This window comes from Neofelis nebulosa, chromosome X (assembly GCF_028018385.1).
Source record: "Neofelis nebulosa isolate mNeoNeb1 chromosome X, mNeoNeb1.pri, whole genome shotgun sequence".
NCBI lineage: Eukaryota > Metazoa > Chordata > Mammalia > Carnivora > Felidae > Neofelis > Neofelis nebulosa.
Window position 1 is genome coordinate 108,721,520 of NC_080800.1, and position 72,089 is coordinate 108,793,608.

Genomic DNA, 72,089 nt, shown 5'->3' on the forward strand with positions numbered 1-72,089 from the left:
CCTCCAGCTTTGTTCTTTCAAAATAGCTTTGGCTTTTCAGGGTTTTTGAGGCTCCATACAAATATTAGGATTATTTGTTCTAGTTCTGTGCTAAATACCATTGGTATTTTAATAGAGATCACATTGTATATGTAGATTACTGAGTACTCTGGACATTTTAACATTAATTCTTCTATCCATGAACATGGTATATCTTTCCATTTATTTGTGTCATTTTCAATTTCTTTCATCAATGTCTTATATTTTTCAGACTACAGGTCTTTTACTTCTTTGTTTAAATTCATTTTAAGGTATTTTACTCTTTTTGATGCAATTGTAAATGGATTTTCTTAATTTCTCTTTTTGTTACCTTGCTATTCATGTATAGAAACCCAACAATTTCCATATATTAATTTTTATCCTGAAAATTTACTGAATTCATTTATTAGTTGAAATATTTTTTTGGCAGAGTCTTTAGGGTTTTCTATGTATAGCATCATGTCATCTACAAATCGTAACAGTTTTATTTTACTTCTTCCTTATCAATCTGGGTGCCTTTTATTTCTTTTTCTTGTCTCATTGCTGCAGCTTGAACTTCCAGTACTATGCTGAATAAAAGTGGTAAGAGTGGACATTCTTGTCTTGTTCCTGATCTTAGAGGAAATTCATCTTTTCACCATTGAGTATGATGTTAGCTGTGAGGTTGCTGTATATCTCCTTTATTATGTTGAAGTACGTTCCTTCTAAATCCACTTTGTTTTTTATCATGAATAGATGTTTAATTTTGTTAAATGCTTTTTCTGCATTTGAAATGATCATATAACTTATATCCTTCGTTTTGTTAATGTGGTATATCACATTTTTTGATTTGCAGATATTGAACCATCACTGCATTCCTGGAATGAATCCCACTTGATCATGGTGAATGATCCTTTTAATTATTGTTGAATTCAGGTGGCAAATATTTTGTTAAAATTGTTTACATCTGGGTCACTTGGGTGGCTAAAGTCAGTTAAGCATTGGACTTCAGTTCAGGTCATGATCTCGTGGTTCATGAGTTCGAGCCCTGCATTGGGCTCTGTGCTGACAACTCAGAGCCTGGAGCCTGCTTCAGATTCTGTCTCTTTCTCTGCCCCTCCTCTGCTTGTACTGTCTCTCTCTAAAAATAAATAAAACACTAAAAAAAAATTTACATCTATGTTCATCAGGGATTTTGGCCTGTAATGTTCTTTCTTTGTAATGTCTCTGGTTTCCTTATCAGGGTAATGCTGCCTCATAGAATGAATTTGGGGGGCACCTGGGTGGCTCAATCAGTTAAGCATCTGACTCTTGATTTCGGCGGTCATGATCTTGCAGTTTGTGAGTTAAAGACCCTGCATTAGGCTCTGTGCTGACAGTGCATTCAAGCCTAAAAAGTTTCTGCTGAAAAATCATCTGATAGTCTTACGGCAGGGTGGGGGTGGGGGTCCCTTGTATATAACTAGTTGCTTTTCTCTTGCTGTTTTTCAGATTGTCTATATTTAATTTTTGACATTTTACTTATTTGTCTTGGTGTAGACCTCCTTGGTTCATCTTTTTGGGGCTCTTTGAGCTTTCCAGACCTGGATGTCTGTTTCTTTCCCCTAGTTATGCAAATTTTCAGCTATTATTTATTCAAATAAGTCTTCCACCTCTTCCTCGCTTTTCTCCTTCTGGGACCTCTTATAATGCTAATGTTAGTACACCTGATGTTGTCCCAGAGGTCCCTTAACATAGCCTATCCTCATTTCTTGTACTCTTTTTCTTTTTCTTTTTTCTTTTTTACTGTTCTGTTTGGGTGTTTTCCACACTGTTGCTCTTGTGCATCCTCTAATCCGTTGTTGATTTCTTCTAATGTATTTTGTATTTCAGTTATTTTATTCTTCAACTCTGATTCTTTTTTGTATCTCTTTATATCTTTGTATAATTTCTCACTGAGTTCATCCATTCTTGTCATTTCTAGTGAGCATCTTTATGACCATTACTTTGAACTCTTTGTCAGGTAGATTGCTTATCTCTGTTTCATTTAGCTTTTTTTCTCAAGTTTTGTCTTGTTCTTTTGTTTGGAGCATATTCCTGTCTTCTCATTTTGTTTGACCTGTGTTTCTATTAATTAAACGAACCAACTACTTCTCCAGTCTTGAAGGAGTTGCCTTGTAGTAATGACCATGTATACTGCATGTGCCTGGCAATTAAGCGGTCTGGCTGGAGCTGTGGCACGTGTGGGGTTGGGGGTCCTGGGGCACTTGGCACAGGCTAGGAACCCCCAGGATGCTATGTGCCAGGGCCACCCTGGCAGGACAGCTGGAGCTAAAGCAGGTCCAGGCCAGGGTGCTCCATGTGAGGAGTGCCCTGGCAGGACGGCTTGAGCTGGGTGCATTTCAATTTCAAACAGAAACCAAAAGCAAAATTGCAGCACTGTGAGCAGTTTCCCCAAATTGGATTTGATACAAGGCAGCCATGTTTGCGGTGCCTTTGTCTGTAGGCGGCATTTTTTTCAGACTTGATGGGCGGGAGAAGAGAACCTGGGGGCAGGGCTGGTTGGCTCTTCTGGAGCCATACTGCCATCACGAGGAAGTAGTTTTACGAAAGCCAAAGCTGTTAATGTGAATTTCTGTTGAGATCTAGCAGTTGAGAAAGGCCTGGCTAATTCAAAGGCTGGATCAATTGTGACCAACCTGGACATCCTTTACTTGAACTCTTAGGCTTTCCAGAAGCTCTAGACAAAGGAAGAATGTTGGGGGGAAAGCTGCTGAGGGGCAAGGACTGTGGCAGGGCCTTAATTTCCTCCCACTATGGGCAGAACTAAAGGAAACCACTAAGAGCATTTGTCTCTGGGCATTTGTCTCCGTCCCTGCCACTTAGAAAATGAGGCAGCTGGCCTGGCACAAGGTGCCCCTGTACTCTGGAGCCTGGGCCCTCTGTAGAGGATCAGAGTTGGGATTGGGGATAAGAATCTCATTCCATGTGACATCTAATAGCAGCCAGTCTGCAACCTGGAATTCTCAGGGACACACAGTGCCCTGCTCCCACTGCCTGAAGCAAGGACGGCCATTCCAAGCCAATAAACTCCAGAATATCAGTAGGAGTGAACTGATTACCTCCAGTTCATATTAGTGTCAGTACACAACCAGATGCAAACCAAGAATGGAGAAGAAGGTCTAGAGGCATTTTCTGAACCCAGGAAGTAATGGCTTTGCAGCTTTTTTCTAGGACTCAGCATAATGGTCTACCCACTTAGAGAGACCTCATCTCAGTTCTCACAGAGGGCAGAAATGGTTCCTTTCACAGTTGTTTTTCCCCTAAGGAACATGAGACCCTTGAAGATTGGGACCTAACCATTTATTCTGGTCAACAAATATTATTCTGTGTCTGCTTCTTAGCCTTTTACTGATGAAGATTCCTTACAAACTTGACTAGATATCCTCCTCTGGGAGTGGCCACATCAGGACCCCTGAACCCTTGCTTCTTTTAGTGCCACTCATTCTTCTGTATCTGAGATGATCTCAGCATTCAGCCCTTAGAGAAAGCTTGAGCAATCCAAAGAAACAAGCAAAGGTATCTTGATTTTCTTTCTTCTGCTGTTTTCCAAATCTATTTCATTTGAATGTTTACATGTCTCCTATGGATATGTGTCACTTTTGAAAGGAGGAGTCTTTGGACAAAGGGCACATTCATGTAAAAGGTTAACTGGGGCACATCAATTACCCTCCAACAAATTAAACTGAGTGACAATGCTTTTCACACATAGGAGTTCGCCTGTTTCTACAAATGATCACATAAACTGGGCAATATTGATGGCTTCATTTTCAGCAGTTTGATCAGGATATACTGGTGGGAAGGGGGCTGAGGGAGGAGATAGTTGAGAACTTCCTAAATTGTAATGTACTTGGGTATTGGTGAATTCAAGAACCTACACCAACAGACTTCTGTTCCATGGCATATTTTTTTCCCCTGGGAAGTTCATGCCCCATTCTTTTCCCCTTTCCTGCTAGATTATTTTCCTTTGGCTTTTAATTTTAAAACAATTGATCTGTGAGATTATTTCCCCCCTGAAGTCTGATACTGCTACTGCTGCCAAATGGGGCCAAGGCCCCAGACTGTGCTTTGTCCCAGACTGTCTACCTCACACCCAAAGGGCAGGGAAAGGAGGCAAAGGATCTTAAGTCCTACATCTAGTTGTGAATCGCTTCCTCTAATCTCAGAGACACTGGATGGAAACCAAAGCTCCGCCCCATAACTTCCGGTGCTTGTACTTCCTGGTAGCTGCCTGTTCAGTCTTGGTGCCTTACTAGCCACTTCTTGTCACACCTTTGTCCACATATCCTGGAAGGCCTCGGAAATGAAGGTAAGGATACAATGCTTGGAGGCAGGGGATGCTCAAATTCCCCACAGGTACAATATCCTTCAACTTGTGGGTCTTCCTGGAAGCAAATATCCATGACTTCAGAATTCACCAAACGATTTCCTCATGATGGCAGTAGTGCTCCAGAAATGTCAACCAGCCTTGCACGCCAGGCCCTCTTCTCCCTCCCACCCCATCTGAAAAAGTGCTGATAAAAGACAAAGGTACCAGGAAGCAGACCTGGCTTCTATACTGCCCAGTTTGAGGACACTTGCTCATACTACTGTGATTAGCTTTCCATTTCCATCTAAAATCAAATTTAAGCCTAAACTGCTCATCTTCATCAGATATATTCTTTTTTGTCAGGCGTTATCTTTCCACCAGATCTTGACTTCAGAGTTCAGCTCTTCTTCACTCATTAGTTCTCTAGCATTTTCCAAATTATCAAGTTGTCTTCTAGGGACAAGTCTCAGGGTATTAGGACTAAATGGAAGAAAATGCTGAAAGTTCCAGGCCTAGAGGAGGACTTCTCTAGTCACCACATCTTAAGGTCCCTAGCTTTCCAGGGAATCTCTGTATTTTTAGGACACACTAGTCCTTCTATGTTTAGTGGAAAACTATTGTTTGACTCAGCTCCTGAGATTTTTTAAGGCCTATGTAACTATTCATTGATTTGTGACACATCCTACATGTGGTAACAAATGTACCTTTACATTTATTTTTTAATAAAAAAATGTATGTATTGATGAGTTTTCCCAGGTTTCTATCACTTCTATAGCAGGAGCTAATTTCTGCTCCTCCATCTTAGAATAAATAAAAGATTGTCTGTTCCTAGTGAATCTTGGGAACACAATACTAGACTTTTTAAGATTTCAACTGCATTCATGTCTACATTTTGAATTTTCATATTGTTTCCAATGTCTGCTTTTCAAACAGAACTACAATTTATTTTATATACATATTTAATGTGTTGCATAATATTTGTTTAGTAATGCAATTTCATACACATTGGCATATTTATTTAATAATTAATTCTGTCAACAGAAATGTATTTTTAATTGATGGATATATTTGTCTATGTATGGATTTTTTTAATGCATTGGATCATACTGAATCTAATTTTGCCCTATATCTTTAACACATTCATTATTTTACATGAATCTATACCCTTATAAAATTTCCAATTTATTAATTTTTTTACTGAGAATAGCTTTATTTCCCCACATTTATAAAGGTAATACCAGCCACTCCAAAATATTTAAAACTAAAGACATCATTCAATTAATCATCATAATTAATCAATTGTCATAATTCTACTTTTCACACATAATTAGAATTTTATTTATTTATTTTTAAATACGAAATTTATTGTCAAATTGGTTTCCATACAACACCCAGTGCTCATCCCAAAAGGTGCCCTCCTCAATACCCATCACCCACCCTCCCCTCCCTCCCACCCCCCATCAGCCCTCAGTTTGTTCTCAGTTTTTAAGAGTCTCTTATGTTTTGGCTCCCTCCCTCTCTAACCTTTTTTTTTTCTTCCCCTCCCCCATGGACTTCTGTTAACTTTCTCAGAATCCACATAAAAGTGAAAACATATGGTATCTGTCTTTCTCTGTATGACTTATTTCACTTAGCATAACACTCTCCAGTTCCATCCACGTTGCTACAAAAGGCCAGATTTCATTCTTTCTCATTGCCAAGTAGTATTCCATTGTGTATATAAACCACAATTTCTTTATCCATTCGTCAGTTGATGGACATTTAGGCTCTTTCCATAATTTGGCTATTGTTGAGAGTGCTGCTATAAACATTGGGGTACAAGTGCCCCTATGCATCAGCACTCCTGGATCCCTTGGGTAAATTCCTAGCAGTGCTATTGCTGGGTCATAGGGTAGGTCTATTTTTAATTTTCTGAGGAACCTCCACACTGTTTTCCAGAGTGGCTGCACCAGTTTGCATTCCCACCAGCAGTGCAAGAGGGTTCCCATTTCTCCACATCCTCTCCAGCATCTATAGTCTCCTGATTTGTTCATTTTAGCCACTGTAACTGGCATGAGGTGATACCTGAGTGTGGTTTTCATTTGTATTTCTCTGATAAGGAGCGATGTTGAGCATCTTTTCATGTGCCTGTTGGCCATCTGGATGTCTTCTTTAAAGAAGTGTCTATTCATGTTTTCTGCCCCTTTCTTCACTGGATTATTTGTTTTTTGGGTGTGGAGTTTGGTGAGCTCTTTATAGATTTTGGATACTAGCCCTTTGTCCGATATGTCATTTGCAAATATCTTTTCCCATTCTGTTGGTTGCCTTTTAGTTTTGATGATTGTTTCCTTTGCTGTGCAGAAGCTTTTTATCTTCATGAGGTCCCAATAGTTCATTTTTGCTTTTAATTCCCTTGCCTTTGGGGATGTGTCAAGTAAGAAATTGCTGCGGCTGAGGTCACAGAGGTTTTTTCCTGCTTTCTCCTCTAGGGTTTTGATGGTTTCCTGTCTCACATTCAGGTCCTTTATCCATTTTGAGTTTGTTTTTGTGAATGGTGTAAGAAAGTGGTCTAGTTTTATCCTTCTGCATGTTGCTGTCCAGTTTTCCCAGCACCATTTGTTAAAGCAACTGTCTTTTTTCCATTGGCTATTCTTTCCTGCTTTGTCAAAGATTAGTTGGCCATACTTTTGTGGGTTTAATTCTGGGGTTTCTGTTCTATTCCATGGGTCTATGTGTCTGTTTTTGTGCCAATACCATACTGTCTTGATTACAGCTTTGTAGTAGAGGCTAAAGTCTGGGATTGTGATGCCTCCTGCTTTGGTCTTCTTCAAAATTACTTTGGTTACTCGGGGCCTTTTATAGTTCCATACAAATTTTAGGATTGCTTGTTCTAGCTTCGAGAAGAATGCTGGTGCAATTTTGATTGGGATTGCGTTGAATGTGTAGATAGCTTTGGGTAGTATTGACATTTTAACAATGTTTGTTCTTCCAATCCAATAAGTAGAATTTAAAAAATTTTCATGGCTACTTTCTTTTCCTTGCACATATAGTTTGAAGCTTTCATTTATAAAATAGGTTTCTATTTTCATATGTATTTTCATATTATTTTTTGTTCACATAATGTATAATAAACATCTTGCCAAAATCTTTTCCTATTCTTGGGGTTTGTTTTCCAGACATTAAACAAATGACTCCATTTGTTTCATTAATTCATCATGGTTATTTGAGAAATAACCATGGGGCACCTGGCTGTCTCCATCAGTTAAGTGTGCAAGTGTTGATCTCAGGCTCATGAGTTCAAGCCCCATATTAGGTGTGGAGCCTACTTAAAAAATAAAAAAGAAATAGCAAAAAAAAAAAAAAAGAAATATCTATCTACTTCCTATATACAATGATGAAAACAGATATTACTTAAAATCCTATTTCACCACATGCATAATGACTATAACAAATTTGTGACATATTCTACAGAAGTATACAAGCTATCTAAAACATCTCTCAAGTGTTTCACTCATAATAAGTATTTATGTCAATCTGATCTGCTGGGCAAAATTTACCTCCTAATTTTCTAACCACTTGCAACGTGTTCTGGTTTCCCTTGTGTTTGGCGTTTAACCACCATTCTGATACTCCTTTCATCAACTTTCTGAGGATTCCCTTCTCATATCTTCTCTATGGGCTCTTTGGTTTAATAAAATCTGTATCTTCCTCTAATTGCTTCTAAATCTTTTTTTTTTTTTTTTTAGGAACAAGCTACAGCAGCATTAAAAAAACAAACTGTGTGAATTAAATTTAAAAAAATTTTTTTAACGTTTATTTATTTTTGAGAGACAGAGAGACACAGAGCATGAGCAAGGGAAGGGCAGAGAGAGAGAGGGAGACACAGAATCTGAAGCAGGTTTCAGGCTCTGAGCTGTCAGCACATAGCCCAATGTGGGGCTCGAACTCACAGACCACAAGTTCATGACCTGAGCCAAAGTCGGACGCTTAACCGACTGAGCCACCCAGGCGCCCCGTGAGGAAATTTTTAAGACCTTGCATATTTGAGGATATTTTTACCCTTACATTTCATTGAAAGTTTTGCTGTGTATAAAATTCTAAGCTGGAAATACTATTTTTTCCAGAATGTTAAAGGCATCGTTCCAATACATTCTAGATTCCAGGGTTGATGTTCAGAATTTGAAAGTCATTCTGTTTCTTCATATTAGTATGTTAGTTATATGATCTTCCCTCTGTTACCAGGGTTCTGAAGTTTCCCAATATGTCCTCCTCTTTTCACCCACTGCACCGGCAACTGGATGGCTCCTTTCAATGTGGCATATCCTATTCCACATTCCTGTGAAATTTCTGGGAACTCCTATTATGCAGATAATCAATGGCATTTACGGATATACTATAATTTTCTTTTTAGTTCTTTTTCTTTCCCATTTTTGATATTACAAGTAAAGTCTTTTTCCAACCTCTTTGTTGAGTTTTGTATTTCTGCTACTTTATTTTTATTTGTACTGTTCCTTTCCCTTGTAACTTTGGTCTTTCTCATTGTAGCCTTTTCTTCTGTCATAGCTGCAACATTATCTCTTGCCTGTGTGATGACACTGATAATAATTAACTTTTAAAGTTATCTTCTCCCTTTCAGTTGGTTTTCTCCAAGATAGTTCTTCTATGTTTTGGTTTGTATCTTTCTTGTTAGGGCTCCCTTTAGATACTTGAGAATCCTTAGTTTTCCACTCAATCCTAGACTGATGTAAATGTGGTTTCGAAACTCTGAGTGATTATATAGTGCTTCTGGACTTCACTGTAGAGTGATCTGGCTTGGAAGTTTAATTCTCCAGAGAAGGCTTTTACAGCTCTTCCCTCTAGAAGGCAAAAGCTTTGCTGCTAGTGTTCTAGAAACCAAATGAAGAAGAGGACCATGTTTATTAGCATCCAGTAGGCACATTTTCACTTACCCTGTTTTCAGTAGGGTGACCCAGCCTGCCACTTTATGTGCTGGTCCTCAGTCCAGAGAATACTTATTTTGGCTTTTTTAGAGAATAATCACCTGTATTTTGTTTAGGTAGAGAGGCACAGTAGCCCAGCTGCACAGAACGGGGGAGGAAATTAGGGAATCTAATTTCTTCCTCTTCTTCCTCCTTCTCTCCTCTTTTTTCTTACTCCTCCTCTTCTTCATCTTCTTCCATTTCCTCCTCCTCTTTACTTGGGAGAGGTACTGTCAGGTTTGTTGAGGTGTAATTTGAACACAGTGAAAGTCTAGTTTGGTTTAAATCAGGTTGGTTCTCTACTTTCCCCTCTGCTGTATCAGGATTAATTTTTCTTTTGTCTACTATTAATTTGATCATTTTCCATCTGCCAGCTTCTAAACACTTTTGATGCTGTCTCTGCTCTTACTTTTTCTGTATTGTGAGTTTATACCTTTTAGAAAAATCTCTTTGCTTCCACTTTGGAGGGAAATCAGGATAAAAAATTAGATGCCATGTTCAACTTGCCATGTTACCTAGAAATCTTACCTTGGTTGCATCTTATATTGTATCATGAGTATTTTCCCATATAATGTAATACCCTTTGTAAGCTTTCTTGTATCCCTTTATTCTGGAAATTGCTTTACATTTGGCCTAAATTGCAAATGTAATATAGGCACCATGAAATAAGTTATTATCAGGGAGCAGTTAAAGAACACCTGTGATCATATCATCTCAATATAGGTACTGCTAAGTTTTGTTTTGCTGTATTCTTTTCATTTATATTATCTGTATGGGTGGGTTAGATGTGATTATATGTGGGACAAACTTGAGTTTCAGTTTCATACCCTCTTGGCATCATTAACTTTTCATGTCATGAGTCTTCAGAAGACAATTTTTTTAAAAGGCAAAACTTAATTTTTAAAACTTAAAATTTATCTCTAAGAGAAATAGACAAGAATAAAATAGATATGCATTTTAAAAAATGCCTTATTATTGATGATATTAAATAACCTGGGATCCTATTTTTAAGTATATTGAAGTAAATGTTCAATTTTAAAAAAAAACACACACACTTTCTTGTAAAAAAAATGTTAAAAAAAAAAAAAAAAAAGCATCATCACCCATTCCTAAGCAGTATATGGTAGTGTGGTAAATAGTATTCACACTTTGATGTTTTTCATTCCAGATCTCTCAATATGTGTAGGCAATCCTATATTCATTCAGAAGATACTTATCTAGTTCCTGCCATGTTCCACACTTTGCTCTAGGCCTTGGAGAAAAAAAGACTTAACAGAATTATTTAATAGTGTGTGTGTATACATCTATATACATACATATATTTACACATACATGTATATATACACACCTATATATAGTAAAAATTATATATAACTTAATATGCATACATATATATCCATAACATAGATATGTATGCATAGATAAATATATATAAATACGTGTCCATATATTTATAAATTAATGATATACACATAAACACAATGTTTGTTGACCATTGCAGCTTCCTGAACACTAGTAAATTTCAGTGTCTTTTCATTTATAAACAGTTGGATTTCTTCTTTTGTAAATTGCCTCTTTAATTTCTTTACCCATCTGCCACCAGTTTAAATGCAGCAGGAATAGAAATGATTATTTTCAGTCACAGGAAGCTCCCACCCAAGCACAAGACAAAATCACCTTCAACTACTCTAAAAGATCCAATGGAGCCAGAGTAATAAGGAAAGAAGGGCACCACAGTGTTCCTCAATCAGGGAGTGAATCCCAAGAAGTTCTAGGCATCCACCGCTATCTTGGGGAGGAAGAAATACAGGTCTGAGAATGTTCAACACTCAGTGGGCTCTCCTGTCAAGCTTACCAGGCATCCTCAAGTAGGGAACTTACGAAGCAATGACAGAGAACAAATGTAAGTATGAGAATAGCTAGGCTTCGAGGACCTCCACATCCTCTGGGACAACTAAAAGCTGTTAAGTCTCCCTCTCCCCCAAGCCCAGCAAGAGAACTGAGATGAGAGCAGAGCCCTGTTGACAGGCCTTTGCCTGAGATTTGAGAAACCAGAAGCAAGCAACTGCCTTTGCTGCCTTTGAGCTCAGAGAATTCTTTGTAACCTTCCTTGCTATTTTGGGGTCCGTATGTGTATGCCTCTGATCCCGTAGCACAAGGTTTGGGTCGTCTTGGCTTGGCAGGATGGCTTCCGATGCTTCTCAACTTGTCCTCCTTGCTCAAGCAGTAGGTTCCCGGCTTTTGTTGTATCTGAGACCCCCCCAGTACACACGTCTGCCTCAAATTGCCCGGCTTGCGATAGCACACTGCGATGCTGCTAACACAAGGAGCCCAGACTCTAAGGCTCCAGAACACTGTGAACAAGCTTGCCTCACCCTCTGAAGAGCTGGGACAGGAGACAGAAGACAATAAGGCCTGCACTGAGCTCCAAAAAGCTTCTTCTAACGTCACCCATGCTAGGAAGAAACCAAAGCCCCACCCACAACTTCCGGTGCCGGGACTTCCTGGTTCTGTCCTGCCTCCTCACTGACCCGCTCCTAAGCCAAGACCTCAGTTCTGTCGTACCGTTAGGAGTCCTTTGCCAGAGTTCCCGCAACAACTCAGATAAGCCAGAGAGGTCCAATTTGCGGCCAGGGCGTGCTTAGCCTCTCCACTGAACGGACCTTTCTGAACCGAAAGTCCTCACGGAAACAACGCAAAAACGGCGTAGGTTGTTTTTAAATGATTTCCTCAGGATGGCAGTAGTGCACTAGTTTTGCCAACAAATATTCGGTACCCTTCCCCCAGGCCCTCTTCTCCCGCCCATCCCGTCTGAAAAAAAAAGAGGCGAAGGCGCCAGAAAATATGGTTACCTTGTATCTTGCCCAGTTTAAGAAAACCTGCTCACACTGAGGCACTTAGCTTTGGCTTTCATCAGAAATCAAACTGAGGTCCAGAAGTAACCACCTTTATCAGGCACCTTCTCCTTTAAGAATTCAATTTCCACTAGGCCCAGTCTTCATAGTTTTGTTCTGGTTCACTCAGCATTACATCTACAGCATTTTCCCCGAGGTCAATTCTGTCTAGTTCTGGGGGCAGTTCTCACGGATCCTGGCCTAAACAGAAAAAGGAAATGCTGGAAATTCAACTAGGAGGGTCTCTCTAGGTATCAATCCATGCTTCCTTGCCTGGCTCATCTCTAATGATCTCAGGAATGTCTCCATTTTCTGGGTAAAGATGTAGGCATGTGTTGAATGGTTGGCAGCCATTTGACTGGGGCCTTAAGAGGAGGGCCCACACTACTCTCATTGCTGTATGCCATCCAGTGCCCCGCATGGCAGAATATATATATATTCCAATCAGAGGTTACTCAGGATTTTGTCTCATGCTTTCATTTACCATTTGGAACACAAGCACTTTCCCATGTCACTAAATGGCCTTCAATTGCTCTCCTAGGACTCTACTGATGAGGGTCTAAGTGTATACGTATTACCATTTATCTCTCAAGAGATCAGTCTTAAAACCATTTTCCTCAGTAACTATGTTTGCCAAGGATTCAAAAATAACCATGTGCTGATCGAGGATAAAGTACTGCCATAAAACTTGTTATGACCACTGATAACCTTTTGGATTATGTCTTTCCACTCCTCCCAATACACAGACTTCTATATTTACATTCATACACAATAAATTTATATTAAAATTGGATGTTACATTATGGTTTACATAAGAAATTTTTCCTCCTGATTCCTGGGCATTTTGAGAATATTATATAAATTTTCAACTCTTCAGTTTAGTAAATACATTATAAAAAATGCTTATTGCCTCATTATTTTATACACACACACACACACACACATTTCTCCTTAATTATAATTTGACTTCTATTGGGTGCAATTTTGCACAAATCTTCTGCATAACCTAATATAAACTGCATGGTCCCACATCAACATATATTTTCCCCAGCTTGAAATTTCTTTACATTTTATTCTAGAAAGAGGTCTCCCAAGGAATTAAGAGTGACACCTGCTGATGGCAACCTGTTAACATTTTGAGAAATTATGAAGCCAAAAATAAATGGTACCAATCAAAACTAGAATAACTTATAATGCTATACATTCTCCCATCTTGCTCATGTATTTTTTAACCTAAAATCCTAGTTCCCTCGTACCTCAAATGTTCAAACATCACTTCCTTCACCGATTATAGTTTGGAGTTCTTTGCAAACATCATTAAATATTCCTTGGAATACTTCCAATTTCTAATGTTGCCTCTCAACTTTTATGCATTTCTTAGAATTAAGCATTCCCGCTTACAAAATTACCAGATACATTAGCCATACATAAAGTGCACTGAAGTCACAAGTAATGCCCACTCAAGCACACAAGGATTTTCAAAACAGGGTATCCTTAATCCTCTTTTCTGTGATCAGTTAGAGATATAAACACATTAGGTCTCAAACGGCCAACAAATCCAGTTTACATCAATAACTTCTTCTGCACGTATTGTCCCGATTGGCTCTCAAATGACAAATATATTAGAGGATTCTCGAAAAATCTCTTAGAATACACAATCTGTCAAGAACAAATGGAAACGCTTTAGCCCATATCCCTCTTTCCCAAGGGAACCACTATTAATAAGAAGCCTGATGAGTACGCTGGTTTAAATATTACAAGTGATATATAATTATTCCCAAGAGCTAAATAGATTTAGTCTACATCTCATCATTATATCCCCATATTCCTCAGCACAATGTGACACACACATACTCACACACACACTCTAAACAGCCATCCTCATCAAACTGTACATGGAGTTTGGTGTCATGAGTTTTTGATTCAACATTGGACAGTGGGTACTTGCCAACAGCATTTACTATTAATGAGCAACCTGGTAATTTTTTTTTGGTTAAATCACATAATATTCCTTCATTGTTGATAAGAATAACTTGCATCTGGAAAAGAATCAGTCAATTGAGCAAAAAAATGATACTCTTAATTCACAGGGACTCAATAAATATGCCACTGATGTTGGACCTATTGCATTCTGCTCCTTTATGTTACATTTATTACATACTTGTGTATGTGTGGGCACATGTGTGCAGGCTGTTGGGATCTGTTGGTATGGCTTTGGACTTCATGATACACATAGAATATCCTTGCCATTCAAGTTGCTTCCTTCTATTACTGTTTTCTCAGGTCTTACATCACATAAGCCTCTTCATATGACATCAAATATGCTTTAGAAAACTGGATTTTCTGACAAGCAGAATTTGGAAATATTACATTTTCATAAAAATTAAGTCCGAGGCTTTTAAGTCTTGCATGTACATAGACTTGTGCACATTTTTAGAAGAAAAATACATCTTTTGATATACCCTTTTCTTAACTACAGATTGGTATGTGTTGGTTTCTTGATTTTTAAGAAAAATAATCTTGAATGTAAGCTTTTCTCACTTTCAACATTTAGAAATTTCAGACAAGTATAAAATTAAAAGTTGAAGGCAAGCCATTGGAAACATCACTCTAGAAAGTTAGACACTGTTAGCTGTTTGTATGCTTTCCAGATTCTTCCCTTGTGCCTATTCACTTTTTCGAATCCTTACATATTTGTGTATTCAAATTGAATTAATCATGTATGTAATAAGTACAAAAAGACATACTTTATTTTACCATTTCATTTACCTTGTATTAGACACCTAGGACGGTTTGATCCCAAAGTTCCAACACTTTACTTTTTCTTCCTGGAATCAAAGGTATGGACATCTCTCTGTTAAGGACTCAGAGAATGGATTTCAATCTTTCCAAGGGCTTACAAAGACCACCTGTTGTAGCTGAACCCAGAAAATGGTCCCTTTGCCTCTGCTGCTATCCACTCTTGCAAAAGAAACCTCAATGATCTTCCTTGGCTCCACCTCTCTGCCTTCCTGTGGGAATGCGGCTATGAGATCACTTCTGAGAGACACAGTCTCTGGACAAAGGATATTCTCATGTGAAAGATTAACTGATGTTGACCAACTAACCTCCAAAGAGTTGAGCCAACTGACGATGCTTCTCACTTGGTAGGAAAGAGCCTGTCCAATCCTACACATCATTACAAATAGGTGATAATGGCTTCATTTTCAGTGGCTTGCTCAGGGTTATGATGAAGAACAAAGGGTATTATGGGAGAGCATGCTGAACTGCAATTTACTGCTATACTGGTGAGTTTGAAAATCTCTGCTTAAAAGACTTCTGTGTTGCATGCCTTTTATTGTCTGGCAAATGCCTGCTATTTTCTTTGCCACCTTTCCTATTAGGTGGGTTTTTCTGTTTTTGTTTTTTTTAACTTTTCATTTTTTTAAAGAATTTTTAATGTTTATTTATTTTGGAGAGAGAGAGAGAGAGAGAGAGAGAGAGAATGAATGGGGGAGGGGCAGAGAGAGAGGAAGACAGAATCTGAAGCAGGCTCCAGTCTCTGAGCTGTCAGCACAGAGCCAGATGCGGGACTCGCACCCTCGAACTGAGAGATCATGACCTGAGCCAAAATCAGATGCTCAACCAACTGAGCCACTCAGGCACCCCTTTAACTTTTCATTTTGAAACAGCTTTGATCTGAAATGAGTGTCAGTGGCTGAGCGGTAATTAGGGTTGGCAATAGTTACAATCCCATTACTGGTCATGGTTTCATGCTTGAATTCATGGGACTCAGAAAGGTGCTGTTGCTTTAGGCTTCCATCCACTCCCTGGCCAAATGTTGTCTCTCCATGCAAACCAAAATATGAAAAGACAAATTTCTTGAGTTTGAAGAATCCCAGGGCTACGGCTACTCCTTCTGTCACTGACAATTCAGATATGGAGTACTGTCTTCACACATCTAGCTTTCCCAGTCTAACATATGGTCAACTCCATATTACTCCAAACAGGCAGCTTAGTCATCCGATGCAGGATTTATCTCCTATCTGCTGAGTTCAAGTCAGAGGTCACCTTACATCTTCATAGGGTTCCTGACCATTGAGGCATGTTTTCGCAAATGTCTCCAAATCCCCCCTGGCTGCCTTTCATCAAGAACAGCCTCAAGGACAATTAGACCCAGCTGCTTCAGATTTGAAGAGGAGGCCCAGTTCAAGGCCAGAGTCCACTCAACCTCTTAAAAGGCCAAACCCTTCTCAACTGCTAGGCCTCACACCAGTCCTAACAACACTTTTTTTTAACATAACCTCTTGGTGGCAGTATTGCTATAGAAAAGCCAATTAACCCAGCTCCCTGGGCCCTCCACTCCCAACCATTCAATATTTAAAAAGCCATCAGGAGACAAAGGAGTCAGGAAATTTAGTTGCCTAGCCATTTGCCCAGTTTGGGGGAAATCTGCTCAAACAGATGAACTTTAGTTCCTAGTTTCCCTCAAACATCAGAGTCATAAAGCACCTACCCTCATCAGCCATGTTTTCAAGAATTATTCCACCAAGGCTTTGTAGGTCTGCTCTTCACTCAGCTTTGATCCCCAACATCTTGCCATGTTTTTTGCTTCAGTGAGCAATTCTTAGGGATCCAGGGCTAAGAGAGTAAGAAAATCACGGGAATAAGGACTGGAGAAGAGCAAATCTAGGCACCAGGCCTCTTGACTTCTTTCACTTCCAGGTTCCCTGGGAGTCCTCCTCCATTTTCTGAGAGGGCACCAGGCTTTGTGTGTGGAGTAGGAGGCAGCCATTTGGCTGGAACCCTAAGAGTAGGATCCAGAGCACTCTCAAGTCTGAATTTCATACAATGTCCCACTTGGAGTGATACATATAGCCGAACATACATAAATTCCAATCAAAAGGAACATAATTTTGTCTCATGGTTTCATCATTTAACAGTGGAACACAACCATGTTCCAATGCATGTGATTATTTGACCTTCAATGGCCTCCTATGATTTTATTATTATTATTATTATTATTATTATTATTACTATTATTATGTACATGCCACTAATTGTTAGGGATCAATCTTGTAGTGTTCTCTCATACATAACTAACACATGCCATGAGTAAAAGTGCAATCATAAAATCTTGTACTGAGCACTGATAACCTTTCACATGTTTACTTCCATTCTTTCAACACACACACATAATTCTGTAATTATGTAATAAACTACAACGAATTTACATTTAAATTGGATTGATGTAGGCATCATGTTTTTAGATTCAAAATTTTCACTTCTGATTCCTGGGTGGTTTGAAATTATCATGAAACATGTGCAAGACCTTGATTTTAGACAATAAACATTTGCACAGAACTACCTGATTGACTCATTAAAGAATATTAATTAGGTTCTCACTTAACCTGTTTTTACTCATAGGACATAAAATGCCTATATTGCCACCACTCAGGAATCTTATTTTGAGACTTGCCTTACCAAATCATTAATATGATGACCTACATATGCTCTAAAACTAATATTGGAACAGACACTAAATACTCATTTCCCAGAACACTAGGGTTTCTTTTTTCATACTTCTCAAAATTCACACCAAATTTTTCATCTTAAAATTTTCTTTAAAAACTGTAAAGAAAAAGCCAATGCAGTAAATGAAGGTTGAAATTGGTTATCTCTCAAATTCAGTCACCCAGATATGTATCCTAAGAAAACCCTAATGGATACATTCACACCCTTCCATGCAGCAATAATTTTTCACTAATGTCTTCTTTTATACAAATGTAAATATGGATATAAATGTTGCCTGAGAATTTCATGCTGAAAAGCATGCTCACTGTAACACTGATCATTGTTGTGAATACACTGGTTTAAAAAATTTTTACATATATACACATTTATTATATATAAATACATGCATATATATGTATATATAAATAAACGTTACACAGGTATGCTTCTCTTTAAACATGATTGAACGGATGCTGGGTGCAGTTTTGCAGTCTTAAGCACTACATTATACCGTTTGCATACCTGCCTATCAATATGTATTTTTGAGTGCTTGAAAATGTTTTTACGTTTACCCTAGAAGACCTTTCTGCTCCAAGAAATTACAAAAGTTATACTTGCTGCTGGCAAAGCATTCAAATTTTGAGAAATTACATAGTAGAAAACAAATGGTACTTCAATCAGAAGAAAGAAAACACTTAAAAAAAATCCTTGTCATGCATTCTTATCTCTTCACTTTGCACATATATGTACTTTTTAAAAATAATGTTCAAATCCCTCTTAACTTTAAGCATTAAAACAAGTTTTCCTACCTTGTAGCTTGAAGGCTTTTAAAAACATCATCAAATATTCTTTGGAATGTCCACGTTTTACAATTTTGCCACCTGTTTTTGCATTTCTAGAAACAATCATGCTTCTTTACAATGTACCTGCTACAACAGCCATATACGGAGAAGTGAGGCGAGGTCACAGGTAATGCCACCTCCAGCAGACAAGGACTTTTGAAATGTGGGTTCATCTTGAATCCTCTTCATTTGTTTTTGGTTCCCATCAGTTTGTGCAAAGTCTGATCTTGTAACAGAAGTGTAACCATTCTTGGCTTGGCTGGATAGTCCCATTTGTCTTCAGGCTCTCCCAGCTCCCATTTGGGTGCACCTGAGACCTCCAGCAAGCCCATCTGCTCCTGCTATAAGCCACCAGGAATTGTCGTGTCCTCAGCGCTCAGACTCTCCTACCACATAAGGCCCAGGTCCGAGAGCATGGGAACACCACGTGCTCAGAGGGGCTGGGAGAGAGACCCGCAGGCCAGGCCGAGTACTTTGTCTGTTAGTGGTTTCCTCTGGTCCCGCCCACAGTGGGCGAATACCCAGACCCCACCCCACGACTTCCTGTGCCCTGACTTCCTGGCGGCTACTGGCAGTCTTGCCTCCCCACCGACCACCACCTACACCTGGACCCCACCTTTATCCAGAGCTCCAGGTAGGCCTCTGGAGGAGGCACTGAGCTCAGGCTAGGGGCCCGGCCCATCAGCCTCCCCACCGAATGGACCTTTCCAAAGTAAAAGTCTTTTCAGAAAAGAAACCTTGGGGCTTTTTCCAGCAATTTCCTCACGATGGCAGTGTTGCTCCAGAAATCCTATCCAAACACTGCCCACATGCCCTCTTCTCCCGCCCGTCCGGCGTGAAAAAAAAATGTGACCTCAGACAAAGGCGGCAGGAAATATGGCTTCCTTGCTTCTTGCCCAGTTTGAAGAACCTTGCTCACACTCTCGTGATTTTGCTTTTGATTTCCATCTGTAATCACACTGGGACCTAAACCTACACTCTCATCAGGCATCTTTTCCGTTCAAGAACTCAATTTCCACTTACCTAGTGTTGCCTTTCTACTTTTTCTTCACTAAGCACTAGATCTCCAGTGTTTTCTTTTGGTACCAAATTGTCTTCAGATACCAGGGAGCAAACCTCAGGGATCCAGGCCTAAGGGGGAGAAAATGGTTGCACCTAAGGGCTTTGAGAAGAGCAAATCTAGGCACCAATACACGTGGTTCTTGACCTGGCTCACTTCCCAAATTCCCTAGGAGTCCTCCTACATTTTCCAGCAAGGGCATTAGTCCTTGGTGTATTTAGAGAGAAGCAATTCTTCGTCTGGAACCCTAAGATAAGTATCTAGATGGTTCTCAAGACTGCATACTACACCTGGAATGATACACATACTCAACTAGGTATAAATGCAAGTCAGAGGGGACATGATTTAGCCTCGGGCTTTCATCATTTCACATTGCAACTCAGGCACATTCTTATGTTATTACATGACATTGAGTGGATTCCTATGACCTCACTATATATGTGCATGTCAGTGATTATGTGTTAGGGATCAGTTATATAGCATTTTCTCATAAGTGACTAAGGCATGGTGCTTGCAAAGGATTCAGAAAATAGCTGCATCCTGATCCAGAGTAAAGTACTGTCATAAACAGTACCTGTTCCTACCACTGATAAACATTTCGATTTTGTTCCAGCACACACATAAAAACTCAGTTTACAGGGATGCCTGGGTGGCTCAGTCAGTTAAGCCTCAGACTCTTGATTTCGGCTCAGGTAATGAGCTCATGATCTCACCCCCATGTCAGGCTGGGTGCAGAGCTTGCAGCCTGCTTGGAATTCTCTCTCTCTCTCAGTCTCTCTCTCTGCCACTTCCCCACTTATGCTCTTTCTCTCTCTCAAAATAAATGAATAAAACTTAAAAAAAAAAAAAGGACCACTCAGTTTCCATATCCTCGTGCACTCCTTTCAATGTACACATAGAAACAGGATTTTTAGCTTCATACACAACAATAAGTTTACATTAAAATGAGATTTATTTGTTGTAGTTTGGATCATATTTTCATGGAAAATTTTAGTTTTTTTCTGAGCAATACATGAGTTTTAGTAAATAAAACATTGGCAAAGAGTTTGTGGACTGCCACATTCACTAAAAATATTAGGATCTCAATGAAGAAATGTTCACTTCATAAGACACTTAACACCTGGAAAATTAATGCCTATATTCAAACAAATACTGAATCACAACTACATAAGTGTGCCTCAGAAAATATAGGATTTTTCCCCTTCTCAAAAATGTAACCTACATTTTTATTTAAAATTTAATCTTAGCATTTTATTATGAAAAATATCACAGGCTGTTACTGAATACATAAAGTTTGTGTGTACATCACTCTAACATTATGATCCAGGTGTATTCTATCAAATACAAGTCTCTGTATTCTATCAAAGCTTCAAGGGGAAAGCATTTGAATTTGTTATAGTTATCAATAATCTTTCATCAATGTTTACCTTTATATTTATTTACTAAAACTTAGGTCTTGCAAATTTTTCATGATGACAAACTGTCTAGAAAACAGAAATGAAAACATGATCTGGAACATGACACATGAATAAGTCCATTTTAATGTAAATTTGTTGTGTTTGAAGCTAAATATCAGTTTGTGTTATGTATACATACACAGGCACACCTCGGAGTTACTGTGGATTCATTTCCAGACCACCACCACAAAGCAAATATCACAATAAAGTGAGTCAAATATTTTTTTTAGTTTCCCTGTGCATATAAAGGTTATGTTTACACTATACTGTAGTCTATTATGTGTGCAATAGCATTATGTCTAAAAGAAGTACATACCTTAATTTTAAAGTATTGCTAAAAAATGTAACCATCCCTGAGAGAACTGAAATCACTAACGACAGATCACCATAACTGAGATAATAATAATGAAAAAGTTTGAACTATTTCAAGATTACCAAGCTGTGACACAGAGACACAAAGTGAGCAAATGCTGTTGGGAAAATGGCGCCAACAGACTTGCTCGATGCAGGGTTACCACAAACCTCCAATTTGCACAAAATGCAGTATCTGTGAAGCTCAATAGAGTGTAGCACAATAAAACAAGATATGCCTGTATATATCACACACACATACACACACACACACACACACACACACACACATATACATGCACACAAACTCACACCTATGCATACATGGACATAGAGTGAAGTTTGGGTGAAGTTTAATTGCATTCTTATTGTAATAATCGCCATGATTAAAAGTATATAATTTTTACACAAGTGTACACATATAGATGGATATGTACAAATGTACTAAGATATGTTTGTTTCTCTTTAAACATAATTGAATGCATGTTCAAGGTATTTTTGAACAAAATCTTCATCATTATTTGAAACAATTTTCATATGCTCATATACATATATATTTGGAGAACTTGGAATTTCTTTATTCTCTTGTTGGAAGGGTCTTATTATCCAAGAGAGTTACAGAAGGAATACCTGCTGCTGGCAAATTATTCAGATTTTGAGAAATCATAAGGCCAAAATTAATGGTAGTTCAGTCCCAACAAGAATAAAGATTTCGAAAATGTCATTCTCACCTCTAACTTATAAAATATACTAATAACTTTTAAAAAATAAAATTAAAATCCCTCGTTATGCTGGCATTTAAATATATTTCCTGCACTTCTTGTAACTGGAGTATTTTCCAAACCTCATTAATAGTCTTTGAAATATTGGTATTTTTAAGGCAGTAGCCTCTTGTGTTTAGAATTTCTCAAAATTAGACACGCTTCTTAACAATAAGTCGAAGTACAGCATCCATTTATAAGGAAGTGCAAGGAATCCACAGGTAATGCCATCTCAAACAGACAAAGACTTGTAAAATATGGCTGTATCCTCAATCCTCTTGTGTATGTTCAGACATATAGATTCCTTAGGTCATGTGGTCAATGCAGCAAGTTGTTACCAATAATTTTTTCTGTACATATTTGTTCTGGATTTGCTATTGAATTATAATATAATGTAAACATTGTGAAGATTCTTGCAGAATACACAAAGCTCTGAAACACATATGGAAATACTCGTTCCCAAATGGAGCTATCCCAAGGGAAACACTATGGACAGCTTAACTGGTGCACGTGTTCAAATGTTGTAAACAAGATGCACAATCATTCATGAAAGCTGATATTATTGAAGTAAATAAATGTAGCCTACTGTCCATCAGTAAACTCTCCTTATTTGCTCACAAGGTACTTGAAACACACATTCACCCACAGATGAACATATCATTATTTATTTTCTTCAATTATATTGTGGTTGTGCTGTAGTTGGAGTTTTGTGGCATTGTTTCTTCCCTCAGCATTGGATAATGGATATTCATAAATTTCCTTTGTTGTTGATCAAATTCTAATGATAATATATGCATCTGGCAAAGACATGATAAACTGAGCAATTATAAAACAGGAAAAAAAGGATACTCTCAATGACATAAACTCAATTGATATTTCAATCTATTCTATTCTGCCCTTTCTTCTATATGCATTGTACACGTGTGTCTTCTATATACACTGTATATATGTGTGTGTGTTACCATGCGCATACACTCGAGTTTTTTTGCTAAAAATTCCAACTGACATGATCTACATGTGGGATTTTCTTGTGGTTTGAAATTTTTCCATTTTTCATGCATTTCTCAAGTCTTATTGTAAAGCCACTTCAAATGTTATTAAAAATACCTAAGAAGACTGGATTTTATGTTAAATAATAATTTGCCAAAAGCTTTTGTATACATGATCATTAAAAGTAAGACATTTAATCATTCCAGCTTAAATAGAACTGTGTCTACTTTTATAAAAAAAAATAGCATCTTGCAATAAATGATCCTTTATAACTTGCAGTTTCATCACATTTATATTGAGATCATTTTTTCTTGTTTTCTGTAAATTTCAAAAGCAACACTTACCTGTTTTCAAAATTTCAAACATTTTTTACAAAGTATTTTTTAAATATTTATTTTAGAGAGAGAGCCTGAGCGAGCAGTGGAGAGGGACAGAGGGAGACAGAGAGAATCTCAAGCAGGTTCCCTGCTCAGCGAGGAGCCCACGATCCTGGAAAGAGTCCAACCCTCAACAGACTGAGACACCCAGGCGCCCTTGCAATTTCAATCTTTGCCACAGGCCTAATTAAAACACATAGGTTCTACTTTATATTCTTTTTTCCTCCAAGCTCTGCTGAGATATAATTAACATATAATCTACTTTGTATTCTTGAGAGGTAGATCCTAGCAGTAGTTTGCTTAGAAGCCTTCCAGATACTCTCTTTTGTGCATGTTCACTCTTTAGAATCCAAATGTCTTTATGGTTGTAGTCAGTCGTAGAGAAAAAATTTTTTTATTTTCTGTTTCTTAGCAAAATTAGAGGTTTGATCTCAAAAGTCCAGTAATTTGATTTACTCCTCTAAATCAATGGTATGAGATATGGATATTGGAATTTAGTTATTACAAAGTCTGAAAAAGATTCGCCTATGTGTTTATGGGAATATGTGTGTGTGTGCAATCCAAAACTTTCGATGCACATAGAAGCATGAAAATGTGACCCATATCCAAGAGAAAAATTAGTCAATAGAACCTGGCCCAGAAAAAAGCCGAATACATTGAATGAACAAATAAGGATTATAAGAGTTTTATAAATACATTCAAGGATTTCAGGGAAAATCTGACAACAATAAGAGAACAAAACAGAAAATTAAATAAACAAACAGAAACTAAAAATTAGTAATACTAAATGGAAATCCTAAAATTAAAAGATTACATGAAATGAAAAATCCACTGGATGCTGAATAGCATACTCAACACTACAGAAGAAATGTCAGTGAATATGAAACATAACAATAATCATCCAATCTTAAATACAAAGATAAACAAGGCTAAAAAGATATAAAAAGTCTTTGTGACCTTTGGGATAATATCAAACTAACATTCATGTACTTGGAGTTCATGAAGCAAAGAGAAATGGCAGAAAAAAATTTGCAGAAATAAAGTAATTTATCAGATTCAATAAAAAGTATAAATGTTCTGATTGAGGAAGGTCAAATAACCCAAATAACACAGAGAAAACTAAAATAAGGAAAAACAGAGACATTTCTGAATACCACTGATAAAGAGAAAATCTTAACAGTAGACTGAATAAAAAGACAATAAAAAGAATGATTATAGGAGGACAGCTATAAGAGTGAAAGATGATTTCTCATTAAATTTGATGCAAAGTAATCGAAGGAATACCATCTATAAATTGCTATTAGAAAAATCTGTCAGTCTATAATTTTCTATCCAGAAAGAAATAGCCTTCAAAAGTTAAGGCAAAATAAAAACATTTTCAAATAGAAGCTGATAGAATTAATCACCAGCAGACCTGCTCTAGAATAAACGTTAAAGGAAGTTCTTCAAGGTGAAGTTTAATGATAACATATCTGGACTACAAGAAAAGATGAAGAGTTCTGGAAACAGTAAATATATGGGTAAATATAAAACAGGCTTTATGCATTCTTAATTTCTTTAAAGGAAATTGACCACATAAAATAAAAATAACAGCAATACATTGTAACATTTAAAACATGTAGCAGTACAGGGGCGCCTGGGTGGCGCAGTCGGTTGAGCGTCCGACTTCAGCCAGGTCACGATCTCGCGGTCCGTGAGTTCGAGCCCCGCGTCGGGCTCTGGGCTGATGGCTCGGAGCCTGGAGCCTGTTTCCGATTCTGTGTCTCCCTCTCTCTCTGCCCCTCCCCCGTTCATGCTCTGTCTCTCTCTGTCCCAAAAATAAATAAAAAACGTTAAAACATGTAGCAGTACAATGTGTGTAAATAAAACCAGAATATTTGAGTAGGGAAGTATCCTAAGTTTATTGCATTATTTTCTACCTTAAACTAGTAAAATATTTGATGGTAGAACATAATAAAAGTTTTGTACTTTAATCTCCAGCATTTAGTACAAATAGTGGTATATCTAATAAGAGAGGGAATAAGATGAGATATTAAAAAGGATACAAAATATTCAAAAGATGGAAGCAACACCAGATGAAATTAATAGACGAGATTGCAAAATGGTAGATTCAAACCCAGCCATATGAATATTAAATATAAGTGGGCTAAACTCCAGTTAAATTTAAAATCAGAAGGGACGCCTGGGTGGCTCAGTCGGTTAAGCGTCCAACTGTAGCTCAGGTCATGATCTCTCATGTTCATGACTTCAAGCCCTGCATCGGGCTCTGTGCTGACAGCTCAGAGCCTGGAACCTGCTTTGGATTCTGTGTGTCCCTCTCTCTTTGTGCTCTGTCTCTGTCTCTCAAAAATAAATAAACTTTAAAAAAGTTATTTATAAAAGTCAGAAATTGCCAATATGGATGGATAAGGAAAACCCATCAATATAATGTTTAATATATGTTAAATCTGCAGAAAACAGATAGACTAAAATTAAACAAATGGAACAGTTCGATCATAGAAACACTAATCATAAGAAAGCCAAAGTAGCTATATCAATGTCATAAAAGTAGACTTCGGGACAAAACATTATCAGAGGGGAAGAGGGATATTTCATAATAATAAAAGCTTAATTCATCAAGGAAATAGAACATTGTCAAACATATTTGACTAAAACAGTTTCCAAAATTATTAAGCAAATACTTACAGAACTAAAGGAAGAAATGTACAAACCCACAACTATAGTTGGCAATTTCATACTCCTCGTTCAGTAATGATAAAGCAAACAGACAGAAAATCAGTAAGGATTGAGGAGGCTGAGTAATAGTATCAACCAAATCAATACAATTGACTTATAGAAACACTCCACACAACAATGGAAAAAATACATGTTCTCTTTAAATTCACATGGAATAATCACCAATAAACACCATTTTCTTGGGAACAGAAACAAGTGTCCACAAATTTTGAAAGGACTGAAATTATTCAGAATATGTTTTCTGACCACAACAAAAATAAATTAGAAATAAAAAACCAAAAATATATGAAAAATATCCAAATATTTTGAAATTAGACAACCCATTTCCAAGTAACTCATGGGTTAAAAAAAAGAAATACAATGGGATTTTTAAATCTTTTGAAATGAAAATATATCCAAATTTGTAGGATGTAGTTAAAGCAAAAGATAGGTATAAATGTATAGCTCTAAAATGGTTATATTAGAAAAATAGAATGCTTTAAAACCAGTGATTGAAGCTTCCACCTTAAGGAGCTCAAAAAGCAAGAGCAGATTAACGCCAATGTAAGCAAAAGAAAGTAAATAATAAATATGAGTGAAAATTAATGAATTAGAAAATGGCTAAACAATAGAAAAAATTAATGAAATTATAATATGTATCCTTGAATTTTCATAATGTACCTATAGTCCAAATTTTACCACTTCATGTAGGATATAGAATCCTTACAACAATAATGGTCCATTTACCATTCCCCAGTGTCCTTTATGCTACAGTTGTCATAGGTAATTCATCTACATGCATTATAAACCCTGTGAAATAATGTTAGAATTTTTGCTTTAATCATTCATGTGTATCTTAAAGGAGCTACGTACAAATGCAGCTTCTTGTATTTACCCAGTTATTCAAAATTTCTGATATTCTTTATTGGCTCCTGAAAGTCTGTGTAACCTCCTGGTGTCATTTTTTCTCAGCCTGAAGAATGTCTTAGAGCATTTAATTTAGTGTATGTCTACTGATGACAAATAATTCCAGTTTCATTTTGTCTGAAAACATTTATTTCACCTTTCTTTACCTGTGAAGGATATTTTCAACAGATAACAGAATTCTGAGTTGATTTTTTTCCCCATCAACACTTTCCAGAGAATATTCCATTGTCTTCTAGCCTCTGTACTTACTGATGAGAAATCCATAGCTATCTGACTGAGACATGTAATATATGACAGTGGGAGTATTTTAAGTCTGTGAGGAAATGACTGCCTTTTCAATAAGTGGTCTTGGAATTATTGAGGATCCATGTATACAAATGAAATTTTATTCCTCTCTTACACCATGCACAAACCCAACTCCACAATCCCTCTTCAGGTACTCAGGGAAGGTAAAGTCATCATAAACCTATTTTGGTACTATGGATAGCCTACAAAATGGTAGAGGGCCTTGATGGATTTATGAGATAAGACAGACTCTCTAAACAGGGGTTGGAAAAGTATGGCCCGCCAAGTTAATCTGACCAGTGACCTGTATCTATAAGGTCTGAAAGCAAAGAATAGTGTTCACATTTGTAAAGGTTGTTTAAAAAAATAAAGAATATGGGACAGAGACCATATGTGGTCTGCAAAGCTTACATTATTTACTATCTGGCCCGTGCAGAAAGAGTTTGCTGTCCCCTGCATCTAGGACTGAATATATCTTCACCCACATCGTTTCCTTTCAGAGAAAGAGCATTTTGTGGTCAAATGTGCACCTCTGCTTCAAATTGATGGTCCAGACTAGTATTTTTGTTCGGCCAAGCCCCAGAAGTATATGAGAATGAACTCTGGACATAGGTTATAACCTTATCTCTGATATATGAAACCAACAGAATTCATTCCTGAATGACAGGCCAAGGCCTAGTGAATTGAGAGTAGGTGGTTACACTTTCTGAAGAGCCTCTCAGATCACTGTCACACAGAATCAAGGGGGCACCTCCTGGAGTTCTAACTACTTTCTATCTTCAGGTATTCACTCTCAAAAGACAGCAAGCCTATTGGATGGAAAAACAAAGAAGAATGCAAGAGACCACTGGGATTTTGGTTCAGGGGCTATCATGGAGTCAAAGTGCATCCAGGAACTACAGAACCAGGGTGTGGATTTTGAGAACTCTGTCAGGTTCTTTTAAATCTCTTGTTTCTGCAAGTGACAGCCCTGCTATGCCCTGAATGTCTCCCAGCATGGTCAACAGTTGTATCTTTTATAAGAGTTGTCTGGGAGCTGCTCATCCGGGGTACTAGGGAAGGGAGGAGTGGGGAGTGGTTATTATACTATCCTCCTTCTGCATCCAGGTTTTGGAAGATGAAGGTGAAGAACCATAAAAGACAGTTAGAAATGGTAGTTACAGGGAAGATAACAGCAGAGAAGAGAGGAGGAGAATGGAGGAAGAAAGGAAGAGGTATACACTTGAAACCAATGTCAACTACATTTCAATTAAACAAAAAACAAAAAAACTCTACAAAACAATAAAAAAGAAAGAGTTGAACGCCCCCCCCCCCCACACACATCCTGCCCCACTCACACACATGCACAGACCCACATTCATTAACACCTCTAACCTCATTCTCCCAGAATGATCTGCTTGCTTTTTTTCTGATGCACATTTATGGAGCTAAATTATATCCACCAATGATCACCAATGCTAAGAGAACTCTACAAAAAGTGCCACCTTTGACACCAGTGGCTGCAATTGACCATTTCATAAGTGAAGTTGTCTATTCATGTCCATTCATTTAACAGGTCCAGTGCTACAATCACCCTTTTATTCTCTGAACTATGACACATATCGCTTGGTAATGATACCAGGATTTTTCACAGAATGAGAGATTTTTTTCTCACATTTATTTTTACTTTAAAAAACAAATAATATTCCAAGTTAAGAGGATCAGGGTTAGAGTGAAGGTCTGGGATTAGTTGTATATCAACACTGACTTCTCAAACTGCTTGGTAATTAAGAATAGTAATTGTTAAATAGGATACGGTGTAGTATAGAGGATTTCAATAAGTAAGGATGAGGTTGAGGGTTTTTATCAGTGGAGTGATTTGATAAGGAATAGTTACAAAGAGTGTCAGAAAAGAGGAATGGGTCAGCAATGGAATAAGGGCTGAAGAACACTATTTTGCATTTTCCTTGCTAATTTTAAAAAGTGATTTTTTCAGAGAATAGAAGATCATTTTGTTTTAGAGATGTGGTAAGGGTCAGGCATGCTTGTTTTAAACAATACTTAATTTTTAAAACTATGGTGATATTATTTATAGTAACAGATGATGTGGGGAGTAGGGTGAAGTCAGCAGCAGATATACAAGAATCAGTTGTTTGTTGTGTTACTTGCTAATTTTGGAAAATTGGGAATTTATATAAGACATGGAATAGCATGGTTATCAGGGATGATATGAAGATTAGGAAGACTGAGTGGCAGGTGTGATGTAAGGGTTAGTGATGGATGTGATCCAAGTAGTGGTTTGACTTAAATGGAAGAATTACACAGCAGCTGTCAATGGTGTGAATAAGGATCAGAGATTTCTGTATATAACATTACTAGTAGTAAAATGAGTGATGTAACACAGGATAATGGTTAGGGATGGACTCAAAATTAAGGATATTTCTTTCCCATATAACTTGCTTATCACACAATCACAGGTATTCCAGGGAACAATGGAGCAGGTGTGTGTCAAATACTTGGTGAGAGTTAAAAATGGTATCAGGGTCAGTGATGGATGAAATCAGGGATGGCTGTTTTCAACACCACATGGACATTGAAAAAGAGTATAACTGAAAGGGGGCTTGGTAGCAGTAAGGGATCAAGTGATTGCAGTGATGGGTTGAGCATCATATGTGTCCACTTTTCAGATTAGCTACTCATAAAACAGCATCTTTGTTATGATTATTATATGAGTGCTATGATAAGAGTTAAGTAGGAATGGGATGGATCTGGAATTTTGTGAAGTTTGGGGGATGTCTGTTTTCTATATAATTGATAGTTAAAAATACTGATTTTACATAGGGAAAGGCATTGGATTGGGGTCAGGGATAGAAGTCAAGTCAGCAGTGGATGAGACAGATGAAAAAGTGTTAGGATGAGGAATGTGCTAAGGATGAATACATATTACTTCACCAGAAAAATAGTACACAGAATAGATAGGATGGCGTCATGGAAAAAGTGATGGGGATAGATGTCTAGTTGGATATGAAATAGAGCGATTTTTACATATAATCAGAGAGTATTCTCTTAGTGATGGAATAACTTTCAGAAATGTTTGTTTCCTATATTATTTGGTAGTATAAAGCACTGACTTTACATAAGGGATAGGTTGGGGTCTATGCTGGAATGAGATTACAGAATAGATGGAGGGTTAGGGATGGTTTGAGGTCAGGTTCAGAGATACCTGCATTGCGCATTATTTGTTAAAAAATATCAACTGAGCAGTCCAGTACCAATGAACACACCCAGGACCTCGATCTTGTTTTTTAATACAGTTCTCCAATAAAAGGAGTCAGGAATCGTTGGAGAAATAGCTGAATTTAGGACTAGGGCGGGAAATATACAAGATGAACCTGGAGCATCTTCCAGTGCCAAAAAAGTAAGAAAGTGCTCTTCCCAAATTACATTGAATGGAGTTGTCAATGGGAGGTAGGGGCCAGCAGATAGAGCTCCCAATGACCAATGTTGGAACAATTTTAGCAACAAAATTGTTGTAGTATTTGATTATAACTCAATGCACAAAATAAATATACCCATGAGTCTACAATGATATAAATAAATGATTGAATAAATAAATGAAGGAAAAGAGACAAATTTCCCATGCAAAGAATCTCAAATAATTTATGTAGATACTCAGATTTCAAGAAGGGAGAGCATAACTCTCTGCTAACATAAATGCAGGTTTATCATAGTGACTTCCTTTTGAAGAGTACAGTACAAGAGAAAGGAAAAAAAGTAATTTTATAGTGGAGAAACCTGACAAACACTACTTCAGCCAGGTGATCAAGATTAACTTCAACCCTAAGTTCTGTTGACAGTATAATTCTTGACATGATGTGATGAAAATAGCACTTGACCTCTGTGATCTTCTTCCTCAAAATCTATAACCCCAGTTTAATTGCGAAAATAACAACAGACAAACCCTAATATAAGGGCATTACACAAAATATCTAACCAATAATTTTCAAAACTATCAAAGTCGTCACAAACAAGAGAGGTCTGAGAAACTCACAGCTCAGAGGAGCCGAAGAAGACATGATGACTAAATGTAATGGTATCCTGGATGGATCCTGGAACAAAAAAGGACATTAGGTAAAAACTAAGGAGATCTGAAGAAAGTGTGGACTTTAGTCAATATGATGTATCAGTATTTGTTGCTTAATTGTGACAAATGCACCGCACTGATAAAAGATGCTAATAGTAGAGGAAACTGGGTGCAGGGGATACATGAACTCTGTACTACCTTTGCAACTTTTCTGTAAATAGAAACCTATTCTAAAAGTTTATTAAAAAAATAAATGATATCACAAAAGCTGAGGGGCTCGGTGGGGTAGGGGTGAGAGAGATGCTGAAGATTGTAAGTGGCTTGAATGTCAGGTTCTGGGATATCTAACTTACACCTTACTTGGTACTATGTCTTTAAAAAGTGATATGATATAGGATGAGGAATGGGGTGGGTTTCAGAGACCAAGTGAGGGGCACAGATTTGGCAAAGTGAGAGGGAGGCATGGGGAGGCTCATGTATGGCTTGAGGATTTGTGAATAGGTGTTAGTGAAATTGTTTTGCACATCAATTGGTAGTAAAATAGTGTGTGTGTTTGTTTACAAAGGAAGAGGGATGATGTAGGCACCTCAGTCTACGTTTGGGATGGAATGAAGTAGAAGCTGCAGTAAGAAGGTACAGAGAAATGACTGAACGTTAGGCACTGGAAACAGGTGTAATGGGGAAGATATAAATGATTGATTCTCACATTACTTGGTAATAAGATGAGAAATAATACAGTGATTTAATCCTATTCTTTGGTAGTCTATGTACAGCCATTTAATTGTTCCCAGTGTCCTGCCAGCATTTAAGACATTCTGTGTTTTCGTCACATGAGAGGTATTCTTGTGCGTAATTGGACAGGGTGTGGGCCAACAGGATGGCCTTGGAGGCTGCCACGTACCAAGGAGGCTTCTCATCCCCAATTATCACACTTATCATTGACCCTCTCAAAGTTCTACATTAGGGTGTCCAGGGGACAAGTATTATAAAAGGGCTTCAGAGAACTGTTCAGCAGAGCTGAACCATGTCCAGCCATTTTACCATCATGATATTCAGGATCTAGGTCAATGTCTTCAGGACACCCTTACCCTCACCAACTTCCTAACCAGACCTCCTCTTGCTCCTTAAATCGACTTCATCTGATGACCTAGTGCCATGTTTTCACCTGTGGAAGCCCCTTCAAGTAACACAGGGAGCTTTTGGAAAAAAAAAAAAAAAAAGGACCAAAGCCTATATTCCATACCTCAAAATTTTATGTTTGGGGTGAAACCCTGAATCAATATTAAAGAGAATTTTTCTCTAGGTGACAACCATCAACCTAATGCCTGCTTTCTGCCTCTTGCCTCCAATTACTTTCTCAATTTCATCAACACTTTTGAGTCTCAGGCACCTATTCTTGTGAGCTGCTGGGGTCTTCTTCCATCTAAACTGGAGACAACTACTGTACAATGGACACACGGGGCACCCAGTTAGTTTCTTGTCTGGATATCCTGGCCGGGCCACAATTACGCTTCAAAGCAGCAAACTAAAGCAGGGAAGGTATGGTGAGCCAACCCTCAGAGAAGACAGCAGAGGGCAGGAGCCCAAGTGGGCTTCCAGGTGTCAACAGTGACCCAGAGGGAGAAGGAATCTGTAGACCAGCAATGGTAACTTTGAAACCTCTGGAAGGTTCTTTGCTGTTTGTGGCTCCTGTGTGTGTTGGCCCTGCTGTGTGGGTCCTGAGTGTTTCCCCGCCTGGTGCAGAGTGAGGCCCTTGAAGCAGCTTCTGTCTGCCGGCCATCTGGGGCCCAAGGAGACGGGAGCTGTGGTGGGGGGACAGTGGACCACTCTGCAGCCATGCTTGGGAGTGTGGAGGGGAACCCAAAGGGAAGAGTGGGAGGTGGGCAGCTACGGAGAAGGACGGAGGCAGGGTCCAGGTCTTGCACCAAAGGTAGGGAAGGAGAGCATGGTGGGACCAGCCGGGCCTTAGAGGAGACCAGGCTGCTGAGCAGAAGAAAGGCTCCAAGCATTTCCAGGCCAGGCCAGGATGGCCTAGAAAAGGTGAGGGGCCCCAAATGGCCTCTTCAGGGAGAGCCCGTCCCGTCCTCTGAGGGTCTAATTGCTACCAAGAAGTTCCCGTTGGTGTGCGCGGTTCCACCCAGCACCATGCTTTGTGAGCAGAGAACACAGAGCTGAGGCCCCGGCTGTGCCTTCTCTGCCCACCAGGGTGAGGACACAGTAGGAGGGCCCTCAGCCCAGAGCCAGCTTCTCTCTGGGACACCACTTCCTGACACTCCAGCTGTGGTTTATTAAATTGTGCGTGTCACAAAACCCATGGTGGACCTGATGACAGCTACGGGAAAATGAACCAGCACTGATTTCGCATATGACTCCGGGGGGAGGGGGCGGTTAGTTTTCACAGAGACTCCCGCCCTTCCCTTGCAGCCCGAAGTGAAGAACCCCTGCTCTGTTCTGTTCTCCCCACTTGCCAGCTTCACACTCGCCCAGCCTGCGTTAGGTGTCCTATGCCCCAATGACCGCTAGATGCCGACAGAGACCTGACAGGACGCCTCGCCTTCTCTTCCAGGGCCCAGGGCAACCTTTTCAATGGGTCCAGTTTGTCCTTGCCCAAGGGATGAAATTAGGGCTCAGGACAAACCAATGGCCCCAGATCCGCCCCCTCACCGCTCACAGGCATTTTTAAGGGCACAAAGGAGAAACCCACTCCCTGCTCGCCCCTGGGAGCTTCTCCCTTCTCCAGGTGATAGGGTTCTCTCTTGACCTCAGCATAACCCAACTACTAGGAGTACTGTGGGCGGGGCTAAGGACAGGGGCCACATTTTAACAGCTGTGTGACTTTGAGCTCATTATTTAGCCTCTCTGTGCCTACATTTCCTCATGTATACAATGAGAATTGTAATGGTACCTACCTCATGGGGCTACTGTGGGACTGAAAGGACTCGATATTTCTAAAACACTTATGACAATACCTGGCATGTATTAAATACTCAGTGTATGTCAGCTATTCTAATTTGCCCTCTTGGGTCCTTGTAGGAAGGCCTCAGTAATCTTCTTTTTCTTTTCTTTCCTTCTCTTTTCTTCTCTCCTCTCCTTTCCTTTCCTTTTTGGCTTTTCCCACTTAGGGACCCTGGTTTCAGACCATGGACTTTGCCCCTGACTTTGTCAACTGTGTCTGGTGGTTGCTAAGTTCCTTTGGTCCTAGTTTTCTACAAAGCCCTTGTGTTGGCATTGCTGCTGTTATGCTCTGGGTTGAGACAGGCCTCGCAGTGCATTATTCGAGTCCCAGTGTTCTCTGAGAACACCAGAGAAAGAACATTAGAGAAAGTAGAAACTCCCTCCATCTATAGACAGAAATCTTTCCCCTCTGGTATAAACATTTGACCCTGGGAACACAGCTTCAGGGCCCATGCATAACATGCTGCTCTTGGGATGCTAGTTACATTTCTAGCCGGCAAGTACTGTACTTTACCCACTCAAGTACACAGCTTTGTTTGACCAAGAACTTACACAGCTCCCAGGTTCTCATATTCAAGTACTTTTCTAACCAGAAATTGAGGAATATCTTAAATGTTTCGTATGTTAACCCTGTTCAGTTGTTCGCCGTGTTAGTTGCACCACAGCTAAGAGAACTGGAAATCCAGACAGTCCCACCTGGGCAGAGCCTCAGTGCAGAATCAGGCGCCCTCCTCCAAAAACCAGCCTACAGGCTCCATCAGAGAGCACACCAAACTAGAAGTTGTCAACTGTGTAGCATAACCAACCAGATGTGTCTACACAATGACTCTTGTGCTAATAAATTAGGCATAAATTCAAGAGATAGAACCAGACGTGCCTAATGACCGTATCTCAAGAATAATTTCAGCGAGTAGAAAAACAAGGCCAGTATGAAGAAGGTGCTTGCAAAGATGAGAGTGACCAGATCGTGTATAATCAGGTTGGGCAGTTTCATTAGCAACTCCATCCCTTCCAGTGTGTCTGAGGCCACCCTCCCAAACTCCATGGCAAACTTCCAGAGTTTTGTTAAGATAGGGTAGGTTATCCATACCAACCCTCCCTTGAAAAAAAACTTCTAAAAACCTGGATGCAATGGCAATAATACCTTCTTTAAACAACTGAAATGCTGAAAAGGGAGTGAGGTGTTACCTGGACAAAATAAAGAGAAAATTTTCCAAATCAGAATATTGTTTACATAACCTCTTAGGATAAGAAGAGCATAAACCAAAGGTCAAGATGTATACAGAGTAGGGAGCCTACATGATTGCCTTCCTTCAATTAGCTGGTACCCAAAAAGGCACCACCCCCAGGGTATAGGGTGTGGTCCAGCCCCTACATAGAAGTCCATCTTAGATTCCACTTCCTTGATATATGGGAATTCCAAGCCTGAAAATTTAAGGATGTCTTCCACTAGGAGTACCCCCAATTTCCCCCATATACTCCATCTGGCAGAGGCAAATGGAAATCCTCTCTGGTCGAATGTGACTTCATCCTAGCCTAAAGTTCTTGCTACAGATAATTGTTAAAGTATCATGACCAGGATAACCAGGTACATAAACAAACGAGGCACATGGCAAGAACAAGCAGAACAACAGACCAAAGAGAGACACACAAAATTTCAGTTAATAGAATTGTTAGACACAGATCATAAAACACGTAAGTTTACAATGTTTAAAATTATAAAAAAGGAAACCCCACTTCTGGTCAGCGTAGAGTAACAGAGACCAATTTACTCCCATGCCCGAACAACCAAAAACTACACATAAATGAAACAATGATTATCAAGACACTGGACATCAGGTTACAAGGGACAGTGACCCATAAAGATAGTTAACAGAAAATGTATTCCCCACAACTGTCCCAGCTTAAAGCCTTGAAAGTTTCCAGGTCTCATCAGCAGAGCCTGGTGGACCTCTGAATTGAGGAGTTAAGAAGGGGTGTTGGGAAGAATGAAGTGGCTAAATTTGCTAGACATATTACCAGGGAGGAGGCTGTATAGAGAGAAAACTTAGGCGATCTACAGGGATATATATGTGTGATGTGTGAAACTACCCAAGACCGGGGAAAGAGCTATCCAAAAGGCCTAGAGGGAACAGTACCTAAAACTCATACGGGACTGAGAATAGAACTTATTCCTACCTATCAGACTTGAAAGTATCACAATTCATGGCATTGGGTAAAGTACCCATAAAGCTCTTGCCTCAGTAGTGGGGAATAATTACTCCTCCATTAAACATAGTTCCGGTGCTAACAAATCCAAAGAATTTGACTCTTTCCAAGTAGCTGAACTGCATCCTAGTTAAAAGGTCAAAAATATTTCCACAAATACAAAAATATCTAGTATCCAACAAAGTAAAATGTCACAATGTCACAATATCACAATGTGCGGTATCCAACAAAACATTACAGGCATGCAAAGAATCAGAGAAATACACCACATAATGAGGGAGAAACCAATGTAATTGATCTGAATCTGACAGAGTTGTTAATATTGGCAGAAAAGGGAATTAAGACAACTATTATAACTGCATGTCTGTGTGCAAAAGATCAAAAAGGAGACATGAAAGATACAAAAGGAGCCCAAATCAAAATTCTTTAGAGGAAAACCACAATATTTATTTATTTATTTATTTATTTATTTATTTATTTATTTATTTATTTTTTAATGTTTATTTATTTTTGAGACAGAGAGAGAGAAACAGAGCATACGTGGAGGAGGCACAGAGAGAGAGGGAAACACAGAATCCGAAGCAGGCTCCAGAGTCTTAGCTGTCAGCACAGAACCTGACGCCGGCTCGAACCCACAAACTGCGAGATCATGACCTGAGCCAAAGTCAGATGCTTAACGGACTGAGCCACTCAGGCACCCCCCTACAATATTTAAAATGAAGACTATACTGGATGAGATTAACATCACCTTAGCCATGGCAAAAGGTTAGTGAACTTGAAAACATAGCGATCAAAACTATCTGTCAACCTGTCTGTCTATCTATCTATCTATCTATCTATCTATCTATCTATCTATCTATCATCTATCTATCTGTCATCAAACATTGAGCTCATACTACTACCAATATAACAAAACATGGTTCTATTTAGGGTTCCCCTTTTCATATTTGTAACCACCTTCTCTGACAATGAGAAACTTGGCTTCTATTATCCAACTATATTTACTTTTTTGTTTCATACTAGAAATCACTAAAAGTAGTTCAGAATTGATAACGTGTGACTATAAAAAATAAACTAATTGGGAAACCTACACAAAATTCCTTTTTGAAGTAACTAAAGATAGATAGAATGACAGACACACTGATACAGAAAAAGATAAAGATGCACGTCTCTCTCTATATAGATTCATATATACATATACATACATTTACATATACATGTATTGAAGTACATACATGTATATACATACACATATTTCCTATCTCTGTTTATGGAGAAAACCTAGAAATGTGACACCACACTGGCAATAAGCATACTTAGTGTTGAGATCTTATTTCAGAAATACCATTCTCAAAGAAAGAAAGAAAGAAAGAAAGAAAGACCATGCTCTACCACAAGGAAATAAAGTTCGCTGGAGAACTGGCTCATCCCAGGGCTGGGGCTGGGAAAGTACGTGACAACCTTTGCATACCATGCTGTTGAGAAAAGAAGAAAGTGGTCAAAGAATGGCAGGTACATGTCAAAAGGACAGAAGAGCCAACTTAAAGTGTGTACCAATGGCCAAATCAGGGACAATCTGAGCATCAATGGCTAAAATAGGTTATATATAATCCACTGAAAAACTAAGAATTATTTCTCCTGAAATAAATTAATAAGTAAATAATGCGGAAGAAGGAAAAACTCTTTCTCATAATGGAATATGAACTAATTAGTGCAGAAGAAATGATGGAATTACAAAATCACCATTTGTCAGCCATCATAATAATAACTGATTCAGGCAAGAATCAACAATGGATACTAACACTAGGGGTAAACGTTTGATGTGTAAGCAATTAATTCCATAGTCTCAAGGTACCTCCCAGAAGATATTCATTATTTACAAAGGAGAAACCTGGCAGACACCACTTTAACGAAATGATCAAAATGATCACAAAGTTAACAGCATCAGTAATGGGACAAATTGACATTTCTTTGCATCTTGATATCATGCACTGAGAAGGCACATCACTTCTGTGATATTTCTGCCAAAAAATGCATAATGAGAATCTAATCATGAGAAAACATCAGACAAACCCAAACTGAGGTACATTCTACAAAATGACTTCCATGTAATCCTCAAAATCTTCAAGGTTATGACAAAGAAAAATGGATGAATTGCTCCAGATTAAAGAGACTAAGTAAAAAGACACGAGAATTGAATGCAACTCATGATCCACAAGTTTCTTCTCCTATAAAGGACATTATTGAGATAATTGGTAACATTTGAATAAGGTCTGTTGATAAGTTAACAGTGCTGTGTTTATATTAATTTCTTGGTTTTTGTAATTGTAACTGTGGTTTTAAAAGGAAATGACCTTGCTGTTAAGGAATATAAACTGAAGTACTGTGTCTGCAACTTATTTTAATGATTTAGAAAAAAAATCACAGACACATATACATACATAAACACACAAACACAGAGAAAGAGAGAGAGAGAATGATAAAGCAATTGTAATAACCACTTGGTAATCTTGGTGATAAGTACTATGCTTTCAGCTTCTCTGTAGGTCTGAAATCAGGTCTAGAAGGTTTTTAAAAATCCATGATGCTTAATACATGAGAATGTTTTGTTAAAACTATTAGGTAGAAATTGTATAAGAAACAAGATATTTACACGGTCCCAAAGTGGAAAACAGTAACGTCACAGTGGAGAAACCTAACATACATCACCATGAGCAAGTACTCAATGTTAACATCATTAATGTCAATACCATGTGTCTCCTGATATTATGTAATGAGAAGGAAACAAAGTTCATAGGATAACCTGAATATAATCCTGAGGCAACATAACATGAATCCAAATCGAGAGAACTTTCTGAAATATAACTGAACTGTATTCGTCAAAAATTAGAGTCATAAAAGACAGACTGGGGAACTGTTTCAGATTAAAGAAAGATAAAGAGACACAACAAATAAATAAATGCAAGACATATTCCCGCAAAATAAATTGGAAAGTCTAAGTGAAGGGTATAGGATAATTTTTTGTATGCTTTTTTTTTTTTTAAGTTTATTTATTTATTTTGAGAAAGAGCGTATGTGAGCAGGGGAGGAGGAGAGGGGGAGGGTGGGAGAGAATCCCAAGCAGGCTCCACACTGTCAGAGCAGAGCCCGACATGGGGCTTGATGCCATAAACCGTTAAATCATGACCTGAGCCAAAATCAATACTAGAACACTCACCTGAGTGAACCACCCAGGCCCCTTGTGTACGTTTCTTGCAAAACTTCTGGGTGAAATAATTTTAAAATAAAAAGTTTACAAAATGAATCTGAAAAGCGTTGATTCTTTTTCTATGCTTTGAAGTTGTATAAGTAGTACTGAAATAACATTATTTTTGAAGTTTTTGTAGAATTTTCCCACGAAGCCTTCTTAATCTGATGCCATTTATTGGAGGGAGGGAGATCCTTATCTAAATTTGTATAACTTTCTTTCGCAATGAGCCTAATAGACTTTCCTTCTCTATTGGAGTCAATTTGGCAAGTTGAATTACAGTAAAAACTATCTGAATTTTCCAACTTATTTACACAGAGTTGTGCAAAATAGTTCGTTGTCTGGCTGAAAACAACAGATATTTATTTCTCATGATTTTGTGCGTTGGTTGGGTGATTCTTCTCATTTGGGATACCTCACATGATTTGTGAGGTCAGTTGGCAGTGCAGTTGAACCTCGGAAGGCTTCACTCACATATATGGTGATTGGCAGGCTGTTGACTGAAGCATCTCAACTCTCCACATGGGCTCTTCAGTCAGTTATCTCAGGCTCATTCGGGTGAAGATGATCTCAGAGTTCCAAACTCAGCAAGGGAGAGAAAGCACCAATTTATAAGCATTTTGAATGGATCACATTTGGTAAAGCACCACTAACCATAACAAGTCATATGGTCAAGCCTCAATTCAAAGAGTGGAGCGATAGGACCCACCTCTTGATGGGGAGAGTGGCAAAATCACATTGCTAAAAGACATACATTTAGGAACGGAGATAGCTTGTGGTTATTTTGCAATCTATCACACCTTGTCTGGTTGAGTGTTCACAGCCTTCTCTAAAGTGGATATAATCTGGAGGGCATTTACACGGGAAATAAATACCTTATACTGTGTCCACTCCAAGAGGCCCATCTGTATATATCTTCTGCACACTTCCTAGGTGCCAGTCTTCTGATATTAATCTTTCCAAGTCCCTGAGATGTTGTTCAAGCTATTAACTACCATCCACGAATAGATTAATATTCTAGGCCTTTTCTCCTTGAAGTGGACACTTGGGAGTTCTGACCAGTAGCGCTATTTCACTACTGTCCTTCTGGGCTAACTCTGAGTAAGGCTGCAATACACCATCTATCCACTTCTGGCTGGTTCCAGCAAACGATGCAGATCTATATACATAGACCAGTTCTGTTCTTTACTTTCCCTGTTAACCAGTCATAGGAAATTCTATGAGGGCTGAAGGAAAGCAGTGAAGCATGTACAATGGAAGTCTAAACCGTCTGTTGTGCAGTTTACTAATGCCTTCCATACTTACTCAGCTCTGTTCTTATACACCATTTTCATTTTACAATGGAATACTGCTATATATATCCAATTTTATGCTCTGATGGGTTAACAACACATATTTCATGATGGGAAATTCAGGATAAATAATTACTTGGTATTCCACAATCCAATGTTCAGTCTCTGCTAGGGTATAGTAGGGAACCAGGATTTGCTTTGCTTTTCTAATAGAGGGCTGCCGACAAAAAAAGGGAATGCCTTACTCAAAAACTCTAGGGGTCTTGTGCAGTGATTCTCCAATTGGGGCTTGCCAGAGACTACACGGAGAATTTCTGTCTGCCACAGACACTTTGACAACTCTAATATGTACTCCTGGGTCTGCTGAATCATAATACCCAATCAGTAGGGCAGTTTCTATCACAGCCTCGCTCTGCTGCAGAGCCTTTACTCCCTTTGGCCCTACTCAAAAATGGCATTATGATAGATTTTCTGGTAAATGGCTTGGAGCAGCACACCTGAATGTGGTATCTGTTCTCTACAAAAATCCAAAGATGCCTATAAAATATCATGCTCTTTTCTCGGTTGTGTGTTGCAAAAGCGCAGCTACTTATTTCAGGCCACTGGATCCTTAATAACTTCACTAATAAGGCAGCTCCGGAGTTTGATGGGAACTATCTCCCATTCTCTGGCACGCATGTGTCTTACTAAGGTATCTAGAGTAACTTCTACTTTCTCTTCATCAACTCTGGTTAGCATGAGTCAGCTCTGTAAGAGTCCTGTGCAATTTTCTGTGTGATATAAAAATAACGACAGCCCATCTAGACTATCTCATGACAGAGAGCAGGAGACATGACATAGTAGGAAAGTGAAGCAGTTTCTCCTGTTGTCTCCACAGTAGACTTCATATTATCAGTTGGTGAGAGTAAGAGGAGGGAAAATGCATTTGATAGGTTAATATTTGCGCACTGATGAAGGAGGCATTAATTCTCCAGGCCCAGGTAAAGGTAAGTGAAGAAGGCTCATGTTAGAAGACACATTGCTGCTGAGTTTCCAGGGCTGGATAGGAGTTTCATTAGTTGAGAACCATGTGCATTTTGCAGACAGTACATCAATCCTGTGCACAGATTTGGGAATAAATGAATTACTTCCGGGAACAGTAGTATGTATCGCTGCATCAGCAAGAGTTAGATCATGGACATTGGCCAGGTCCAGCACTTGGGAGGATTAAAGAAAGCCTAGAGAGTCAGTTTCTCCATCAAGGTCCCCACACATTAATTTACATATGCCTCTTTTGTGCATCTCTTACACTGTGTATATGATTGCGCAATGTAGCACTCCTTCCATGTCTTAGAAAGCAGGAGAAACCAGCACTAGGACAAACCCATGCTGCTGTGTGAACTTCCCCAGACACTCACATAGATATAGGGCCTTCAGAGGGCCATAGAACATTTTGCAACAAAAAGAAGTCCACCTCTAGTCCCCTGTACTTCTCACCCTACTGACCTCAGGGCCTCTCTTTTCCCCCAAGTCCCCACCAGCCCCTTTTACTTCCTGCCCAGGCCTGGTATCACCCCAGTTCCGGGCCTGGACTTGCTGAGGAGATCCAAACCCTTCTTCCCAGGTACCTCTCTAACCCAGTGGCAACTTGGCCTCCTGAAAGATGAGATGCATTTGAGCGGCTTGGCTCCTCAGCATAGCTGATGGTTTCCAACTGCTAAGGACTCTCTGTTCATTTGGAATTGGTCTGAATAGTCTCATGTGGCTAGAACCTAGCCATTGTCACTAAACTCAAGATATCAGAGAAAGCGCTGACTGGAAATTCTTGTCTTTTTCTTTTTAAAAAATACAGAACCTCTGGGGTGTCTGGGCGGCTCAGTTGGTTAAGCGTCCGACTCTTGGTTTCAGCTCAGGTCATGATCTCATGGGTTCGTGAGATCAAGCCCCTCGTCAGGCTTTGCACTGACAGCATGGATGCTGCGTGGGGTTCTCTCTCTCTCTCTCTCTGCCCCTCCCCCACTCGTGCTTGCTCATTCTCTCTCAAAATAAATACATTTTAAAAAATTTAAAATACAGAATCTCTAATAAATAGCACCCTTTCCCCGCCAAGCTGAGAGTCAAATGGAACCAATGCAGACGAGTTGTCTTGTTTTCTGCACAGTTAAGAAATAGGGAATTCAATGTGTATTTACAACGATAGCAAAGTTAAAATAGCTCATACTATGTTGCCAAATGAAGGATAACAGAGATATAAACACTGTCTTTAAAAAGATTCTTTTAGAAGAAAAGTATGAATTGAATCATTTACTGAAGTACTGTTTGAACAGATGGTGTGATTAACAGCTAACATGTAAGCCATCTTGGGAGCTTATGGAAAAGTAAACAAGTGGAGCTAAAAAGAAATCACTTTATTCCCCAAAAGGTTCTTTCATTCATTTTACTAGGAAAATTGGAAAGTCTGTGTTTAGAAGCTCTGTCTCCTTGGGGGTTGTCAGGAGTGAGCAGGGAGGAGAGTCTCTTCAGAGTAAGAGCACATTGATGCAGGATTGAGCTCCAAATTTGTCTCCTGAAGGATGAGACGGGTCTGAGCAGCCGAGACCCTCTACACAGCTGACCCTTCCCAACCACGAAAGACACTCTTCATCTCTGCATGTCCTGAAAGGCCTCATGTGCCCGGGTAGAGGAGAAGGGAGTCAGGAGCTGGGAATCAGCTATGTAACAGGCACTCCGCTAGGAACATTCCAAGCACTGTTTCCTCTAAGGCTAGCTCACCATGGCCCCGGGAGTCACACGTTATAAGGCTGATTTTCCCAGTGGGGAAACTGAGGTGGGGAAAGGGGAAGATATCTCCCAGAGCCCGCGTGGTCATGTCCTTTGTGGAGCTGCCCTTGAAACGCTGGCTGTTGACCTTCAGGCCTTAGGAGAGGCAGCTGATTGCAGAGGGAAGAGCACTGACCATGTCTGGAGGCATGGGTGTGAAAGGGTCCTCTGCTAGCTAGTGCCTCAGGGACAGCAGCTGTGCCCCAGTTTCTCCATGTTTAAAATGTGGGAGTGGCACCACATGGGCTCCAAGGTCCTCGTTCGGGTCTGAAAATGGTATCAGAATATCAATCCAGCTGGCTTCCCCAGCCCCATCGTTCCTGATCATCGTCAACTGAAATACAGAAAGAGTCCTTACACAGGGGGGCAGCTTTAGCTATGGTGCCACCTACGTAGGCAAATCTCCAAGGAATCGGCTGACCCTTGGCAGAGCTCTCTCTCCACTGCCTTACCTTAGTGTTACCGTATCCACTTAGTGATGGCCCACCACGCGCCGTCCTAGTGTTTTCATCTGACTAATATTTACTGAGTGTGTAGTAATGCTCCAAACACTGTGCTAGGCACTGTGGAAACAACTGGGAGCAAGGACACAGTGTCTTCCTTCCTAAAATTAGGCCCCGTGGGGGAGATACAGAAGCAAACAGATAGGTAAAACACCGAAGGATAAGTGTGGGCATAAGAAAAGGGAACCAGAGTTCTACCTGAGGAGTCAGACTATGTTACCTTGAGGTAATGATGTTGACATCAGATTAAACTTTTTGTCAACCATCCAGATATTTAGAATCACCCAGGTGACTGCTGCAGATTTGCTTGGCCTATTATCCCGGCACTTGGTAGCACTGTGATGAAAATGTTGGATTCCCATGCTATTTAGAGCCAAGGTTTCCAGGAAGGTAATGAAATCTTTTATGTTTCCAAAGATCTAGAGACTTAATTAAGGAGGAAAGCAACATTATTGTTAGTAGTCCAGAAATAAACTCCTTCTCTTGGGCATTTTCATGTAAATACTTCCGAACTCTTTCATGTGAAGGGCCTTCTAATCACCTCTCTGGGGCCTAATCCTGGAGGCTTTGAAATGGTTTCCCTTTGCAATTTTGCAACCTTTGACACTGTGTCCCCTGGTGAGTGTGATTCTACCTTCCTCCCTGGTCTTTTTAATACCTGGACTTTGGGAATGTTCCTCTCCCCATTTTAGAAAAGGTGCTACTGCTTTTGAGTTACATTTGGAATTAACTTCAGGGCTCTGCTAAATGGAAGGAAAGCCTACCATGCGTTCTGTGTTCATATGTGACAATGCCCAGCCCAGGGATTCCTTCCAGGGCTGGAATGATCCATTGGAACATTACTTCAGGTCAACGGAAGAAAGAAATTCCTGTAATACCTCAAGTACCTGTCTGCCAGGACACTTACTACTCTGCACCTCACCTTATAGCCAGTTATGTCCAAATATTACCCCTCATCTCATCACTCGACTGTGAGTTCCTACAGGCAATAATAGTACTTTGGTTGTCCTTAGATGGTAGGTAGTTAGGGCCAATGCCTTGCATGTAGGAGGTGTTGTTCAATATTTGGCCAAACTCCAAACTTCCAATGTTGCTTTATTGGTTTCTCAGTACTGTTTTATTGTCACATAAAGCCTGCCATAATTCATTCCCAAAGTCAGCCATCTTGCTATCCCACATAGCAATATTGTTTCATCATTTTACCAGGTGCTAAAATTAGACTCTAAACTTCTTAAGTCAGAGGAGTTTTCTAGTTTCTTTTCAACCTTATATTTGTTCATCTCCAGTAATTTTCATAAGAGCTTACTTCTAGCCTTATGTATCATATACTTCTCCTGGAGCAGATGTTACAATCTGTTCTTCAATTCACCATGCTGGACTGGTCTTTAGGTTAAAATACAATTAAAGTCCAACAAGTGTAAATAAAAGATTGTAATAATTCCTTTTAAGTTTATGAATAACTTCTAAATGGAATGTTCCATTTAGCATTCATAAAAAGTTTTATATTGACATGTCTATTGGTTAAAAGAAATCAAATATTATTCACTATGATTTTGATAATCTTTATATTGACCATAAGAAACTGATCGATTGTCTAGTTCCATGGGAAAATGCTTGAGTGAGAAATCAAGGCACGACATTTTGTAGTGTGATGTCATGAGTGTGAAAATACCACAGGAACAAAAAAGAGTACAAATGTTGTTAATGGTCACAACTTAACAGTCGAATTCTCTGTGATTTTTGTTCAATTACCTGTGGTTTTTGGTGGCTTCCGTGTTTTCTCTATTGATTAAAGAAAATGTTGATTAGAAACAATTATTATCTAGTGAGATCCATCTGCTTTATAGAAGAGAAAACTAAAGTCCAGCATATTTTGGCAAATCCAGGACAAGAAATCTGGCCTCAGGAGTTTTAGACTAGGTTGTTCTTTGAATTCAGAATTGAGGAAGATGTGGATTTATTTACATTTTCTTATCTTTATTGAGATAGAACTGACCTACAACATGATCTAAATTTAAGGTGTACAATTTGATGACTTTATACACTTATATATTGTAAGCTGATTACCACTATACCATTAGCTAACATCTCCCACACATCTTTCTAATTACTATTTCTTTTTTGCAGTGGGAACATTTAAGATCTTTCTTTATTAGCAAATTTCAAATATACACATAGCGTCATTAACTATAATCACCACACTGTACATTAGGTCTCCAAACACATTCATCTAATAAGTGGAAGTCTGTACCCTTTGACCAACATCTCCCTATTTCCCCCACCCACCAGCTCCTGGTAACCACTCTTCTACTCTGTTTCTATGAGTTTAGTTTTTTTTTTTTTTTTTTTAGGTTCCACATATAAGTGAGATCACACAGTATTTTTCTTTTTATATAGAATTTCATGTTTTAATTAATCTAAACTTTGGGTGAAATAAGAATTCTGGGCATTTTTTAAAATGCAGCAGTCATTCGGGGCACCTGTGTGACAGAGTCTGACTCTTGGTTTCAGCTCAGGTCATAATCTCACGGCTCTGTAGGTTTGAGCTCCACATCAGGCTCTATGCTGGCAGCTCAGAGCCTGTTTGGGATTCTCTCTCTCCTCTCTCTATGCCCCTCCCCCACTCGTGCTGTCTCTGTCTCTCTCAAAATAAATAAACTTTAAAAAAAATTTTGTTAGAAAATGCAGCAGTCATTCTAAAGTGGGACATGAACACTGAATATGCCTACTCGGTTTCCTCCTTTTAGACAAAGCAGTCATTTGGACTGATGATCTTGCAGGGTTCCCCCTTGCCCTACTCCCGAGTTTCTCCTCTCAGTCATGGCTCTTACCAAGTGCCTGTTGCCGGCAGTGCCTTTGGTCACCCAGGGAGGCTCATCACTTCTGCTGCAAGAGGAGATTAGACTGTTTTAGCAAATGGTTGTCAATGCGTGTGGGTATGAGTTGGGTTCACTGAAAGGAACCTGAATTTTTTACATGATGGGCGCTAATTCCTGCTAACTGCCATCACCTCATAATTAAATTGGCAGAAATTTCACTCTAGGGGCAGGGCATATGAAAACCAGCAGGCTCAAAAGCAACCTTCTAGAGGACTCTGAAATTGGGGAGTGTCAGGTCAACAGGTTGTTTCTAGGCCTCAGTTCTTGGAGGGATTCAGACGACACAGAGTACCACAAAGAAGTGCTGTTAAAAGTGGGACACAAGTCTACAAGAGACTCATTTTAGGTCTGAGGACACCTTTAGATTGAGAGTGAGGGGATGGAGAACTATTTATCATGCTACTGGAAGCCAAAAGAAAGCTGGAGTAGCCATACTTATATCAGACAAACTAGACTTTAAATTAAAGGCTGTAACAAGAGATGAAGAAGGGCATTATATAATAATTACAGGGTCTATCCATCAGGAAGAGCTAACAATTATAAATGTCTATGCGCCAAATACCGGAGCCCCCAGATATATAAAACAGTTGCTCATAAACATAAGCAACCTTATTGATAAGAATGTGGTCATTGCAGGGGACTTTAACACACCACTTACAGAAATGGATAGATCATCTAGACACACAGTCAATAAAGAAACAAGGGCCCTGAATGATACATTGGATCAGATGGACTTGACAGATATATTTAGAACTCTGCATCCCAAAGCAACAGAATATACTTTCTTCTCGAGTGCACATGGAACATTCTCCAAGATAGATCATATACTGGGTCACAAAACAGCCCTTCATAAGTTTACAAGAATTGAAATTATACCATGCATACTTTCAGACCACAATGCTATGAAGCTTGAAATCAACCACAGGAAAAAGTCTGGAAAACCTCCAAAAGCATGGAGGTTAAAGAACACCCTACTAACGAATGAGTGGGTCAACCAGGCAATTAGAGAAGAAATTAAAAAATATATGGAAACAAACGAAAATGAAAATACAACAATCCAAACGCTTTGGGACGCAGCGAAGGCAGTCCTGAGAGGAAAATACATTGCAATCCAGGCCTATCTCAAGAAACAAGAAAAATCCCAAATACAAAATCTAACAGCACACCTAAAGGAAATAGAGGCAGAACAGCAAAGGCAGCCTAAACCCAGCAGAAGAAGAGAAATCATAAAGATCAGAGCAGAAATAAACAATATAGAATCTAAAAAAACTGTAGAGCAGATCAACGAAACCAAGAGTTGGTTTTTTGAAAAAATAAACAAAATTGACAAACCTCTAGCCAGGCTTCTCAAAAAGAAAAGGGAGATGACCCAAATAGATAAAATCATGAATGAAAATGGAATTATTACAACCAATCCCTCAGAGATACAAACAATTATCAGGGAATACTATGAAAAATTATATGCCAACAAATTGGACAACCTGGAAGAAATGGACAAATTCCTAAACACCCACACTCTTCCAAAACTCAATCAGGAGGAAATAGAAAGCTTGAACAGACCCATAACCAGCGAAGAAATTGAATCGGTTATCAAAAATCTCCCAACAAATAAGAGTCCAGGACCAGATGGCTTCCCAGGGGAGTTCTACCAGACGTTTAAAGCAGAGATAATACCTATCCTTCTCAAGCTATTCCAAGAAATAGAGAGGGAAGGAAAACTTCCAGACTCATTCTAGGAAGCCAGTATTACTTTGATTCCTAAACCAGACAGAGACCCAGTAAAAAAAGAGAACTACAGGCCAATATCCCTGATGAATATGGATGCAAAAATTCTCAATAAGATACTAGCAAATCGAATTCAACAGCATATAAAAAGAATTATTCACCATGATCAAGTGGGATTCATTCCTGGGATGCAGGGCTGGTTCAACATTCGCAAATCGATCAACGTGATACATCACATTAACAAAAAAAAAGAAAAGAACCATATGATCCTGTCAATCGATGCAGAAAAGGCCTTTGACAAAATCCAGCACCCTTTCTTAATAAAAACCCTTGAGAAAGTCGGGATAAAAGGAACATACTTAAAGATCATAAAAGCCATTTATGAAAAGCCCACAGCTAACATCATCCTCAATGGGGAAAAACTGAGAGCTTTTTCCCTGAGATCAGGAACACGACAGGGATGCCCACTCTCACCGCTGCTGTTTAATATAGTGCTGGAAGTTCTAGCATCAGCAATCAGACAACAAAAGGAAATCAAAGGCATCCAAATTGGCAAAGATGAAGTCAAGCTTTCGCTTTTTGCAGATGACATGATATTATACATGGAAAATCCGATAGACTCCACCAAAAGTCTGCTAGAACTGATACATGAATTCAGCAAAGTTGCAGGATACAAAATCAATGTACAGAAATCAGTTGCATTCTTATACACTAACAATGAAGCAACAGAAAGACAAATAAAGAAACTGATCCCATTCACAATTGCACCAAGAAGCATAAAATACCTAGGAATAAATCTAACCAAAGATGTAAAAGATCTGTATGCTGAAAACTATAGAAAGCTTATGCAGGTAATTGAAGAAGATATAAAGAAATGGAAAGACATTCCCTGCTCATGGATTGGAAGAATAAATATTGTCAAAATGTCAATACTACCCAAAGCTATCTACACATTCAATGCAATCCCAATCAAAATTGCACCAGCATTCTTCTCGAAACTAGAACAAGCAATCCTAAAATTCATATGGAACCACAAAAGGCCCCGAATAGCCAAAGTAATTTTGAAGAAGAAGACCAAAGCAGGAGGCATCACAATCCCAGACTTTAGCCTCTACTACAAAGCTGTCATCATCAAGACAGCATGGTATTGGCATAAAAACAGACACATAGACCAATGGAATCGAATAGAAACCCCAGAACTAGACCCACAAACGTATGGCCAACTCATTTTTGACAAAGCAGGAAAGAACATCCAATGGAAAAAAGACAGTCTCTTTAACAAATGGTGCTGGGAGAACTGGACAGCAACATGCAGAAGGTTGAAACTAGACCACTTTCTCACACCATTCACAAAAATAAACTCAAAATGGATAAAGGACCTGAATGTGAGACAGGAAACCATCAAAACCTTAGAGGAGAAAGCAGGAAAAGACCTCTCTGACCTCAGCCGTAGCAATCTCTTACTCGGCACATCCCCAAAGGCAAGGGAATTAAAAGCAAAAGTGAATTACTGGGACCTTATGAAGATAAAAAGCTTCTGCACAGCAAAGGAAACAACCAACAAAACTAAAAGGCAACCAACGGAATGGGAAAAGATATTTGCAAATGACACATCGGACAAAGGGCTAGTATCCAAAATCTATAAAGAGCTCATCAAACTCCACACCCGAAAAACAAATAACCCAGTGAAGAAATGGGCAGAAAACATGAATAGACACTTCTCTAAAGAAGACATCCGGATGGCCAACAGGCACATGAAAAGATGTTCAACGTCGCTCCTCATCAGGGAAATACAAATCAAAACCACACTCAGATACCACCTCACGCCAGTCAGAGTGGCCAAAATGAAGAAATCAGGAGACTATAGATGCTGGAGAGGATGTGGAGAGACAGGAACCCTCTTGCACTGTTGGTGGGAATGCAAATTGGTGCAGCCGCTCTGGAAAGCAGTGTGGAGGTTCCTCAAAAAATTAAAAATAGACCTACCCTATGACCCAGCAATAGCACTTCTAGGAATTTATCCAAGGGATACAGGAGTACTGATGCATAGGGGCACTTGTACCCCAATGTTTATAGCAGCACTCTCAACAATCGCCAAATTATGGAAAGAGCCTAAATGTCCATCAACTGATGAATGGATAAAGAAATTGTGGTTTATATACACAATGGAATACTACGTGGCAATGAGAAAGAATGAAATATGGCCTTTTGTAGCAACGTGGATGGAACTGGAGAGTGTGATGCTAAGTGAAATAAGCCATACAGAGAAAGACAGATACCATATGGTTTCACTCTTATGTGGATCCTGAGAAACGTAACAGAAACCCATGGGGGAGGGGAAGGGAAAAAAAAAAAAAAGAGGTTAGAGTGGGAGAGAGCCAAAGCATAAGAGACTGTTAAAAACTGAGAACAAACTGAGGGTTGATGGGGGGTGGGAGGGAGGGCAGGGTGGGTGATGGGTATTGAGGAGGGCACCTTTTGGGATGAGCACTGGGTGTTGTATGGAAACCAATTTGACAGTAAATTTCATATATTAAAAAATAAAAAAATAAAAAAAAATAAAAATAAAAATAAAAAAAAAAAAAGTGGGACACAAGACCCATGGATACCTAAGGAACCACTGTTTACGGTGACCTGTAGGGGGTGGATAGTCCCCAATTAGTATAATTTAAAAAAGCAAATGCAAGGCGGTGTGCAGGCTAGAAAATATGATTTCAAGAATAATCACCATCCCATCTAGATCAGCAATTGGCAAACTACAGCCAATGGGTCACAAGCAGCCCAGAAGCTTTTTATCTTAATGAAGTCTCAATAGTTCATTTTTTTTTCAATTTTAGAGAGAGAGCATGCACGAGTAAGGGAGAGGGGCAGAGAGAGAGAGAGAGAGAGAGAGAGAGAGAGAGAGAGAGAGTCTTAAGCAGGCTTCACACTCAGCGTGGAGCCGAATGCAGGGCTGGATCCCACAACCCTGGGATCATGACCTCAGCCAAAATCAACAGTCAGATGCTCAACTGACGAAGCCACCCAGGTGCTCTCAACAGTTCATTTTTGCTTTTGTTTCCCTTGCCTCCAGGGACATGTCTAGTAAGAATTTGCTACGGCCAAGTTCAAAGAGGTTGCTACCTGTGTTCTCCTCTAGGATTTTGATGGTTTCCTGTCTCACATTTAGGTCTTTCATGTATTCTGAATTTATTTTTGTGTGTGGTGTAAGAAAGTGGTCCAGTTTCCTTCTTCCACATGTTGCTGTCCAGTTTTCCCAACACCATTTGAAGGGACTGTCTTTTTTCCATTGGATATTCTTTCCTGCTTTGTTGAAGATTAGTTGACTATATAGTTGTGAGTCCATTTCTGGGTTTTCTATTCTATTCCATTGATCTACGTGTCTGTTTTTGTGCCAGCACCACACCATCTTGATGACTATAACTTTGTAATATAGCTTGAAGTCTGGAATGTGATGCCTTCAGCTTTGCTTTGCTTTTAAAGAATGCTTTGGCTATTTGGGGTCTTTTCTGGTTCCATAAAAATTTTAGGATTGTTTGTTCTAGCTCTGTGAAAAATGCTGGTGTTATTTTGATAGGGATTGCATTAAATGTGTAGATTGCTTTGGGTAGTATAGACATTTAACAATATTTGTTCTTCTAATCCATTAGCATGGATGTTTTTTCACTTCTTTTTGTCATGTATAGCATCATTATCAACAATAGCCAAATTATGGAAAGAGCCCAAATGTCCATCAACTGATGAATGGATAAAGAAGATGTGGGGGAGGGAGGGAGGGAGGGAGGGAGGGAGGGAGGGAGGGAGGGAGGGAGAGGGAGAGAGGGAGAGAGAATAGAATATTACTCAGCTATCCAAAAGAACAAAATCCTACTATTTGTAACAACATGGATGGAACTAGAATGTATTATGCTCAGCAAAATAAGTCAATCAGAAAGACAAATACCGTATGGTTTCACCCATATGTGGAATTTAAGAAATAACACATGAACATAGGGGGAGGTAGATAAAAAAGGAGGCAAATCATAAAAGACTGTTAACTGTAGAAAACAAACTGAGGGTTGCTGGAGGGGGGATGGGCAGGAGAAGGATTAAATGGGTGATGGGTATTAAGGCAGGCACTTGTGATGAGCGCTGGCTTTTATGTGTAAGTGATGAATCACTAAAATCTACTCCTGAAACAAATATTACACTATATGTTAACTAACTAGAATTTAAATAAAAACTTGACAACAATAACAACAAAAGGCAGCCCACGACCTGCTTTCATAGATAAAGTTTTATTAGAATACAGCTATGCCTATTTGTTTACATCATCTCTAAGGCTGCTTTTGTGCTACAATGGCAGAGCTGAGAAGTTGCAACAGAGACCTATGGCCGGCAAAATGTAAACTATCTCTTACATGACTGATTACAGAAAGAGTTAGCCAGTCCCTGTTCTAGATCATAAAAGAATAAATAATCCTGAAAAGAAGCCAGGGTAGAGGAGAGGTTAAAGGGATCCTAACCTGTAATGCTGAAGCTCAGAAATGGAAGAACTTAACAGAGGAGAAAGAAAGGTAGTAGGTGGAAATCGTGTTCCTTTATTAAAATATACATGGATGAAGATATTTCTATATGGTAATTCTGAATCTGGTGTTGACAAACTATAGCCTGAAGGCCAAACCTAGTCGGTCGCGTGTTTATTGTTGTTGTTTTAATAGACTAGTGTTTAGAGCAAGTTTAGGTTTACAGAAAAATTGAGCAAGAAATAGAGTTCCCATATTCTCCTTTTCCTTGGCCCACAGGTTCCCTTATTAACATTTTGCATTATTGTGGTGCGTTTGTTTAAAATAATGGACAAATATCGATATATTATTATTAACTAAAGACCGTAGTTCATATTGGGTTTACTCTTTGTATTATACAGTTCTATAGTTTTTGCCAAATGTATAATGCTACGTATCAACCATCAGAGTGTCCTACAGAACAGTTTTACCAACCACCAGCAATGAAAGAGTTCCTGTTGCTCCCAATCCTCCCAGTGTTTGGTGTTCTCAATGTTTAGGATGTACCCATTCTAATACACTTGTAGTGGTATCTCATTGTTATTTTAGTTTACAATTCTCCAAAGATATGTAATTTGAGCATCTTTCATATATTTGCTTGTCATCTGTGTACCTTCTTTGGTGAGGTGACCTTTCAGATCTTCTTCCCACTTTTAACTGTGTATTTCCTTCTCACTGCAGTGTAAGGGTTCATTATTTACCTTGGATGCAAGTCTTTAATCACATATGTGTTTTGCAAAGATTTTGTCCCAGTCTGTGGATTGTTATTTCATTCTCTGAACAGTGTATTGCACAGAGCACAAGTTTTACTTTTAATGAAATGCAACTTATCAATTATTTCTTTCATGGATCATGCTTATGCTGTTGTATCTAAAAGGTCATCATCAAACCAAACCCAACATATATTTTCTCCTATGTTATCTTCTAGAAATTTTACACTTTGCATTTTTAAATTTAGGTCTCTGGTTCATTCTGAGTTAATTTTTGCAAAAGGTGTAGGTCTATATATCTAGATTGTGTTTTTCACATGTGGATATCTAGTTGCTTGAACACCATTTGTTGAAAACTGTCCTTTCTCCATTGAATTATATTTGCTCATTTCCCAAAGATCAGTTGGTTATATTTGTTTTTATGTATTTCTGGGCTCTGTCTTCTATCCCACTGATCTATCTGTCTATTCTTTCATAGTACCACACTGGCTCGATCACTGTAGTTCTATAGTAAGCCTTGGTATCCGGTCAGGTCAGTCCTTCAACTTTGTTGTTCTTCAGTACCGTGCTGGCTGTTCTGAATCTTTTGCCACTCCATACAGACTTTAGAATCTGTTTGTCAATACCCACAAAATAATTTGGCTGGATTTTGTTTTGGGTTGTGTAGAATCTATAGATTAAGTTGGGAAGAGCTGATGTCTCAATTGATGCAGAAAAATATCTGACAAAATTTAACATACATTCAAAATAAAACTCTCAACAAGTTGGGTACAGAAGGAATGGATCTCAACATAGTAAGTGCCATATATGACAAGCCCACAACTAACATATACGAATCAGTTGCATTTCTATACACTAACAATGAACTATCTGAAAAACAAAGAAAATCATCCCACTCATAATAGTGGCAAAAACAATTAAATGCTTAGAAATAAAATTTAACCAAGGAGATCTTGGTGAAAGATCTGTACACTGAGAATAATGAGACATTGGTGGAAGAAACTGAAAGAGACATAAATAAATGGAAATATATCTCATATTCATGCATTGGAAGAATTAACATTGTTAAAATGTACATACTACTCAAAGCCATCTATAGATTCTGTGCAATCCCAAGCAACCTTCCAATGACATTTCTTTACAGAAATAGTAAAAGCAATCCTAAAGTTTTCATGGAACCACAAAAATTCCTGAATAGCCACAGCAATCCTGAGGAAGAGCAAAGCTGGAGGCGTCACACTTACTGATTTCAAACTGTACTACAAAGCTATGGTAATAAAAACAGTATTGTACTGGCATAAAAACAACCATGTAGACCAATGGAAAGGAATCGAGCAGCCCGAAATAAACCCTCACATATACAGTCAACCAATATTTGACAAGGGAACCAAGAATACTCAATGGGGAAAGATAGCCTTTTCAATAAAGAGGGTTGGGAAAACTGTACACATTCAGAAGAATGAAAGTGGACCCCTATCTCACACCACTCACAAAAAGTAACTCAAAATGAATTAAAGATTTAACTGTAAGATCTGAAACCATAAAACTCCTAGAAGAAAACATAAAGGAAAGCTCCTTGAAGTTAGTCTTCACAGTACATTTTTTGGGATATGATTCCAAACACAAGCAACAAATGCAAAAATAGATTAGTGGACTTCACCAAACTAGAAGTGTCTGCACAGCAAAAGAAATGATCAGCAAAAGAGAAAAGGCAACCTATGGAATGGGAGGAAATAACTGCAAACCATCTATCTAATAAGGGGTTAATATACAAAATATATAAGGACCTTATATAACTCAGCAGCAAAGTAAACAATCAGATTGAAAAATAGGCAGAGGACTTGAATAGACATTTTTCCAACGAAGACACACAAATGGTCAACAGGTATATAAAAATATGTGAAATGTCACTAATTATCAGGGAAATGCAAATCAGAATCACAATGAGATATCATCACACACCTGTTAGAATGTTTCCCAACAAAGGTGCTGGGAAAACTGGACAGCTACAGCAAAAGAATGGAACTGGACCAATTGTAAGAAAGAGGGGCTCCTGCGTGGCTCAGTCAGTTGAGCGTGACTTTGACTCAGGTCATGATCTCATGGTTCATGAGTTCGAACCCCGCATCGGGCTCTCTGCTGTCAGCACAGAACCCACTTTGGATCCTGTTTCCCTCTATCTGCCCCTCCTCCACCTTGCACATGCTCTGTCTGTCTGTCTGTCTGTCTCTCTCTCCTTCAAAAATAAATAAACATTAAAAAAAATTTTTAAATGGGCAGAAGCCACGAACAGACATTTCTCCAAAGAAGACATTCAGATGTCCAACAGACACATGAAAAGATGCTCAACATCACTCATCATCGGGGAAATGCAAATCAAAACCACAAACCTTACATCTGTCAGAATGGCTAAAACGAAAAACATAACCAACAACAGTGTTGATGAGGATGTGGAGAAAATGAAACCCTCATGCACTGTTGGTGGCAACGCAAACTGGTGCAGCCACTGTGGAAAACAGTATGGAAGTTCCTCAAAAAATTAGAGTTATCATATGGTCCAGTAATTCCAGTACTGGGTATTTGACCAAAGAATATGAAAAAACTGATTCAAAAAGATATATGGACCCCTATATTTATTGCAGCACTATTTACCATAGCCAAAATATGGAAGCAGCCCAAGCGTCCATTTGATAGATGAATGAATAAGGAAGATGTGAGATGTGGGAGTGTGTGTGTATATTATATATATATATAAATAATATATAATGATGCAATATATATAATATATAATATAATATAATATAATATAATATAATACAATATAATATAATATATATAGGAATATTTCTCAGACATAATAAATAATGAAATCTTGCCATTCGCAACAACGTGGATACATCTAGAGGTTATGCATAACGCTAAGTGAAATAAGTCAGTCTGAGAAAGATATGTGCCATATGATTTCACTTACATGTAAAATTTAAGAAACAAAACAAACAACAAAAAGAGACAAATAAAAAAACAGACTCTTAAATACAGAGCACAAGTTGGTGGTTACCGAGGGGAGGTGAGTATGGGGATGGGTGAAATAGGTGAAGGGAATTAAGAGTACACTTATCGTGATGAGCACTGAGTAATGTATATAGACTTATTGAATCACTGTACTGTGTATTTGAAACTAATATAACCCTGTATGTTAATTATACTGCGATTAAAAACTAAATAAAAGGGAAAAACGACAAGAGATAACAAGTGTTGGCAAGGTTGTGAATAAGAGAAGCCTTGTGCACTGGTGGTGGGAATGTAAATTGGTGCAGCAACTATGGAAAACAGTATGGAGATTTCTTAAATATTAAGAACAGAACTACCATGTGATCCAGTAATCCTACTTGTCAGTATATATCCAAAGAAAATGAAATCAAAATCTCAAAGAGATATGTGCACTCCCACGTTTACTGCCGTCTCATGCACAACAGCCAAGATATGGAAACAACCTAAGTGCCCATCTACACATGAACAGATGAAAAAGATATGATATATAGAAATATCATTCATCCATGGGAAAGAAGGAAATCCTGTCTTTGCAACAACATGGATGGATCTTGGGGGCATTGTGGTAAATGAAATATATCAGACGGATAAAGACAAATACTGTACGATCTTAGTTTTATGTGGAATCTAAAAAAGCTGAACTCAGAGACAGCAGAATGGTGGCTGTGAGGAGCTGGGGGAAATGGGGAGGTGGTGGTGGTGGAGGGGTGCAAAGTTCTAGTTAGAAGATGAGTAAGTTCTGGGGATCACCATGGTGACTACAGTTAACCACACCATATTATATACTTGAAAGTTGCTGAAAGAGTAGATCTTAAATGTTCTCACCATAAAAAATAAAATATTAGGGGAGCCCAGCTGGCTCAGTCAGTAAAGCATGTGAGTCTTGATCTCAGGGTTGTGGACTCGAGTCTCACATTGGGTGTAAAGATTACCGAAAGAAAATGCTTTTAAGAATAAAAAAAAAAAACAAAACAGAAATGGTGATAATGTGAGGTCACGGAGGTGTTAACTAACCCTTTTGTACTAATCATTTTGCAATAGATACATGCATCAAATCATAACATTGCACACCTTAAACACACACAGTGTTATTTATCAGGTATACCTCAATAAAGCTGGGGAAGGAAGTGCACAAAAAGAGAAAACCTCCTCATGGCACTACTTAAACCCTTAGTATCTGAGAAGAGAATGAATGACTCAAACATGCCCAGAGAGCAAAAAAGTCTCTCATGGAAGAAGAGCAGGTCTTGTGTCTCCAGAATCATAGCCAAAGTAACCATTCTTACAAATTCTCCATAAACACATTCAGATGAAACTGAACATTAGTTTTAGTTAGGTAAAGGAGTTTGAGTTTGAGTTTGAGTTTGAGTTTACTTAGGCAACTGGGTAGTCTTCTGCTACCTTTGTATTCTCCTCTCCTCCACTGCCAGCCAACCCACATCTGTATTAAACAACTCATTTGCAAAGCAAGGGCATTCTCCTTTCCTCCTTTATGTTCCTAAAGTGGAAACAGTGCTTTGAGACTGAGGCTACCAATTTTTTGAATGTTTATTTATTGTTGAGAGAGAGACAGAGACAGAGACAGAGAGAGACAGAGAGAGACAGAGTGTGAGTGGCGGAGGGGCAGAGAGAGAAGCAGAGAGAGAGGGAGAGAGAGTATCGGAAGCAGGCTCCAGGCTCCGAGCTGTCAGCACAGAGCCCGACGTGGGGCTTGAACTCACAAACCGTGAGATCATGACCTGAGCCGAAGTCAGACGCCCAACCAACCGAGCCACCCAGGCGCCCCAGAGGCTACCAATTTTTAAATCACCACAAGACTGTCCACAGTTGTACTTGAATTATGGATTCTTTTTAACCTACTTCAGTATATGGGGTCTCTCAGTACACCATACATTTTTGGCAAACGTGACTTTTAACAATCACTTAACTTTTAACTATTGTACATATAATCAAAAAGCCCTCTCCTTCATTTATTTTTCTGTGGCTGGGATCAAGGAAACAATATCTTGAACACTGAAAGCAGAAATATTATTTTAATATTTGAACAGAGAAGAAAACTATGTGTCATGAGCTGTCATCTATATTATTATCATAGATGCTAGAAAATGAATTCTTTTTTGGTGGTTTTCTGACACCACTGTTGAATGGTAGCTTTATTACAAGCTATCTCTGTGTACATAAAGGAAATAATATATTTAAACAAGTAGAAATAAATGTGTATGATTCACTAGCACAGTTAACTCAAGATTTTCCAGCCTTATAACCACAACTGATAGGAAGATTTATCACCACAGCTGCCTGTGTTAAACTTCTTTTCCTGCAGTGGAAGGAATCAAATTTCTTCTTGGAGATTAGTCATTTGTGGGGGTGTCGCCAACTGCAAAATGCTTCTGTTACAAATGAGGCGCACTCCTCTGTTGGTGTCTTCCAGTCCTGATTTTCATTTCTTTTTGTGTCTTTTCTACTTACATACAGACAAATTTTAATGACTTACATTGTCAAGTTTTCTTTAGTTGTTATTCCAACCTCAAACTTTAGGTTGTTTTGTTTGATGGTAATGTGATAACCTCCCAAAGAAGGATGGGATGAAATGACATTTTGGCACATGGTCACAAATATGAAACCTAAGCAGATGAGAAATTCCACACGGGAGTGAAAGTGGTAGGGGAACTAAAATTTCTTGGGTGGCTATAAATGTGCCAAGCACTGTGCTAGGTTCTTTATTGAAAGTATCGCCTTTCATTTTTGAAGAAATCCAGCAAGGGATTAGGTGATATTCCCATTTCATATATGAGGAAATTGACTTTTTTCAAGATTGTACAGCTTTTTAGTAACTGAGCAGGTATGAGAAACCAGCTACTAATGACTCCAACTCTCCTGTTTTCTTTTCCCACTTGACTGTGTAGCCTGGAAAGTCCTAGAAGAATACAGTTGGACAAAGCATTGTTATCACTATATGACTTTTTATGGATTTAAAAAATGACAGGTTTATTGAGAAATAAATTCACATACCATACAATTCACTGTTTTAAGTTGTACCATTTAATGGTTTTTAGTATTTCACAGGCTTATGTAACTATCTCCACAGTTGATTTTACAATATTTTCATCACCTGAAAAAGAAACCCTGCACAGTTCAACTACCACTCCCATATCACCAATACCCCCTCCAGTCCTAAAGTGCTGCTAATCTACTTTCTATCTCTACAGATTTGCCAATTGTGGGCACTTCCTACAAATGGAATCATACATTATCGGTCCATTTGTGAGTGGCTTCTTTCACTTAAGCTAATGTTTTCAAGGTTCATCCATATTGTAACATGGATCAGTACTTCATTCCCCTTTATGGCTGAATGAGAGTCCATTGAATGGATATACCACCATTTAGTTATCTAAAACTTACAGGGATTTCATGCTATGTCTAAATAAGATATTCTAAAGCTGAAAGGGTCATCAATGGTTCATTTGTTATATTACCTATCTAAATCATGCAAAATTGATTGGGTCTGTCCTACTTTTTTCTAGAGGCTTGGGAACATGCATACCCTAACTTACATAGGCCCACCTCATAATTTCTGGTAACCATTGTCTTTATGAAGTTATTTCAATTAACCAGATTTTGCATAGACCTATGTGGAGATGGGGAAGCTATACATATTAAGTTTTTGTCAATCGAAGACGAGTGACAGAACAACTGAGCAAAGAGCGAGATTTCAGGGGTGCCTGGGTGGCTCAGTGGGTTAAGCGTCTGACTTCAGCTCAGGTCATGAACTTGCAGGTCATGACTTCGAGCCCCCCATCAGGCTCTGTGCTGACAACTCAGAGCCTGGAGCCTGCTTTGGATTCTGTGTCTCCCTCTTCCTCTGTTCCTCCCCCACTCTCTCTCTCTCTCTCAAAAATAAATAAAGATTAAAATTTTTTTTAATTTAAAAAAAAGAGAGAGATTTCAGCAAATCTATCAGATGTCTGGTTTATTTCATGCCACTATTACTAGTTTGGCTTTCACTGAATTGACTGGCTGTTTTAGCAGCATATAGATAGTTTAACATATTAGGATGTGTCTAAAATGACAGCTGGAAAAACTGGTTAAAAAACAAATGTAATTCAAGGCATTCACTTGCCATCATAACTGGTTGTCTGAATTAAAATTTACAAAAAAAATATGGAGTGGCCAACCAACTTCTTTAAAAACTGGCAAATTATTTTGTGCAGAGATACGGTATATATGCAAACATAAAACTGCTTTGGGGGCACCTGGGTGGCTCAGTCAGTTAAGCATCTGACTCTTGGCTTCAGCTCAGGTCATGATCTCACAGCTCATGAGTTCTAGCCCCACACTGGGCTGTGCACCATCAGAGCCAATTTGGCATTCTCTCTCTCTCCCTCTTTCTGCCCCTCCCCCACTCGTGCTTTCTCTCTCTCTAAATACATAAACTTTTTTTTTTTTTAATTTTTTTAACGTTTATTTATTTTTGAGACAGAGAGAGACAGAGCATGAACGGGGGAGGGTCAGAGAGAGGGAGACACAGAATCCGAAACAGGCTCCAGGCTCTGAGCTGTCAGCCCAGAGCCCGACGAGGGGCTTAAACTCACGGACCGCGAGATCATGACCTGAGCCGAAGTCGGCCGCTTAACCGACTGAGCCACCCAGGCGCCCCCATAAACTTTTTTTTAATTGCTTCATCTTTCTGCCAAAGTTTTAGCCAATCACCCAGTTATGTCATTTTATGAAAGTAACAGGCCTATTTAATTGTATGTTTGGCTGAATTGACCAGAAATATCGACATAATGTAACCTAGTTTAAACACCGTTCTTCAGGATCCAGTAGTCTAAACAACTTTATCAGCCTCTCTTGCCTTCTTAGGTTCTAAGATGAAAAGAGAGAGGAGCCCTTATTCCAGCAATTGTACAAATGTACAGTAGAGTCTAACACGTTGGTACAGACACGCCAAAGTTATGGCTAGAACGGAACAAAGAACTCATTAGTATTTATCTTGATAAATGGCAGAGTATATGCACTTTGGGAAAACACTTGAAGCCCTAAAGCCACAGGTGTGCCAAAACAGTTCACAGAGAAAAACAATACTGGGGAGAACCACCATAGCAGGCCATTGCAAGAAGTTCTTCAGGGTATGAACTGCAATTTTTTGTGGCCCACACCTTCTTGAAACTTGTCACATAAGATGAATGGAATTAATACACAAGACAGGGCTTATGCAACCATAATCTAGGAACTCTTCCTCAGATCTCATTTTATATGCAGCTGCCCTTTTTGAACTAATGTGTAACAGACCCTCAAATTCCATGCTAATGTGATCCCGTCTCATAATAAGAATTATCTTTCATAATGAAAATAACATCATTTTAGAAGTACCATTGCATAAATTATTCTTGTTTGCGCTTCCAATTTCTTAAAGTATTTTACACACAAGAAATATGAATAAATGTTTTCTCAAACATCATTTTTATAAATATTAAATTTCTATCACATCGATTTTGCATAAAAAGAATTACTGAAATTAGTCTTTCCCTTCTCCTGTTTCTTCGCCTTTTCTTCCATGGTGTTCTTTAGCAACGCTTCTGGTCATTTTTGTTCCCAATCCTCATACACATTTATGAGTTTAGCAATTCTGTTCTCCCTGAGAACATGGACAAGACTGTGATTCCTTTTGTCCTTTGTCCCATGAGATCTCATATACATTTACATAACTTACCTAATCTCATTCATTGTTGTCTTAGCCAGCTAGGTTTCCATAACTTCCAACATGCCACATTCATAGGGTACCCGAAACTAGGTCTCTTCCTTCCTACTTTGTTCCATTCCTGTTAGCGCAACACTAATCCAGTTTTGAGTGAATGCTATCTTTCTTGACCAAGACTTCTCAATGTTTATCCTAATTCCCTTTGTGAATTTTGTTCATGTCTTTCTCAAATCTATTGTGCAAAATCTCCACTCCAGAGAATGTTAGGTATAAAGAGGGGAAAGTATCAAGAATGACTCTTAGATGTTAGGGCTAAGGTTAGTAATGTCATACTGAGGCAGAGAATAGGTACTCAAATGTTTTTTGAGTGAGTCAACATGTTTGCCTGGAGTTCTGGAGAGAGGCCAAAACTACTGATAAAAATTTGGAAGGAATGATAAGGGAAGAGGATTCAATCACAGAATTTTGGCAAACGTCAACATTTATGGGCTAGGCAGAGGAACTGTTTCAGAAAGCAGAATGAGTAAAAAGATGGTTTCACACATGGGAGGAAGGCTTTCACCTTTTCAGTGAAGCTTCTCCTGAAAGCTTATTTCAAGTTTGCAACTCCCTCCTTGGCATTCTTGTCATTGGTGGTTTGGAAAGAAAGTTTCAAAGAAATAGAGAAGTAAAATGTCAGATTGCTGTGAAGTTTGGATCAAAGGCAGGTGATGGAGTGGAAACAGCTAATGTACTTCTCTTGGCTATAAAAGGGAAGAAATTATAGGATTTTGTTACAGAAGAATATAGCAGACATTTTTAAGATAGAAGAGACTGGAGAATATTTATGATGTGAGGAACAAAAGTCAATAGATTTAAAGCTTATCAGAATACGGTGAATTGATGAAAGAAGGTCACTTAGGAGACAAAAGGAATTAACTCAGAATCTATATCTATCTGTCTGTCTGTCTTTCTTCCGGGGGTAGGTGGCTGAAAGGTGTTCTCTTTCACTGAGTAAAGTGTGGAGGAGAAAAGGATATTTGCTGATATAGAAATTTTGTGGTTATAAGAATAGAAAGTGTGGGGACCTCTGCTTGAAGGTCTTTGTTTTTATAAAAATAAATAGGTTTTGAGAATAAGAGTTTTGAGGAGACTGACAGAGGTTTGAAATAGGTTTTGACAAAAAGAGAGAGAGGAGTTGATTAGGCTAGGCCCACAGGGGTTCTCAAATTTGAGCTGGGGGTTCTCAAACTTGAGCTGGCATCACAATCACCTGGAGGGCTTATTAAAATAGAGACTATGAGACCCCACCCCCAGAATTTTTGATTCAGCAGGTCTGAGTCAGGGCCCAAGAAATAGCATTTCTAGCAAATTTCCAGGTAATACTAATGCTGCTGGTAAGGAGACCACATCCTGAGATGCACTGGCTTAGGGATATAGAGAACAATCAGAAAATGTAAAGACAGCTCAACTAAGGTTGAATACCAATCCATAGGGTTTTGAATTGTTTCTCAAGTAGCTTTTAGCAGCCCAGATGTGGAAAATTAGAGAAGTAGTGGGTTGATTGGCTGGAAGTGTGCTGACCTGCAAATATGAAGGCCAAGCAAATTAAATGAAATGCCAGCACCTAGCAGGTACTCAATAAATGGTAGCTGCATCACCAAAAAGACAAGAAATAGCAAGTGTTGGCAAGGATGCAGAGAAAAGTGAGTCTTTGTGCACCGTTGATGGTACTGCAAACTGGTACAGCCACTGTGGAAAACAACATGGAGGTTCCTCAAAAAATTAAAAATGGAACTACCGTAGGATCATGCAATCCCACTTCTGGATATATATCCAAAGGAAATGAAAACAGGATATGGAAGTGATAGCCATACTCCCATGTTTATTACAGCATTATTCACTACAGCCAAGATATGGAAACAACCTAAATGTCCATCAATGGATGAACGGATAAAGACGAATGGATAAAGATGCAATCATATTGCAATATATGTCTATCAAATCAACATGCTGTATACCTAAAACTTACACAATGTTATGTGTCAACTATATCTCAGTAAATCTGGAAGATTAAATAAATAGAGGAATGATCGATTAGATAGATGAACAGATATACAATGGAATATTACTGAGCCATGAGACAGATATACAATGGAACATTACTGAACCATGAGAAAGAAGGAAATCCTGCCATTTGCAACAACATGGATGAATCTTGAGGGCATTATGTTCAGTGAAATAAGTCATACAGAGAAAGATAAATACTGCATTATATCACTTATATGGTGAATTTAAAAAAAGCAGAACTCATAGAAAAAGAGAACAGAATAGTGGTTACCAGTGGATGGGGAAGGTGGGGGAAATGGGGAGATGTTGGTCAAAGTGCACAAACTTCTAGTTAGAAGATGAATAAGTTATGGGGATGTAGTGTGCAGCATTATAATTATAGTTAACACTGTACTATATACTTGAAAGTTGCTAAAAGAGAAGATCTTACATGTTCTTACCACAAAGAAGAAATAGTAATTATATGACGTGATGGAGGTGTTAGTTTACACTGCAGTGGTAATCATATAGCAATACATAAGTGTATCAAGTCAGCTTATTGTACACCTTAAACTTACAAAATGTTATATGTCAATTATATCGCAATAAAGCTAGAAAATTAGATAGATAGATAGATAGATAGATAGATAGATAGATAGATAGATAGAAGCTGCTTCCCCATGCCCATGCAATGCTTTCGCCAGACTCTGCTGCCCCCTCTGGGACTGGCTTCATAGTTGACACGGTCTACTCCTGCCTTTTTTCACTCAAGTCATACCAGGCAAACCCTCAATTCTCCTGGTAGATACATGACTCTCCAAATATTGCCATATAAACTACTGTATTTCAGTTTACCCCACCCATACACAAAAGCTTCCATATTAAACTAAGTAGGTAACTGTTGCCTTCTGAATGCCCCCAGCCTCTTAACTGTCTCTGTCTAATGTCAACTAAAGGTTGTTGCCTTGTGGTTAAATTATGCACACATTTTGTTCTATGTTGCCAATCCTAGGAATTATGTCCCACCTGTAAACACTGAAGTCATGCGGTATAGGGGATTCTCCCTGCTTCTAGTCCCACCATTGACACAGCTCTCCCTAGAGACATACCAATGGCAGAGGCTATCCCTCAAACTAGACCGTATTTGAATAGCCAATGAAACCACACCACATAGAGGCATCAGATCATGTGTTTAACTGTTGCCATGCAGTACGCACAAATACACTTCATATCTTTTTACATGTAATAAGAGGGTATATAACATTCTCATATAACATAAGAGTGCGTTATATTCTATATGTTAGCCTGAACTTAGCCCATGGCAGCACCTGCTCCCCAAATCACATTGTTCAGTTGATACAGGGGACATGCTAATCTTCTCTGTAGTGTCCCAATGTTAACAGGAGACCTGCTAAACTGAGCACAAACTACAGTTCATGCATAGGGGGCTGGCTATTTCCTTTAAAGACAAAACTACTCCCCCTCCAACCAATCCCCCTTATGATTCATTCTATTCACAAAGCCCCTCAAATTCCATCAGTCAAGTGGCTCTCTCATAAGCAGAATCTTAGCAGTCAAGGCCCCTCATACTTCACTATGTACACAGTGGCTCTTCACAATATCTCTTATGTGTGAGATTGTGCACTAACAATAACTGAAGACCAAAGAACTTCTTTGAAGGGCTGCTTTAATGACTTCCAATTATTAACTTGGAAAAAGATGTCCAGGACAGCATGGGGAAATTTTTTTTTTTTCAACGTTTTTTATTTTATTTTTGGGACAGAGAGAGACAGAGCATGAACGGGGGAGGGTCAGAGAGAGAGGGAGACACAGAATCGGAAACAGGCTCCAGGCTCCGAGCCATCAGCCCAGAGCCTGACGCGGGGCTCGAACTACGGACTGCGAGATCGTGACCTGGCTGAAGTCGGACGCTTAACCGACTGCGCCACCCAGGCGCCCCCAGCATGGGGAAATTTTAAAATTTCTGTAGAGAACAAAGAAGCACACTCAGTTCATTTCTAAACAGCATGCAGATAGTCTTATGGGCACTGTATATTCTAGGGACAGCTGTCACTGAGATCACACCTGCCACTTAGTGCCTGCAGGGACTGCCCTCCAAATAACCCTGGGTAGGTGGCTATGCCTCTAATTATACCCTGTGAACGAGAGTCCCAGAAAGCATACTATGAAAAGCCCCTCCTCAAATTACACCATTTACAGATGCAATGGAAGCTGTTACAGTTTTGTTCTAAGTAAGCCCAATAAGGCCACTTTAACTGAGACAGTTTGTAATTGAGGTCATCTCCTCAGGAATTTGCTATGGAGTTGCTACGGGGGATCATTTTCCCAGAGCTGAAGTGAATTTTGCTCTTGTAACTTGAGTTGAGGCACATAAGGCAGCTGGTGGTCTACCAAAAGGAAGGGGAAGCATGCTCAACAGAATAAAAGCAGCTGTGGGGTTCCCAAACATGGAGTCTCCCACATCTGGCACTGGCTGGACTTTCACATTACCTGGAAGTTTTCCAGGCTTCTGGCCTCTGATTTCATGCTCACCAGTGCTGAGCCTCATGGAAATGGTTCCTCCCATCTTTAAAACCAACAATTCCCATTCATATACAAAGTAGTTGATTACAGCTGGAAGCAGCGTCTTCGAGATGTACACACATATGCCAAAGTCTCCAGAGATCCCCTTACAAAACGACTGCCAATGATTCCCTGTTGGAGACATGTGTCTCTTCAAGATGTACACACATAGGCCAAAGTCTCCAGAGATCCCTTTACAAAAAGATTGCCAATTATTCCCTGTTGGAGACATGTGTCTCTGCTTTATAGACAAGACAGTGTACTGTGGGCTAGGTTTGAAAACCGAAGCAAAATCTATAGCTGCTTGCCCATGACAAAGGTTCTACTATGCTTAGGGAGGTTTCTCAGGTGAAAGGTCTGGATGGATAAATTAAACATGAATTTGTGAATGCCCTTGATGGGGAGGGGTGGTTAGGAGAGTGGCTACCATTTTGAAAACATGGGATAAAGCAAAATAAATCATCAGAATAGTTACATAGCCCTATAAATTTGCATACATTAGTGATTTTCTAACTCAGCTACCAGAATCCTAGTGATCTCAGAGAGTCCACCTTTTCTTAGGAAAAGGTGATAAAGAGGATTAAAGTGAGGAAGACTCAGGGGCGCCTGGGTGGCTCAGTCGGTTGAGTGTCCAACTTTGGCTCAGATCATGATCTCACGGTTCGTGGGTTTGAGCCCCACGTCGGGGTCTGTGCTGACAGCTCAGAGCCTGGAGCCTGCTTCAGATTCTGTGTCTCCGTCTCTCTCTGCCCCTCCCCTGCTCACATTCTGTCAATCTCTCTCTCAAAAAATAAACATTAAAAAAAAAATAAAGTGAGGAAGACTCAAGATACCAGATATGACTCTCTAATGCTGTGTTGTCTAATATGGCAGCCACTAGCCACAGTTGGCGATTTACATTTAAATTAATATTAAAATTAGACCTCCAGATCTTCAGTTACATTAGCAGCAATTCAAGGTCTCAAAAGCCACCTGTGGCTACTGGGTATCATATTGAACAGCACATATATGGAACATTTTCTTCACCTCAAAGTTCTATTAAATAGCACTGCTATATATGAGCTTCCTTATTTTATGAGTATATATATATATAATCTACATTTGTATATTTCATATATATAATTTATATTTATATTTTTCATATATATCATATATATCAAATATATGGTATATAATATATATTTCATATATATTATATATCATATGTATTCTTATATATTATATATAAATAGAGAGGGAGACACATACACACATAGAGAGACAGACAGTCTATACATAGAGGCCATAAATGTATAGTCTCCGCCCACTTGGCCACTTTCACCAAAGAATGTACCCTTTAACACCACCTGACCAAAGTTATCTTCTTCTATAAGTTAGCCTGTAGTAGATGGTTCTGGGGAATTCCTGTAATTACACCTGTAGTGTGGTGTTGTTATAAAGCCAATTCTGGATGAACAATGTAACTCTGAAAAGTAGTAAACTAATGGTCACCTTCTCTTGATGGAGGAAGAAAAACATGTTCATAGTAGGTTATACTTTCCTCTCATTGTGGCCATGAATTTTATGTAATCTTCACAAAATAAGGCAGTACTCAAGAGGAGATTACTGGGCACATTTTTAAGTTCCCAACGTAGAGGTGCCTGGCTGGCTCAGTCAGTAGAGGATGAGACTCTTGATCTTGGGGTTGTGGGTTCAAGCCACACGCTGGGTGTAGACATTACTTAAAATCTTAAAAAAAATAACAGAAGTTCCTGGGGCACCTGGGTGGCTCAGTCAGTTAAGCACCCGACTCTTGATTTCAATTCAGGTCATGATACCATGGTTCATGAGTTCAAGCCCCACATCAGGCTCTTCACTAAAAGTGAAGAGCCTGCTTGGGATTCTCTGTCCCTCTTTCTCTCTTCTCCTCCCCCACTTGCTCGTATGTTCTCTCTCTCTCAGTCTCTCTCTTCCTCTCCCTCTCTCAAAAATAAACAAACAAACATTTTTTTAAAACACACACAAGTTCCCAACGTAATAACACTGAAAGAAGGGCTACCGTCTTCAGGTCTCTTCCCTTCAAGTTCTTATTTTTAGCCAACTTGAAAACAATTCTTCCTTGTTCCCTTGCCCCTATTCGGCTACACTACTCCAGTTTGATACCCTGTGTAACCTTTCTGACTTTCCCATATCCTAGGTTTAGCTAGCATTATGCTTATTGGTTTATCATCTCTTCAGACTAATAATCTGATATAGTTTGTACAGACTGCAGATGGCAAATGGGTTACACCTCATTCGTTAACTCTGATCAATTGCTAATAGTCACCTAGAGTATTATTTTGAAAAGAATTAAGAAACCACATTCAAGCACAGTGGGATAAAATGCAGTGATTGGCTAATGATATATGCCATGGAAATAAGATATCTGCCACATGTTGCCATCCCTGAAAGAGATTAATTAGTTCCTGGTACCAATCAACCAATCCTTCTTAATTTCTTTGGCTCCTTTCATGGTTCATCTCTCTCCAGTGTGGCTCCTTTGATACACTCCCCCTGCCTGCCAGACACAAGCCCATGAGATACCCACATTCCATAAACATCCCACCCAGGCTGCTTGGTGGGCCTCTTGTAGACTGCTCTGCGTTTAGATACTTCTTTATTGGAGGAAAATTCTAAACCTTTAGGATTGATACAAGTCCCTGAGCACGACATCATTTCTCTTGCTGCGCATGGAATACATTTTCTTTTAAAAATTTTTTTTTATGTTTTACTTTATTTTTGAGGGGGGGAGGGGCAGACACACACACACACACACACACACACACACACACACACACACACACGGAATGCGAAGCAGGCTCCAGGCTCTGACACGGGGCTCGAACTCACGAACACTGAGATCATGACCTGAGTTGAAGTCGGAGGCTCAACCGACTGAGCCACCCAGGTGCCCCGGAATACATTTTCTTTTAATCTTGCTCCACAAACACATTTTTGATAGACCTCCAGTGCATAAAACTGAATTCATTCTGATTTTCAGTTCATGATACTTTATCATCACTAATTCATGAATATATTTTCATTTATTTATCTATTTATATATCTACTTATAATTGAACACCAGTAAACCTACCAACCCCAAACAAGAACTACAATATTAGTAGCAATTTATATCTACCTGTGCTCTTCTCCCTTATCCAAGCTCCTTATCTGTCTCACCAAAGGTAATCCACTCAGGGCCACCACTAATCCAAGCACTAGAGCTTTTATCTGAATTAGAAAAAAGGTGCTCATTCCCTAGGTACATTTTTTAGTTAGCATGTTATTTATTTACCAAAACAAAAACATGACCATGCTCACCACAAATTACAAAAATAAAATTATTTTAAATTAATTTAAAATAATAAAATTATTATTAAAATAAAATTATTTTTTAGTTAGCATGGTATTTATTTACCAAAACAAAAACATGACCATGTTCACCACAAAGTACAAAAATAAAATTATTTTTTAGTTAGCATGTTATTTATTTACCAAAACAAAAACACGACCATGTTCACCACAAATTACAAAAATAAAATTATTTTAAATAAAAATTAGAAAATCAGAAATTTTCAGTTTTAAATGTAGCTATTGGAAAATCAAATTCTTTATGATATAAAAATGTATTTATAAATATGTACGTGTCTTGCTTTCACGAAATTGAACATCATATGAAAATTTGAAAGCTTATTTGTTCCAATATCTTGGTTTCAATAGAAGTAGCCAATAGATTTTATAATCTTTCTTATAATATTGTATTTCTTAAGTAATTATTTTTGTAATCTCTACGCCCAATGTGGGGCTTGAATTCATGACCCTGAGATCAACAGTTGCATGTTCCACCAACTGAGCCTTAAGTAATTTTTAATAAATGTTAATTTTGAGGTGCTAATATTCTTCACAATGACCAATATTGAAAAAAATTATATATATCCAGAGAGCCACAAAAATATTTGAAAATGTGTAAGTCAATCATACTAGATATTACAATATATGAGAGTTAATTTATTTTTTATTAAAAAAATTTTTTAGTGTTTATTTTATTTTTGAGAGTGAGAGACAGAGCATGAACAGGGGAGGGGCAGAGAGAGAAGGAAACACAGAATCTGAAGCAGGCTCCAGGCTTCAAGCTCTCATCATAGAAACCGAAGTGGGGCTCAAACTCACAGAGGTCATGACCTGAGCCAAAGTCAGATGCTTAACCAACTGGGCCACCCAGCTGCCCCATATGAGAGTTAGTTTCTTACACAATGATCTTCAAGCAATATGACATTTCTTACAATCTTCATTGGTCAGTTTCAACTATAATTTTTTAGATAATTTCA

The 72,089-nt window shown here is 38.8% G+C and overlaps 2 long non-coding RNA genes across 2 annotated transcripts; both read right to left on the minus strand.

Moving 5' to 3' along the window:
- Window positions 1-8,153: 8,153 nt before the first annotated feature.
- LOC131502411 (uncharacterized) lies at window positions 8,154-19,312 on the minus strand. The gene is made up of 3 exons (XR_009257044.1): window positions 18,500-19,312; window positions 16,693-16,817; window positions 8,154-15,025 (listed from the first exon to the last, which is right to left on the minus strand). It is a non-coding gene; the product is annotated as an uncharacterized LOC131502411 (long non-coding RNA).
- A 24,145-nt stretch (window positions 19,313-43,457) lies between these two features.
- LOC131502602 (uncharacterized) lies at window positions 43,458-47,712 on the minus strand. The gene is made up of 2 exons (XR_009257091.1): window positions 47,354-47,712; window positions 43,458-44,353 (listed from the first exon to the last, which is right to left on the minus strand). It is a non-coding gene; the product is annotated as an uncharacterized LOC131502602 (long non-coding RNA).
- Between the last annotated feature and the right edge of the window lie 24,377 nt (window positions 47,713-72,089).